Below are 72,089 nucleotides of genomic sequence, written 5' to 3'. Positions count from 1 at the left end.
TGGAAGACTATCCTTCTGTGTGCATGGGTGTGTGGATGATTGGGAGAGAAAATCAGGATTTTTTTTTTTGCTGTTGCTCTGTTGTTGTTGCTTGTGTTGTTTTGAGTTTAGTGGAGGAATGGGATTGCTTTGTTGAATACTCAGTCTTGACGACCTCCTTCCATGTCATAGGGAAACTTGCAAATGACAAATAAAAACAGCACAATAGGAAAATACAATGAGTCAACCAGCATCTGCAGAGGCAAAGAGATGGCCAATATTTCTGAGAGGGAACAGGACAGATTGTCAGTACACACTATAGCATAGTGTAGTGATGTTGGTGTGGGGGTGAGGGTGAGGTAATAGGTGGGACTAGATGAGGGGGGATTAAACTCTAAGGAACCGTAGATACTGAACATCCAAAACAGTAAATGCTCAAAATACACAGCAGTTTAGCCTGCAGCTGTGGGACGATACCCCTCATCTGAACTGAAAAGGAGACAAAAGAAGCTTTTATGGCTGAAGGGAAGGTGGGGGGGGGGGGGCGGTGCCTCCGATAGCAGAAAAAATCAGGGTGACTATGAGGGAAAGTTGTAAACATGATTATCTCATCATTGAGTGAATTAGGGGTTGTCAGAAAGAGAGAACACAGACAAAAGAATGGGGAAGCTGTGAAATGCAGAGTGGGAGGACATCCCAGCAGGCCAAGCTGAGCATGTCCTTCTGTCCCAGAGAGGGATAATAAAGACAGTACAAAAGGAACAAGCTGAACTGATACTTCAGGTGGATGACTGATACAGACTGAGAAGACAAGTTACCTGAAGTTGTTGAATTCAACATGGAATTCAGAAGGCTACAAGAGCCTTGGTGAAACAATGTAATTTATTTCTTAACCTTACATTAGGCCACAGACCAATAGGTCAGGGTGGGAGTGAGATGGGAATCTAAAGGAGCAGGGGACACAGCCCTGTGGAATATTGTGTACAGTTCTGGTCACCGAATTATAGGAAAGATATCAATAAATTTGGTTAATATGGAACTGGAAAAGAGAGTTAAAATTATGTGGAACAAGAAGCTCAAGATGATCACTGCAGTCAGAGTGTACATGGTGTGCTGAACTGTCATCTGCTTTATGCTTGGTTTCTCCAATATGGAGAAGGCCACATCATGAGCATTAATTGCAGTAGACCAGAGCTGCAAGGGAAGGTATGAAGGAATGGCAAGGGATGGATGGGAAGAGATGAGCATACCAAGGGATCACAAGAATAGTGGCCCGTGTGGGAAGAATAGATTGAGGGATGAAGATGAAGAAGACTATCTTGGTGATGGGATCATGTAGGAACTGAACAGAAAGATGAATGAAAATATGTATGATGCTGAGTCTTTTGGAGTGAAAGGTGAGAACCAAAGGAACTTGACATCTACTCTACTTCAAAGGCACACAAGTGGGAAATATAGCAGCAATTCCCTGCTGGTGTCTCTGCTAAAAATGGATCTGATATCATATCCCCTGGATCTGAACCAAAACAGCACTGAGTATTTTCTACATATTACTGGATATAATTGTAATTCTGGCATGAGCAATTCCCAAGACTATGATGCACCACAGTAACAGCAAGGAAGTCAGATTGCCATTATCAAATATTATCTTGTACTTCTTAAAATTTAAAAATTATTTTAAGGATTCTTATACTTTAGTGGATTTTTTTCCATCAAGGGAACTTATTGGCACTATGCCATCTCTCCAGTTCCAAATACTGGTCTCATTAAAAACCACTTCAGTAATTGTCATTAATACATAATGAAGACCAATGGTACTGGCTCCAAACTCATTCTCCAAGTGTTTAATTAAGATTGCAGTAAAAACAGCTCAGCAAAGAGAGGAAAAAAGAGGCAATTGCACCACCACTAATGCAACAAGAATCAAAGGTTAAGTGAAATCCAAGAATAGTAGAAAGCTGGAATAAAACAGTAAGTGCTCTGGAGGGCAATTGTAGTTCTTAAGTTGCAGCCAAAATATATACCTTTTTTTTTGTTTCAGGATTTTGTTGGCACTTAAACAGTTCTACTTCTACAGCAATAAGTTTAAAATTTTATACAAATGTAAAATTACTTTTCAAATAATTTCTATTGAATACATTGGTACCCACTTTTGGGCTAAAGCTCAGAAGAATTGAATAGACATCATGCATGTGAATGAACCATTTTTACAGGCAAAATTCTGACTTGCCCCTGAAATTACTCTTCTTCAGCAATGACATATGAATGTGCTAAACATTTGTGAGTTTGTTTGTACATTTAATTAAGAGGAAGATTTTTAAGGGTATTGAAAGCTGTTAAAATACATTTATATATCTATGTCGATATTTAGAGGTTAATTTCAAATTTAAGATATTATTTTTGAAGATAAGTCAATTAGATTCTTTTGAACTTTTTTTCCCATAAGTGCTGCCAACCTCTGCAGAAAAATGTCTGATTGCAGTAGAAGCACAGGAGGGGGAGAATTCATGGGCTGCTGAGTATGGGGTCTGATAAGGTAAAAGGTCATGGTGTGTCTATTGCTAAGGACAGTGATGACTAAGAAACCGCAAATCTATGTGAATAGCCCACACTTACTTTAAAACTAAGCAATCTTATTACAATGCCGATGATTTTCAACATATGTACTTTGCAACAGAAGGTACCTTGAAAATAGAGAGAAGTACCATTTAAAAAAAAACAAGTGAACATTATAGACCAGATTAAAGCTGAAATTAGATTCCTTGTTAATGTTGCAGCTCCTTTATCAGGAATGTATTGTTAGTTAATGTAAAGTCTTCATCTTGACGTCTGATGTTTCATTCACTGGTATCTTCAGCCCACCCAGGTGGGGAGATCCCATTTATTAACCTGTACAGTTACAGAAGATTGTGTGAAGATTTGCCGTGGATCTGTCATCGATACATTACTTTCTACATTATATGACCTCATGGTATTTGCTGAAAGCATTTTAGTGAGACTTTAAATTTCTTTGTAATTGAAGAATATGAACTTATTTTTGTATCTAGAAGATGTTTCCATATATTTGAAGCATAATAGTGGAAATACTCAAAGGATTAGTCAGCATTCTGCTTCAGGCTGAAGTATTTTCCTTGATAGTTTACATTTCAGGCATCAAAATTGTTTTGCCCCTCCATATATTTAAGTTAATTATTCTTTCAAAAAGTAAGGCATCAGACATTACATTTAGAAAATTTCTATAAAGTTGCAATTCACAGCATATATATTGAAACATCTATTTTATTTCTATGTTTTGACATAAAATTAGTCATTCTCTAGGATCTTTTTGCTCCTTTTACAATAATCAACAAATGTATTTTATCTTCTATTACTCTGTAACGATTAGTTACAGCCTTCAACTAAAATAATCTTTCAGCTGCTTAGTTAATTGAGATGTATATTGTCTGTGGACTACTGAGTTAATTGGCCTTCATAGTTTATCAAATGTTACAAGAGATAAATTGATTAAGTCTTCAGAACAGCACATATAAACCATATTTCACTGCCTAGAGCATGCAGGATTGTGAGCATGGCAATTCAGAGTCTATCTGATCTAATCCAGTTAATGTGTCTCCAATTGCATCTGCACTCCCCCTCGGTGCAGAATCATTGTTTACTTTTACATGGTGACTTGCACAAACTTACCCTGCTGCTCTTGGTATCGTACCCACACACACTAATCCCTGTTCATTTAAACATAGTGTCTGCCAGGAGTTTTATTTTTCAATTTCGATTCCCATTTATTAATGAAACAGTTCTTTTGTTCCTGTTGGGAAAGCTTATTTGAAAAATTGTGCAGAATGAAACCCCAAGCTTTTTTCACATTGCAGCTGGTAAGCAGGTAATCAAGCGTTGCATTCCGGGCTTGGCCACAGCAGTTAGCCTCAGCAAAATACCTAGTGATGTTTTACCAGACTAATGGTGCCCCCTCAATGTCGCTTTTGTCAGCCCAATGACTGTACACGTACCCAGATGAAGGGTCTCAATTAGAAATGTTGACTGTTCATTTCTCACCATGGATACTGCCCGACCTGTTGAGTTCCTCCAGCAGCTTGTTTGATTTGCTCCTTTGTTTATTTATATAGAGATACAGCGCAGAGATGGCAATTCTATTCCTTTGAGCCGATCTGCCCAGCAACCCCCGATTCAATCCTAGTCTAATCATGGGACGATTTACAGTGACCAATAAACCTACCAACCAGTACATCTTTGGACTGTAGCAGGAAACTGGGCACCCAGAGGAAAAGCAAGCATTCCATGGGGAGGACGTACAGACTCCTTACAGATGACCTCGGAATTGAACTCCGAACTAGAGCCTGAGCTGATGCTAACCACTACGCCGCTTCAGCACTTACTGTCTCCAGTGTCCCTGGGTGCACATATGCAGAGCTGGCTTTGAGCTGCTGGTCAGCAAGGCAAGGAGCAATGATAACATGATGCCACAACCAAATCATACTGATACTTCTGCTACTGTGTTCTGATCTGCCTTCAACCAAGCCATTGGAACTCAAGGAACGAAACAAGTTACCTGAATGATCCAGCATGATCCAGCAACTGTCAGCTAAGTATTGTTCATCATCTTGGTAACAAAGAACGTTTAAGAGTATTTTTTGTTTACCTACTGTGTTAGATTTCATTCCATGTTTGAAGTTTAATGAAAAAAACTCAATATGTGACTTATTTAGATCTGTCAGAAATGGCAAGGGAGCATTCTGCTGTTTTCCCAAAATCATTTTTTCGTTCTTAAAAGCTGCTCAGAGAATATAACCACTTTTCCAATCAGAGACAGCAAAAAAAGGCTTTGTGCTATTGTGCTCAGGAACAAAAAGTGAGAAGGAGTGAAATCTTTACTTACACTTGTTCCTGTAATCTTGTAAATTTGATCAAAGTCGCAGACCAATAGCAGCCACAGCTTGCTGTCACATGGCAACTGACCGGATCTGCAGCAAAGGAAATCTGGCCTTGCAACCTTCAACCTACAATTTCTTTGCTTAGGAAGTTACAGGAATGGCGAGCTGAAACTGGCTCAGCACCAGTCCACAAACTAATATGGTAGCTCTTTGTGAACCAATATGAATTAGCAAGTGTGATCTAAGCAGTAGAAGGTCTAGGAAGGAGAATCAATTAATGAAATAAAATCTGAATCTGATCTATTATCACTCAGTTATATGACAGGGACTTTGTTGTTTTCTGTCTGTAGTACAGTGCAAAATATAAAAATTATTATAAGTTACAAAAATAAATTAATAGTATGAAAAAAAGGAACATCAAGGTGGTATCCATTGGTTGATAGACCATTCAAAAATCTGATGGTGGTGTGGAAGAAGCTGTTCCTGAATAATTACGTACGAGTCTTCAGGCTCCTGTATCCCCTGCCTGATCATAGTAACAAGAATAGAGAATGCCCTAGATGGTGAGGGTCGATAGTGATAGATGCTGACTTGAGGCACTGCCTCTTAAAGATAGCCCTCGCTGATGAGGAAGGCTCTACATGTGATGAAGCAAGCAGAGTCTACAACCCTGTGTATTTAAGCTTCCATACCAGGCAGTGATGCAGCCAGTGACACTTTCTGTTGTGTCTGTGCACAACTATAAATAAAAGCATGCACACGGTAGATGGCTTTAACTGATGTATTCACAATGCAACAGGAGTGAGAGAAAACAATGCATAGGTGTAGACAACAGCGCATGCACTGACAGCAGATCAATACATAATGCTAAGCGGTGTGGGGGGGGGGTTATTGCTCAAAAAGTGTAATCCTCCCACTTTAGATTAATACAACATAAATCGTATATATACATAAGATTCAATTTCCCTTTCATAAACCCATATTCCAAATACACATGCTTTCACAATAACAGTTAGAATCAGAATCAGGTTTATTATCGCCGGCACGTGACATAAAATTCGTTAACTTAGCAGCAGCAGTTCAATGTCACATAATATAGACGGAAAAAAATCAATTACAGCAAACATATGTTGGATAGATTAAAAATTGTGCAAAACCAGAAATAATATACAGGTGTCACCCCCCCCCCTTTACAAAGATAGAGCATTCCTGTGAAACTTGAATTTACCCTGAAGGTGTAAGATGATTTCAAGGAATAGTTCTGCATCTGATAAACTGAATTCTTAAAAAACTGGAAGGAAACAGTTATTTTTAACGGCCAAAAAAAAAAGCTGCATCATTAACTGTGTTTACACTAAGTTGAACTACATAGAAGCCAACTGAAATGCATTGCTTGAAAGAATGGTGAAAGTATTTTTAAAATCAGCATTGAAAAGAAAATCTAATGAATAACTGAAGAGGGAAAATTGTAAAAGACTATGTAGAAAGATTAAGGTAATGAGATTAACAGCAATATTCTATCACAGATGTTGAGGGATACTGAATGGCCAAAATTGCCCCTTTCTCTGCTGTGTCATTCAATACACTCCAATGACATCAAGCCATTCTCTCTTACTTGATAATGTAATTGTGCATTAAATAGGTGCTTCATTGCTGATGTGGATATGTTTTGACTAATCCAAAAGAAACATTATTATCCGAGATCAATGTGCTTGAATGGAAGAAATGCATTTGCAACATGGTACATTGTTTTCATGTACCACAGTCATACATTTGGCTATATGTCCTAGGCCATACTCTCTACTCACTGCTGCCATCAGGTAGAAGGTACGAGAGCCTCAGGACTCATACCACCAGGTTCAGGAACAGTTACTGCCCCACAACCATTAGGCTCTTGAACAAAATGGGATAACTACACTCACTTGCCCATCCATTGAGATGTTCCCACAACCAATGATCTCACTTTAAGGATTCTTTATCTTGTTATTTCATGTTCTCCTTATTTATTGCTATTTATTTATATTTGCAGTTGCAGTTTGTTATCTTCTGGTTGATCTTTCATTGATCCTGTTATAGTTGCTGTTCTATAGATTTGCTGAGAATGCCCGTAGATGAATGATTCTCAGGATTGTATGTGGTGACAGATGTGAACTTCGATAATAAAATTTACTTTGAACTTTGAACTTCGATGTCAACCAAATGCAATAAAATATCACCAGAGGACTGTTTATAAGTTTTTTTCTGTGTGTAAAAGATAAGTTGACATCAGAAACACAGACATATTTACCAAGTATAAAATAGTGTAATTAAAACAAATGTAGGCACTCCCACAACCTTTTCAACATTGAAATGGATACCCTGCTAAATGGCTGGTTGAATTTTATTGGTATGAAGCTATGGGCTGTATTTATTGTTTACAATTGTAGCATCTGCAACATATCAACTGTGTTTATATGAAAATGATGTCACCTAATATTACTTTGTCCAAATACTTAATATTTATCAGTGCGCACTTCAGTCTCAGATGACATTTCAGCTCTTGGTCAGCAAAATACAAGCAGCTTAATTTATGACTATCTTAAATTATTAAGGTGACATGTAAACAGCCTTTTATTAGTTGGTAGTAGCCTTTAAGTTATACTATATGGCTTTTTATTCTATCAGACATTTCAAGCAAAATATGTAAAAATAATTTTTGATTAATTTTTGTAGCAATTTAACAAATGCAACAATGAGTTGTGTACATAATTGATTTCTCTGTTTATATCGAGCAGTATTTTATTTCTCTAGCCATCTTATTTAGAGAACAAAGTATCATATTTCTCTCAGTTTCTGCAGTGCCCATTATACTTGGTACGCACAGCATCCAACTGTGATAAAATAAAGTTCTCCACAGTTCATAGAGTGTTCAAAGTCACCTTTGAAAAAAAAACAAGCAGGCAGGAAGTTGAATTCAACAAGTCACTGCCAGTTGTATTTTAATTTCTTAGAAAGCACCAGTCTTTAAGAATTTGTATTTTTGACCATAGTCATCCATTTAGTTTTACCACTGGCACACTCAATGTTATAAACGGATAACAGCAGTAAAATCAAAATAGTCCAAATGGTGGTCAATTATCCATGGAGTGTTTCGGTTACATACGTATGGGAGTGGATGAGGAAATTGTACTTGATGTATGTTCATTTGAGGATCATATATATTTCAATATTAAGTGTGATTGTTATCGTAAGATTAGTAGAATCTCTACTACCTTGTGACATTATGTCAACAGCTTAAACAGCTTGGGTATGAATAAAGTATCTATCTATCTATCTATCTAAACAGTACAACCTATAATGTACCATCATTCAGGATCAGTTGTTAGTTGGGCCCTGGGGTATATTTCCCTTGGCATTCCTAAAAACAATATACTACACATGTAAACCTACTGCGACTGTGTAATCATAGAGCAAAATGTATGGGTGTGCAGTTTGAAGAAATGTAGCCAAAACACAGGGATGTAATACATGTAAAAACAAGGCAAACAGAATACATTAGAAACCTGCAGAAATATAATTGCACAAAAGCGGCATTTAACATTTACTTTGAATTATTGGGTATATTACTGCATGAATGAAGTCACCAGAGAAAAGTACCGGTAGATTTGACAAAACAAGATACAGCAGGTCTGGCCGGTCCAATGAGAGGCTTGATATCAAAGGGCAATTCCATATTTACAATGAATCTACAATGCTTTCTTTAAAACTACAAACCCCAGTTCCAGAAAAGTTGGGATATTTTCCAAAAAGAAATAAAGACAAAAATCTGTGATATGTTAACTCACGTGAACCTTTATTTAACTGACAAAAGTACAAAGAAAAGTGTGTTGCTTGAAGGCATTTGTTTAGTTTATTATATTTTCGCTTTAGTAATTCATTTGTTATCATTTTCTAGTAATTCATTTGTTATCATTTTCTAGTTAAAGTTAAGGTTGTTTAAAGTAAATTTGTTGTCTGTGATATATCGCGGCATGCGATGACGTCACACCCGGTTACGCCGCGCCTTGTGGGAAAATACCGGTTTGGAGAAACGGGAAGGAGGGGGCTTATGTGTGCAGGATCAGCGCGAGAGAAGTTTTCTTTCTACGCACTAGAAGCATCAGTGAAGCAACGCCGTAAGTTCATGAGATAATCGATATGTTGAATTAAAAATGTTAACGCTGATTCTGTTAAAAGTAATGACAGTTAATAAGTTTATGTTTTTTGTTATTTAAAGAGTTGCGGATAGTTTGTGTTGAAGTGTATTTAAAGCCAGTCAATGGCATTGGTAGATTCTGACTGTATGTTGCACTTTAACGTAATATAGTTGTTGTAGTTTTACTTTTGCAAGTATTTATGATGTAAATGTGATGTCAAGAAGGAAACAAATACTGTATATATTTTGTATTGTTTTATCAACAGTTTTCACCATATGTTAATGTGGAAGAGTGAACAGTAAACGGTTAATCTTACTGGGACCACCTCATTGACTGGTTTATGCTTGGTGTTTAGTTCAGAGTTCTTTTACACCTGTGTGAGAACACTACAAAAAGATTTTCAATAGTTTTACTGACCAACTTAATTGTATTTTGTAAATATACACAAATTTAGAATTTGATGGCTGCAACACACTCAACAAAAGTTGGGACAGAGTTAAAATAAGATAGAAAAGTGCACAAAATATTCAAGTAACACCAGTTTGGAAGACTCCACATTAAACAGGCTAATTGGTAGCAGATGAGGTATCATGACTGGGTATAAAAGTAGCGTCCATCAAAGGCTCAGTCTTTGCAAGCAAGGATGGGCCGTGGCTCACTCCTTTGTGCCAAAATTCCTGAGAGAATTGTTAGTCAGTTCAAAAGGAACATTTCCCAACGCAAGATTGCAGAGAATTTAGGTCTTTCAACATCTACAGTACATAATATTGTGAAAAGATTCAGAGAATTCAGAGACATCTCATTGTGTAAAGGGCAAGGTCGGAAACCACTGTTGAATGCGCGTGATCTTTGAGCCCTCAGGCAGCACTGCCTAAGAAACCGTCATGCTACTGTGACAATTATAGCCAACTGGGCTCGGGAGTACTTCGGAAAACCATTGTCACTTAACACAGTCCGTCGCTGCATCCTGAAATGCAACTTGAAACTGTATTACGCAAGGAGGAAGCCATACATCAACTCTATGCAGAAACGTTGGCGGGTTCTCTGGGCCCGAGCTCATCTCAGATGGACCGAAAGACTGTGGAACCGTGTGCTGTGGTCAAATGAGTCCACATTTCAGCTAGTTTTCAGAAAAAACGGGCATCAAGTTCTCCGTGCCAAAGATGAAAACGACCATCCTGATTGTTATCAGCGAAAGCTGCAGAAGCCAGCATCTGTGATGATATGGGGGTGCATCAGTGACCATGGCATGGGTGAGTTGCATGTATGTGAAGGTACCATTGACTCTGAGGTGTATATTAGGACTTTAGAGAGACGTATGTTGCCATCAAGGCGACGTCTCTTCCCGGGATGTCCATGCTTATTTTAGCAGGACAATGCCAGACCACATTCTGCACGGGCTACAACAGCGTGGCTTTGTAGACACAGAGTGTGTGTGCTTGACTGGCCTGCTGCCAGTCCAGATCTATCTCCTATTGAAAATGTATGGTGCATCATGAAGAGGAGAATCAGACAACGGAGACCACGGACTGTTGAGCAGCTGAAGTCTTATATCAAGCAAGAATGGACAAAATTTCCAATTGCAAATCTACTACAATTAGTATCCTCAGTTCCAAAATGATTAAAAAGTGTTATTAAAAGGAAAGGTGATGTAACACAATGGTAAACATGCCTCTGTCCCAACTTTTGTTGAGTGTGTTACAGCCATCAAATTCTAAATTTGTGTACATTTACAAAATACAATTAAGTTGGTCAGTAAAACTATTGAAAATCTTTTCTTTGTACTTTTGTCACTTAAATAAAGGTTCACATGAATTAACATATCATAGATTTTTGTTTTTATTGTATTTTGGAAAATATCCCAACTTTTCTGGAAATGGGGTTTGTAAATACAAACTTCACACCTCCTGACGCACCAACACCACAGATATCTAAATGAATTTTAATCTGGTCTGATCCGTGATTCACAGCTTTTAGGAAACTATTGTTCAGAGCTACAATTTACATTTAGGTTTGAAGATTGGTGGCCGAAATGACTTGCTAAATGTAAATGAGTTGAACCCAAAAATTGCTCTAACAGTCCCTCCTCTTGGCCCTCCTGAACAAAAATAAATTTATACCAGGAAAAGCCAACCTAAAGGAGGATCTACTCAAAAGAGGACAGCAGAAATGCCCTGCCTCAGAATCCCCCCCCCACAATTATTTTATGTGTATCTACATTTACCTTATCATCCCTAATCACTACCTACAAAATACTAAGCAGAGAGATTCTTCCAGAAATTTGAAATACAGTCTTTAGGAATGCAGCTTCATTCGTGTTCCTGTTGGTTGCTCCCCTGCTGACAATTGCAGCTTAATCATATTCCTTGTCTTCACCTCTTCATTCTCTGGTAGCTTAAACTCTCTTTCCAAGGACACCAGCAAGGTAAGTGCATGAGGCTCACAGGCTCTCTCATCGACGTCCAAGGAGGGGTTGGAGTGGTCTCTATTTGAACTGACTGCTGATAGGACCCAGCTCATTTGTACTCACTCCCCATTCGGGCATTGCGAGATTGCTTTCAGATGTCAAGTGCAATCTTTCTCATTCTGCCATGCCACTGAAGTTGTGGAACTTGCTGTCTCTGCTTTAACTTAAATCCCTCCCCATCTATTTTCCCCAATATTTTTTCAGTTCTGTGCTATTCAACTAATTTTCTACCTTCTGCAAACAGCCTTTATTACTGAGTAACAATATGACCATGCTTTAGCATGCTATTCACGGGCTTCTGTCAAACTCCTGGTGTCTTCTGCCTCCGCGATTGCTGTGAGTGTGTTTCCGTCAGCTGTGGTATGTGGCTGGTGTTCAACTCTTAGGTTCTCTGCAATTACAGTTACTGGGTACACTGGATCCCCAGCTCTGTCTGGGAGCAGCAAGAAGGTGAGTTTAATCTGAGTCCTGTGTTTGCACTGACTGCCTCGCTGGATTTGCAGACACACACAAGTGTCACTTGTTAAAAGTACCATCTATGGCCCTATCCATCAGGGAGCAAACCTTGCCCTTTCAGGCAACACCCTCACAATGATTCCTCTTCCAGGGGTGTTTCTTTCACATCGATATCATCTTCCTGCTCTATTTCCATTTGGCACTCGTGTGCCTCCCCCTCTGTTAGGATGGTGCCCGCAGGATTCATTCCAGTGTCCCTATCGTTACTGACTCGCCTTTGGGGATGACATCTGCCTCCCAAGCTGCCCTTCTGCACTCAGTGACTGCTCTCAGCCTCCCTGTATTCAGAAGCCCTACAATGGTATGAGCTGTCCCATCATTACAGCTTTTTCGCTCACTTGCATTGCCCACACAACGCAGTCCAAAGCTGTTAAGCAGTGGGGAAGTCCTGCTGCAACAGGTGTCTGTGCTGTTATATGCCACTGACCTTCCTGAGTCTCCATGGTCCTGCACCACGACTGCGTGTGGTACCCTCCCTCTTTGCTGCAGTCTAGGAGAAAGAGGTGAGCCGCATCTGGTCCTTCTAGCGCAAGTGCAGACACCAGAGTTACCTTGACCTTTGTAAAGGCCTTTTCCTCATCTGGCCCCTGGCTTACTTCCTCCAGAGGGGGCTTCCCTCCTCTATTGAAGCCCTGTATCAGTCACTAGTGCTGAGAACTGTGGCATGAAGTTATGGCAATAATTGAATAGACCCACTACCTTCCGTACTCCCCGTACGTTTACTGGGCGGGGTATGAAGTTGATTGAAGAACGTCTGTCATCTGACTTGTCCTTCCTCTCTGGGATGGTGTAGCCTAGGTACTGTGCAGTTTGCTTTCCTACCTGAGCCTTGTGTAGACTGATTTTAAACCCCTTGTCTCACAGTGTCTCTAAAACACTGGTTATCACCCCTAAATCACCTGTGTCACCTTCTGAAGTGATTAGTAGATCATTTACGTAATATAAGATGGTCAGCCAGTAGGGCGTTAGATGGAGCTTTTCCAAAGTCTGTGCTGTGACCTTATGAAAAATGGCCGGGCTATTGTGGAATCCCTGAGGGAGTCTGGTCCACGTACACTGCTGCCCACCCAGGGTGAAGGCAAATCAGTCTTGTGCCTCAGATGCTAAGGGGAGCCCCCAAAATCCATTAGCGATATCCAGGATTGAGAAAACGTTATGTTGTGGAGACAGGCCATTCAGGATTGTAACAGGGCTCGCCACAATGAGATGCAATCTCAGCGTGGTCTTACTAAGGGCAGTATAGTTTATTGTTAATCAATATGATCCATTGTGCTTCTTTACAGGCTTTCTAGGCGAGTTAGTAGTTGACGCAGTCTCTCTGAGTATCTCCTGCTGTTTTAGTTCCTTCACGATACCCTGAACATCTGTCTGTACATCAGTTTTTATTGGACGCTGTTTATTGGGTTTATGCAGGCCCCCTCTATTTTAACTGGGCTCATCTTTACTCAACAACAATCTTACTTGCGTCTAGCTCACACCGCTGGGAACTGCTTACAAAGTAACCCAATGACACTATCCTGGCACTATCTGATCGGGGCAACTGTGAATATGCGAGTCAGGTTGTGTACATGTTCGCTGGCCCTGACGTCCATTTTATTGCTTCCTTTCCCAAATCCATAACGCTCCCTACTTCCCTTAGGACGTCTATACCAAGGATAGTACCCTCACTATTTGGACAGACTCAGAAACACTCTGGAAGCTACACTCTGCCGATTCTGAGTACCCGTGACTCGCGTCTTTCTGTTTTCAGTTTTCCCTCCTACACCCGTAATATAACTAGCCTGTCCAGTTGTTGGCAAGAATAGATCAGTTATCGATACCGATGCCCGTGTCCACTAACATACTGTGTTGTCGGCCCCCTAACAATGCTGTTGTGTACACCCCCAGGTCACCAGCATTGGCAGAGGGGCCACCACCTGCTAGTTTTCTGACCTAGAAGCCATCTTCACCAGCTCTTTGATATGATCAGCAGTCATGTTGGACAGACTGGGTGCTGATGGGGTGGGAGATTGCGTGTCTGACGTGACCTTTGCCTGCTTATTCCTCGTTTGTGGACACTACCTCCAACCATGCCCCAATAGACCACGGCTGGAGCATATCATCTTCTCTACTGCTGTGTGCCTGGTCCAGCAGTTCTTTGCGACATGTCGTGGTTGCTGGCACACAAAACAAAGCTCTGTGATGTCATAGCAGCTGCATCCACTACAGCCACTCTACTGCACTTTTTTTGGTCTATTTCACTGGTCCATAAAACTATTGCAGAGTAGGTGAACCACAAATTTAAAACTTTCTGGTGGGCTGAGGTCAGGCCTTCCTTCATCATTTTCAGGAAGACAGGATTGTCCCTCCCTGGATTATCCAACCCTGAATTCTCCTCAAATGCTTAATATTTATGTTCTACGTAATCCATGGATGTCTCATCAGCTCTTTGAATCACTGACATTATCATTCCCCAGTGACTCTCACCTCCCCCCAGCCACTGCCTTATTTCCCCTTTAAAAGAGCGATATCTTTCTTCATTGCTGATGTTCCCAGTTGTTTCCCATGTGCCATCCCGCACTGTCCCACATATTCCTCAAGCACTTAGCTTTTTCCAACACCTGGATATCTTCAGGGTGCATCCAGTAGATCTGGACCATTTCCTCAAGCTTGTACTGAATTCACACATGTGACTTTAAGTGAGGGCAACTCTGACAAAAATGTTGTTTCTGCCTAGGGGTGAAGGGCTTATGAATGGTTATAATTAAAGTCAAGGGCTGGCTTAGATCATCAGGGTTCTCGACCTGACGGTGCCTGGCCTCAATAGGTGCCATCCTGACAGATAAATCTGTGTAAACCTTTCCCTGAAATATCTCCGCACTAATTCCCACACTACACAAAATACAAATGAGGGGTAACAGTTAAACATACGTAAAACCGCGTACTGTATGTACTCCGCGATCTGCCACTTTTGAACACATGAACTCGTGATGCCTGCTGTATTCCTTTGCAGAAAGTATTGTCCAAAGACAAATCATTTTGTAAAATTTACAGGCAAAAGTGGTGAAGAACAAATAGCTGTGACTTGTGACTGAAAGAACGCCATGTTATTAATGGAAGTGACCTCAATTAATGGTCACTTAATTGCAATGTTACGGTAGTTAAATTCTTGGTATCTCTCAGTGTAATTGAAATCCCTTTGATAGGACCGTAGAAGAATTACAGTCACACTATAATCCAGCATTGTTTTAAATATCTCAAAGCTACAAAATTTGGTGCATGCAATCATTGTCCATTGGACAAGGTATAAGTGATTATACTGTGCATTTGAGGGACTGGCGCGGCATTGCAATTCTCTGGAATGAATGTTGAGGGACAATAGTGTGTGGATTAGCCAATAAGGTCAAATTCTTTATAGTCCAGACCTTACTTTGCAAGGTTGAGCAATGTGTTGGCAATAACCATATAAAAATTACAGTATGGAAACAGGCCATCTCGGCCCTTCTAGTCCACGCTGATAACCCTCCATTCGTTTCCTGTCCATATACCTATCCATTATTTTTTTTAAATGACAAAATCAAACCTGCCTCTACCACTTCTACTGGAAGCTTGTTCCACACAGCTACCACTCTCTGAGTAAAGAAGTTCCCCCTCATGTTACCCCTAAACTTTTGCCCCTTAACTCTCAACTCATGTCCTCTTGTTTGAATCTCCACTACTCTCAATTGAGAAAGCCTATCGACGTCAACTCTATCTATCCCCCTCATTATTTTAAATACCTCTATCAAGTCCCCCATCAACTTTCTACGCTCCAAAGAATAAAGGCCGAACTTGTTCAACCTTTCCCTGTAACTTAGGTGCTGAAACCCAGGTAACATGCTAGTAAATTTCCTCTGTACTCTCTCTACATTGTTGACATCCTTCCTATAATTTGGTGACCAGAACTGTACACAATACTCCACATTTGGCCTCACCAATGCCTTGTACAATTTCAACATTACATCCCAACTCCTATACTCAAAGCTCTGATTTATAAAGGCCATCATACCAAAAGCTTTCTTCAGCACCCTATCCACATGCGATTCCACCTTTAGGGAACTATGCACCATTATTCCTAGATCACTCTGTTCTACTGCATTTCTCAATGCCCTACCATTTACCATATATGTCCTATTTTGATTAGTTCTACCAAAATGTAGCACTTCACATTTATCAGGATTAAACTCCATCTGCCATCTTTCAGCCCACTCTTCTAACTGACCTAAATCTCTCTGCAAGCTTTGAAAACCTACTTCATTATCCACAACTATCTTAGTATCATCTGCATACTTACTAATCCAATTTACCACCCCAACATCCAGATCATTAATGTATATGACAAACAACACTGGACCCAGTACAGATCCCTGAGGTACACCACTAGTCACTGGCCTCCAAACTGACAAACAGTTATCCACCACTACTCTCTGGCATCTCCCATCCAGCCACTGTTGAATCCATTTTACTACTTCAATATTAATACCAAATGATTGAGCCTTCCTAACTAACCTTCCGTGTAGAACCTTGTCAAAGGCCATACTGAAGTCCAATGACACTGAATAATTAGAAAGAGTTATAGATCTGAGATTGTTTAATGGCATTTCCTGTACATAAGTGTAAAGGAAGACAGAATAATTGTTACACCAGATCGAATGCAGTAAAATGGTGTTGTTTCATATGGCAGGTGTTTTTTGCTTCACACGTTTAATTGGTTTTTTGTCAAGCCACTCCTCCAGCTTGTCGCTGTATCGATGGACCGTGGCAAATCCATCTTGGATCTTGGTGAGAGGGCAATTTTGGACCAGGTAGAGAATGTCCTGGGTTGGGCCACCACAGGGGAAACCTGGGAAAGTTGGCTTGATACATGATGAGGTATGGCCCAGGAGGGGCAGACATGAATCTGTCCACCTGTGAGCCAGGATTGGATCAATCTTCATCTGGCATCTCATCCATGGGCATTCAAACATGGGTGGCCCTAAGTTGGCATCACCTGATGGAAACCCTGAAGCATGCAAGCTTGCACACAATGTCAACATGTTGAAGCAGGTCATGGAGGATGCAGTACAATAAAAACACAATAAAGAAAAATAAATACACATAAGATAGCTTATATACACTGATTGATTGCATGTCCATAAAGTGACAGTAGGCACAGGTGTATCTTTACATAAGGTGACTGACAGGAAATGATAAAGTAGTGGTGATTCGGGTGTGGAGGGGTGGGTTAGTGTGTGGAGGTGTTGATCAGACTTACTGCTTGGGGAAAGTAACTGTTTTTGAGTATGGTGGTCCTGGCATGGATGCTCTGTAGCCTCCTTCCTGATGGGAGTTGGACAAACAGTCAATAAGCAGTATATGCAAGATCCTTCATGACGTTCCTGGCCTTTTCCGGCACCTTTTTGTACATATGTCCTTGATGGCGATGTGTTGCTTGGTTTTGACATAAAAACATAAACATAAGAACATAAGAAATAGGAGCAGGAGTAGGCCATTTGGCCCATTGAGCCTGCCCCGCCATTCAATAAGATCATGGCTGATCTGTCCGTAAACTCAGCTCCATCTACCTGCTTTTTCCCATAACCCTTAATTCCCTTACTATGTAAAAATCTATCGAACTGTATCTTAAATATATTTAGTGAAGAAGCCTCAACTGCTTCCCTGGGCAGAGAATTCCACAGATTCACCACTCTCTGGGAAAAACAGTTTCTCCTCATCTCCATCCTAAATCTTCTCCCCTGAATCTTGAGGCAATGTCCCTAGTTCTAATCTCACCTACCAATGGAAACAACTTTCCTACTTCTATCTTAAAATTTCAAAATTTTGTATGTTTCTACAAGATCCCCTCTCATTCTTCTGAATTCCAGAGAATATAGTCCCAGGTGACTCAACCTCTCCTGACAGGTTAACCACTTCATCCCTGATATCAATCTGGTGAACCACCTCTGAACGGCCTCCAAAGCCACTGTATCATTCCTCAAATACGGAGACCAGAACTGCACACAGTACTCCAGGTGCAGCCCCACCAGTACCCTGTATAGTTGCAGCATGACCTCCCTGCTTTTGAATTCAATCTGTCTAGCAATGAAGGCTAACATTCCGTTTGCCTTCTTAATAACCTGCAAGCCAATTTTTTGCGATTCATGAACAAGCACTCCCAAGTCCCTCTGCACAACAGCATGCTGCAATTTTTCACCATTTAAATAATAATCTGTTCTTCTATTCTTCCTTCCAAAGTGGATGATCTCGCATTTACCAACATTGTATTCCATCTGCCAGACCTTGACCCACTCACTTAACCTATCTATATCCCTCTGCAGACTCTCCACATCCTCTGTACAATTTGCTTTTCCACTCAGTTTAGTGTCATCAGCAAATTTTTCTACGCTACACTCAGTCCCCTCTTCCAAATCATCAATGTAAATGGTAAACGGCTGCAGGCCCAGCACCGACCCCTGTGGCACCCCACTCACCACTGACTGCCAACCAGAGAAATACCCATTTATACCAACTCACTGGCTTCTCTTGGTTAACCAATCCACTTTCCATGCCAATACACTTCCACCGACTCCATGCATCCATATCTTATTTAGAAGTCTCTTGTGCAGCACCTTAGCAAATGCTTTCTGGAAATCCAGGTAGATGACATCCACTGGTTCACCTCTATCCACCACACTCATTATGTCCTCAAAGAAGTCCAGTAAGTTTGTCAAACAGGAACGGCCCTTTCTGAATCCATGCTGCATTTGTCTAATTGAACTACTCATTTATAGATGTTTCGCTGTTTCTTCCTTAATGATAGCTTCAAGCATTTTCCTGACTACAGATGTTAAGCTAACTGGCCTATAGTTGCCCGTGTTTTGCCTTCATCCTTTTTTAAAAAGTGGCGTGACATTTGCTGTCTTCCAATCTGCCGGGACCCGCCCAGAGTCTAGAGAGTTTTGATAAATGGCATCTTGGTACAGCAGCTTGGATGAGTGATGTGTTGAAGATATCCATGAAGACCTCAGTGACCACCCATTATAGAGATTTCCTGTCCACTGCAGTGCAGTTTCCGTATCATGCAGCAATGCAGCTTGCTAAGCTACTCCGAGGTCTGTTTGTTAGGAAATCCAGCACCCAGTTGCACAGTTGTGACTGAGGAGAAGGTGTTTGTTCATCAATGTCTGTGGGGCAAATATGTTGGAAGCTGTACTGAAAGCCAGAAACAGTATTCTGACATAACTATCCTTGTTTTCTGGGTTTGTCGGGGCCAGGTACATGACAGATACTATGGCATCTTTGATAGAGTGGCTCTGTCAGTAAGCATATTAGTGAGTATCAGGAATGGAGTGGCAGGAATGGAGTTTTTGATATGTGCTATTATGAACCGCTCAAAGCACTTCGCGATGACTGGCATTAGTACCATCAGGCAATAGTTGTTCAGTTCTGAAGGTGTCAATTTCTTTGGTACATGGTTGATGTTGGCTGATTTGAAGCAACTTGGATGAGTGATGTGTTGAATGTGTCCATGAAACCTCAGTGAGCTGGTGTGCACACTCCCTGAGTACGTGGCCTAGGAGGTCGTCTGGCCCAACCACTTTCCAAGGGATGATCCTCCTCACATCTGCTGCAGACAGTGGCTTCTTACTGGAGGAGGGGGATAGTTTTCATGGCCAGCATTGTGTCCCATGCCTCAAAATGTGCATAAGAGTTGTTTAGAGCATCAGGGAGGGAGGTCACTGATACAGACAATACTATTTTCCTTGTGTACTCAGTAATACCGTTGATGCCCACCCACTTAAACTGGGGATTGTTATCAGACAGGTGTTCCTGAATTTTTTATGTGTAGGCCATCTTTGTCCTCTTGATGCCTACGATGACATTTCTCCTGACTGCTCTGAGAGCTGTTCTGTCATCAAACTTGAAGGCAGTGTTCCAGGTGCAGCTCTGCATTCAGCCAGGGTTTTTGATTGGGCCACAAGATGACTGTTCCTGAGGTACCAAACTCATCTACGCACTTACTAATATAGCCAGTGACAAATGAGGCATATTCCTCAAGGCCGATGTCTTCTTCATTTGTGGCGATCTCTAGAACATCTACCAGTTAATCTGCTCACAACAGTCCTGAAGCATAGAGGTAGCCAGTTGAAGATTTAGAGAGGAAAACATTCTAAAATATTACAGCAGAATAACTGTGATGTTGTCAGTGGGTGACCCATCAGAACATGGTCTTTCTTATACGAGCCAAAGGTGGTCTTGCAACCATCATGGACTCAAAATGTGAAAGACTGGCAGATTGCATGTTTGTAAAAGGCAAACGGCTTGTGTAATCATGCATTCTGATTTTTGCCTAATTAAAACAAACATTGCTATAATTGTAATATGCTGGATCTGGCTGTGGACTCAGCTCCACTGACTACCTTTTCTCCAAAACCATATATTTCCTACTATTCAAAAAATCTATCAAACTGTCTTAAGTATATTTAATGAGGTATCCTCTCCTGCTTCCCAGAGTACAGAATTCCACAGATTCCCTACCTCTGGGAAAAGCAGTTCTCCTCATTTCTGTCCTAATCTATACCCTCCCCACCCCCCAAATTTTGAGGCTATGTCCTCCAGTTCAAGACTCACCTACCAGTGGAAACAACTGGAAACAACTTCCCTGCCTCTATCTTATCTAGCTCTTTCATAATTTTCTATGCTTCTGTAATATCCCCTCTCATTTTTCTGAATTCTAATGAGTATGGTCTCAGTTGACTCAATCTTTCCTCATAGTCTGTTCCCTTCATTTCTGAAATCAACCTGGTAAACCTCCTCTGCACTGTCTTCGAAGTCAGAATATCTTTTCTCAAGCAAAGAGAGCAGAAAATGACTGAGTGCCCAAAGGAAATGTGGAGAGAAGAAGGTGGTTGAAGCTCCAGGGATCCTGGTATTGAACTGGTTTTCCATTGTTATGTGTACTGAGATACAGTGAAAAGCTTTTATTTGCATGCCATGCAGACAGATCATGCGATACATGACTATACTGGGGTTGTAAAAAGAATCAGTATCAGAATCAGGTTTATTATCACCAGCTTGTGACATGAATGCAAAAACTAGTGTTGCCGTTACAGAGTTAATCCAATGCAACACACAAAATAAACTTCAAGGGCTGTCAAACATTTGTATCTTTTACCTGATGGAAGAGGGGAGAAGAGAGAATGGCCAAGCAGGCAGTGGTCCTTGACTATGTTGGCAGATTTCCCAAGGCACCATGAGGTTTAGGTGGACTCAATGGAGAAAAGGCTGGTTGTGTTATGGACTGAGCTGTTTCTTTGTTTAGGCAGAGCAGATGCCAACCAATCTATGATGCATTCTAATGGGATGATCTTGATAAAAATTATTAAGAGTCATTGGTAACATACCAATTTCCTTAGCTTTCTGAAAAAGCAGAGGTGTTGTAGAGAGGTAACAGTGCAATGACAGGAATGCGCTATATCTTGTGATGAGTTGAACTACTGATCTACCGGTAGACAAAACAGTCATGCGAGACACCAAGTCCAGGGAAACCAGCCTGAGCAGAGCCTGGATCGAGAGAAAGCGTATGACTCAATGCCCCACGCATGGATCCTGGAATGATCAACAAGACACTAAGGACCTTCACCAAGAACTCAATGGGCCACTGGAGAACAACGCTAGAAGTTAACTCAAAGCCAATCACACAAGTGACCATCAGATGTGGATTATACCAGGGTGATGCACTATCTCTGCTGTTCTGCATCGGCTTGAACCCCCTCAACCATATTGTCTCAAAGAGTGGATATGGTACAGGTTCAAGAATGGAGTGACCATTAGCCATCTCCCGTACACGGATGACATCAAGCTGTACACCAGAAATGAAAGAGACATTGACTCATTAATCCATCTGACAAAGGTGTTCAGCAGAGACATGAAGATGTCATTTAGACTAGAGAAGTGAAGCCAGGTGGTAATGAAAAGAAGCAAACTCATCAAGACTGAAGGAGTTGAACTACCTGAAGGCCACAAGCCAGATGTACAGCACAGCTACAAATACCTGGGGATCCTACAATTGCATGGAAGCTACAATGAAGACACAATGAAGGCTGCAGAATCCAAGTCCCTCCGAAGACTGAGACAGGTCCTAAAAATCTAGCTGAATGGAAAGAACAAGATCAGAGCAATCAAGACATTTGCCCTACCAGTCATCAGAGACCCAGTCGCAATATAAAGTCCTACCAATGGCTGGAAATGGCAGGGTTGAGGGACAGCATAGAGGGGCTGCTCATGCCAGCACAAGGGCAATAGAAACAGGGGTCTATCACACCGGACAAAACCCAAGATGCATTTAAAAAATAAACTAGTGGTTTATACTGTAAATACAAGATTGAGGTTGAGGTTACAAGATTCAAAGGAAGAAGCCAAAAGGCTGCAGGAGAAAAAGAGTAGCCACTTCATTTGATAGCTCCTGTACTTAATAAAATGGCCACTGAGTGTATGCTCATGGTCTTCTGCTGCTGCAGCCCATCCACTTCAAAGTTTGATAGGTTATGCATTCCGAGATGCTCTTCTGCACACCACTATTGTGGTGTATGTTTATTTGAATTACTGTCACCTTCCTGTCAGCTTGAACAGTCTGGATGTTCTCCTCCGAACTCTCTCATTAGCTGGACATTTTCCACAGAACTGCTGCTCACTGGATGCTTATTTTTTTTGTCCCTCACACCAGTCTCTGTAACTCTGGAGACTGTTGTGTATTAAAAACCCCAGGAGATCAGCAGTTTCTGAGATACTCAAACCACCCTGTCTAGTATCAACAATCATGGTCTGAACAACAGCTCAATAAACTCCCTGAGCAACAGAATCCTCAATTTACTTACTTACAGATCCCAGTCAGTTCAGATTGGCAACAAAATCTTCTCCACAACCTCCATCAGCACAGGTGTGCCATGAGGCTGTGTGCTTCGCCCTCTTCAGTCTATGCTTATGACCAAGAGACTAACACAGCTCCAATGCCATATTTAAGTTGCTGATGACTCCACTGTCATTGGCCAAATCAGAGCTGGTGATTAATCAGCATATAGGAGGGAGATTGAAAATCTGACTGAATGGTGCCTCAGCAACAACTTCTCACTCAGTGTCAGCAAGCCCAAGGAGCTGGTTATTGACTACAGCAGATGTCCATGAGCCAGACCTCATCAGGGGATCAAAGCTGGAGAGGGTCAGCAGCATTAACTTCCTTGATGTTATCATTTCAGATGATCTGTTTCAGACAATCATGTGTTCAATTATGAAGAAAGCATGGCAGCACCTCTACATTCTTAGAAGTTTTCACAGATTCGGGCTATCATCTTAAAAGCTGACAAACATCTATAGATGTTCAGTGGAAATATATTGACTAGTTGCATCATGGGGTAGTAAGGAAATCCTACAAAAAGTAGTGAATAGGGCCAAGACTGTCATGGGTAAAGCCCTTCACACCATTGAGCCCATCTACATGGAGCATTGCCACAAGAAAGCTGCATTCCTCATCAAGGACCCCCACCATCCAGCTCATGCACTTCTCTTACAGTGGTGATCAGGAAGGAGGTACAGGAGCCTCAGAATCCACACCACCAAGTTCAGGAACAGTTATTACTCCTCAACCATCAGGCTCTTGAACAAGAGATAACCTCACTCAACTTCACTTTCCCCATCACTGAACTGAACACAGCCTATGGATTCACTTTCAAGGACTCTTCATTTCATGGTCTTGATATTTATCGCTTATTTATTATTAATTCTTTTATTATTTTTGTATTTGCACAGTTGCCTTTTGCACATTGGTTGTTTGTCCTTCTTGTATGTAGTCTTTCACTGATTCTATTGCGTTTCTTTGTATCTATTGTGAATGCCTGTAAGAAAATGGCTCTGAGTTGCATATGATGAAATATTCGTACTTTGATAATAAATTGATTCTGAGCTTTGAACTTTTGAGCTGAACCTGTTAAACATGCCTTTATACATTGTGTTGCTGCCACATGATTGTCTGATTGGAAGTTTGCATTAACAAGCAGGTGTAAGGTGAACCCAAAAAGTGGCAACAAATGGAGAAACATTGGGAAATTCCAGGAAGATCTTCTTCATTGCTGCTGCTGCTGTGAGGTCCGGGACTCTGCTGGAAGAACAGGCCCCCAGTCCTCGGGGTTGCGTTGCCAATGGCCGTTGTCGGGGCCGTCTTAAAACGCTCGGCAGAGGATGGTGCTCAGAGAAGCTGTGCCGGAGGAGATGGTCGTCGGCTCAGAGGTTCGACAGACTCAGGTCGCTTTCGGTGTGTGCTGCGTCTGCGAGGCTGGTTTCGACGGAGCTTCCATTGTGTGCTGCGTCTGCGAGGCTGGTTTCGACGGAGCTTCCATTGTGCACTGCGTCTGCGAGGCTGGTTTCGACGGAGCTTCCATTGTGTGCTGCGTCTGCGAGGCTGGTTTCGACGGAGCTTCCATTGTGTGCTGCGTCTGCGAGGCTGGTTTCCATGGAGCTTCCATTGTGTGCTGCGTCTGCGAGGCTGGTTTCGACGGAGCTTCCATTGTGTGCTGCGTCTGCGAGGCTGGTTTCGACGGAGCTTCCATTGTGTGCTGCGTCTGCGAGGCTGGTTTCGATGGAGCTTCCATTGTGTGCTGCGTCTGCGAGGCTGGTTTCGACGGAGCTTCCATTGTGTGCTGCGTCTGCGAGGCTGGTTTCGATGGAGCTTCCATTGTGTGCTGCGTCTGCGAGGCTGGTTTCCATGGAGCTTCCATTGTGTGCTGCGTCTGCGAGGCTGGTTTCGATGGAGCTTCCATTGTGTGCTGCGTCTGCGAGGCTGGTTTCCATGGAGCTTCCATTGTGTGCTGCATCTGCGAGGCTGGTTTCGATGGAGCTTCCATTGTGTGCTGCGTCTGCGAGGCTGGTTTCGACGGAGCTTCCATTGTGTGCTGCGTCTGCGAGGCTGGTTTCGACGGAGCTTCCATTGTGTGCTGCGTCTGCGAGGCTGGTTTCGACGGAGCTTCCATTGTGTGCTGCGTCTGCGAGGCTGGTTTCGACGGAGCTTCCATTGTGTGCTGCGTCTGCGAGGCTGGTTTCGACGGAGCTTCCATTGTGTGCTGCGTCTGCGAGGCTGGTTTCGATGGAGCTTCCATTGTGTGCTGCGTCTGCGAGGCTGGTTTCGATGGAGCTTCCATTGTGTGCTGCGTCTGCGAGGCTGGTTTCGACGGAGCTTCCATTGTGTGCTGCGTCTGCGAGGCTGGTTTCGACGGAGCTTCCATTGTGTGCTGCGTCTGCGAGGCTGGTTTCGACGGAGCTTCCATTGTGTGCTGCGTCTGCGAGGCTGGTTTCGACGGAGCTTCCATTGTGTGCTGCGTCTGCGAGGCTGGTTTCGATGGAGCTTCCATTGTGTGCTGCGTCTGCGAGGCTGGTTTCGATGGAGCTTCCATTGTGTGCTGCGTCTGCGAGGCTGAGTCGGGCGGCGCTGTGGAAGTCCATAGCGGGGGTATTCCCTTCTGCCGCCGGCGTGGGATGGTGAGTCTATCAGGACCCTGAGAACTTGTGGAAACTGTGGTGATTTCTTTTGAACTTACAGTCCTTTAACATCTTGGACTATTTTTACTGTGCCCATAGTCTTTTTTTTAATCAATTATGCTATTGGTTGCACTGTTATAACTATTTGTTGTAATTATGTGGTTTTGTGCAGGTCTTGTAGCTTTAGTTTTTGGTCGTTTTTGTCTGGTGGATTTGGAGCTCCTTTCCGGGGAACGCACTAGACGGTAGCACAATATTAATACACAGCAGCCTCTCCGGACTCTAGATTTGGGGATTACCAAACGTTATGTGGATTTTCTGGTGTAGTCTGTTTTGTCATATGCTTTTGTGATATTATTCTGGAGGAACATTGTCTCATTTTTTAACTGCATTGCATTTGTGGTTTCTAAATGACAATAAAGTAAATCTGAATCTGAATCTGAACTAAAATTAAGAATGAAGTAACCAAGAAAGAAATTCTAAAGGCAACTAGTACATCAAAAGCAGATAAAAGACCATATCCAAATTTATTAATGGTTAAAAGGAATGTGAGTAAGCTGTCTCATAAGCTCTCCCACTTTTTAATGGAAACTTAACAGCAGCATCTTTGAACTGGACACTGGGGTGAAATTTTAGGAATTGGCTGTGATGGAGCCATTCTTAATGGATAAAAACAAAGCATGAATCTTTAACGCTGGTGTACCAAATTAGAACATTATGTTGATAGATAATGATTAGGTATAGCTTCAGCTGCTCTTCAGTTCATGATGTGAACATGGATAAAAGGACTTAAATGCTACCACAGATAACATCTCTATCCTTTACAATGATAAAAATGATGTATCTGAAATTCGGAAAGATTTGAACAGTCCTTTTCTTGATGATTTTGGATTGAGACCATTTCAAGAGTGAACTATGAAAGCACTAAATAACTTTGATGTTTGGACCCAGATAGGACCTCTTGGGACACCATAAATTTTGGCTGGATCAATTAACCAGAAAGAAAGATGTTCTTGTACCCAGAACTGCTTTTGACGCTGGGAAACGGAAACAGGCACAGAATCTATCTACAGCTTTCTAGTTAAAAACAGCCCAACATGAAGTAGCTGCACGATACCTACCAAGGGCTCGACAAGGCTGATGAATCTCCTGAATTTGGAAAGCAGCTTTCTTTAAAAAAGGTGTCTGGTTGATCATATATCTTGATCCATCCATAGTGACGTCAAGACCATCAGTGAGATCACTCTACTGTTTGTGTTAGTCACCATCATTCACTGTAACAATGCGGTTTTTACGCTTCTTATTTTATGCAGATAACCTGTGAATCCTGATCCTGCAATGATCTGACAGCGTATGAACTTCTTTTAGACCAGCAGACCAAAGTCCTGCCTACAGGCATGAGGAAACATAACTAGATAAAACTCTGGTTAGGCCACATGTGCAGTTTTGCGTACAGTTCTGGTCGACCCACTATAGGAAGGATGCTGAGGCTTTGGAGAGGGTGCAGAAGAGGTTTACTGGGATGTTGCCTGGTTTAGAGGGCATGCTCTATCATGAGGGGCTGGATAAACTTGGATTGTTTTCTTTGGAGCATCAGAGGCTGAGGAGAGAGCTGATAAATGTTTATAAGATTATGAGAGGATAGAGAGTACCTGTTTCCAATGTTGAAATGTCTAATACCAGAGCATATGCATTGAAGGTGAGAGGGAGTAGGTTCAAGAGGAACTTGAAGGGTAGGTTTTTCACTCAGAGAATCGTGGATGCCTGGTGGTAGAGGCAAATACATCCAAGGCTTTTAAGGAGACATTTGATGGGCACATGGACGTAAGGAAGATGGAGGGATATGGTCATGGTGTAGGTCGGCGGGATCAGTATTTGCGTGTTTTTGATTTTCCGTTCTAGCTGGTTCAGCACAATAGGCGGCCGAATGGCCTGTGCTATATTGCTCTATGTTCTATGAAATAGTTGTATTAATAGCAGGTGGAGCCTTTGCTTTTACACTTAAGCTAGCACCTTGACAAGCAACATGGTTCAGTCAGAATTGTCACACCTCCTCCCAGGCTTTCAGACATCACACATCCTTTACGTGGCTGTATCTCAGGCATACGTACTAGGCCACGGTGTTAAACAACTGTACTTAGAAAAATAGCTCTGATCCATAAATATTAAAGTAAATTGAGAACATAATGATCCAGCTTTCTCAACCGTCTGGTTAATTTTCTCTTCTCATGCTGAAGATTTCACATCTGTTTGCTCACTGTGTAAACCTGGCTATGCCTGGCCAGTAACACAATCTAACATGCTTTTAAAATGATGAACTAACTGGGTGTTTTCATCAGATATATATAACAAGGAATCACTTGGCACTGCAGCACATTTCCATGTTTTAATTAAATTGAAACTGGGGAATGGCGCACTTCCCACTTCAGACTTGCCAGTATTGTGCACTCCCAGCTCAGATACAACACAGATACATGCAATTAATTGTCAATTAGTACTGATTTATGCACAGCTTATAGAGCAGCCTATAAACACTAGGAATTACAGTTAGATTGACTAAGTTCATTTCATGTAGGGCCCTCATAGAAGACTTGCAGTGTTAACTTTCATTAGTCTAGGCTGGATTTAAACCAGGTCCAGAAGATGAAAAGCAAGACACAAAATCAGCGCACCATATCAGTGCCCCAAATATATTTATGACAACAGATAGTAAAATTGCCATTTCATATAAATCCAACACTCTTCTTAAAAGAACTTATAGCTACAACATTCTGAGTCAGATTTTTGATGAAATTGCTGGGCAATTACTTGAGAAATGTCCTGCTTGTGAATTGTTGGTCCTGTCAGTTCAGAAACAGCGTGTGATGTTCACAAACTTTGAGACTGCCTCTGTTTATCATCTGCATGGAACTGTGTCCATCGCAGTTAAGTGATAAAACTAGGAATCCCAGAGTGTATGAGGCAGTAAACGTCCAAGGCATGCAGAATAAACACGGAGGCCGCAGTAGGGGCTGGTTATTAATGTGCAGGAGAAATTTTATCCAAGGACATTCAGATTGTGCTGTCTATGCTGGAATGCATGCTAAGTTCAAGAAAAGAAATATGGAAGATTTTAAAAGTTGTTGTAAATGTTTCCATATTCAGGAACCTTGCCAGCAGCTTATATGTTCAGAAACTGAATATACAGGTGTGCTTCCATTGATAGCACTCTTGTCTGTAGATCAGGAGGTTCCTCTCTCACGTTCCATTCTGGTGATTGATGTGCAAAAATTTAAACTTACTCTAGTACAGAACTAAGGGAGTTTAGAGAGCAAACACGAGGAAATCTGCAGATGCTGGAAATTCAAACAACAACACACACAAAATGCTGGTAGAACACAGCAGGCCAGGCAGCATCTGTAGGGAGAAGCGATGTCGACGTTTCAGGCCGAGACCCTTCGTCAGGACTAACCGAAAGGAAAGATAGTAAGAGATTTGAAAGTAGTGGGGGGAGGGGGAAATGCGAAATGATAGGAGAAGACCGGAGGGGGTGGGATGAAGCCAAGAGCTGGAAAGGTGATTGGCGAAAGTGATACAGAGCTGGAGAAGGGAAAGGATCATGGGATGGGAGGCCTCGGGAGAAAGAAAGGGGGGGGGGGAGCACCAGAGGGAGATGGAGAACAGGCAAACAACTAAATATGTCAGGGATGGGGTAAGAAGGGGAGGAGGGGCATTAACAGAAGTTAGAGAAGTCAATGTTCATGCCATCAGGTTGGAGGCTACCCAGCCGGTATATAAGGTGTTGTTCCTCCAATCTGAGTTTGGATTCATTTTGACAATAGAGGAGGACTTGGATTGACATATCAGAATGGAAATGGGAAGTGGAATTAAAATGTGTGGCCACTGGGAGATCCTGCTTTTTCTGGCGGACCGAGCGTAGGTGTTCAGCAAAACGGTCTCCCTGTTCTCATAGGATAACATATCCATGGATCCATTTCAAAGAGCCATGTAATTCTCCCATCATCTGCCTGCTCTTACCCATGAACCAAGACTCAGAAAAGGTTATCTGATGTTATCACAGTGTTTTGTGCAAAGTTCCTCTGGGCTCTTTTGGTGCAGAGCTTCTTATTTGGTCAAGATAGCACCAGCATACAATGGTCCTTCGGTCAACATCTTCCAGATAGCTCATGAAAATCATTTTTGCTTCTTTTACATCTGCTTTTTGTGTTAAATGTTAGAGCCTGTGATTTATAGTTTGGAGATCATTTGAGCTTTGCTGTCTTCAAGAAGATGCCAGGAAGTGAGCATGTACTCGGACAGCCTCGAAGTGAAGGAACTGTGAGATGGGGCATGGGCAGGTATCTCACTCCATTTCTCTGGTTAAAGCATCCATTAGTTGCTGGTTAAAGTGTCAAGAAAGATGAGACGCCGAAACAAATGCGGAGGGGCGAGCCAGAGTTCAATGCCGAAAGCTTTTCTTCAATGACTGCCAGAGAAGGAGTCTATGAGTGGCCTATCGCTGTGTGGCTCACTGTGGCAGGGGGATAGGCCTCTGCCTCATGTGGTGTCCCTCTCTTTCGATGAATACTGGTGATATCGTGGAGGGTATCATGGTTCTGTGTTTACAGATTGGACCACTGAATTTATGGACTGTGACTTCTCAGACTTTAGAGTTTTTATATTCTGTACATTTTTTAAATCACCTGCACCTTTTCCATTTTGTTGTGTGAGGGGAGGTGTTTGGGGGTTGACATTCTGTAGTGTTCTGTTAAGTTGTTTGGGCAGGGGAGGAGTTGCTTTTGGGGGGGGGGGTGGAGTCAATGTTCCTGTTCTGTTAAGTGCATGGGGAGGGAGGGTTTCTGGGGCTGATGATTGTGGTGCATTTTTTGTGTGGGGTGGGGTGGGTTTGATGTTCCTCTCTGAATGACTTTCATGGTCTTTCTTTGTTTCGTGGCTATCCGGAGAAGACAAATTTCAGAGTTGTATATGGATACGTTTTGATAATAAATGAACGTTTGAACCTTACTGAATAGTCGCTACACTTTGAAAATACTTGATTGACAGTAAAGTGATGTACGGGTATCCCCCACTTTACGAATGTTCGCTTTACGCCGCTTCGCTTTTACGAAAGACCTACAATAGTACCTGTTTTCGCTAACCAAAAGAAATCTGAAGGATTTTCGCTTGTAAGAAAAAAGGCAAAAAGCGAAAATAGTGTTCAGTGTTTGTCTTGCTCTCTGCAAAACAAACACTCAGCATCTCAGCATCAAGCTGCCATAGCTTTGAACTGCGTGAGATTTTTGCTACGATTGACAGTGCCATAATGATTGCAGAAAAGTATGACTTTCAATTTTGAAAGGGCACGCAGGTTTAGGGCAGGTTTGCAGGATGTTTTGAGTGCTTACACAGAACTGTATGATAGAAAAATGCATGAACTTTACAGTGTGCTCGCTGTCTTCCCAATTCTGGGAAGTGAAACTACACTGTACATACATTATTTCTACTTTATATAGGCTGTGTTTTTATCATATCATTCCTGCTTTTACTATATGTTAGTGTTATTTTAGGTTTTATGTGTTATTTGGATGGTTTGCTAGGTTATTTTTTGGGTCTGAGAACGCTCAAAAATTTTTCCCTTATAAATTAATGGTAATTGCTTCCTCGCTTCACGCCAATACAGCTTACAAAATGTTTCATAGGAACGCTCTACTTTCGGATAGCAGGGGAAACCTGTACACTGTAAAATTAAGACATGTACATATATTGTCTTTTTTATCCGTTCACTTTTTGTTACATTGGCATGTATCTTGTGAAGGGAATAATTGAAGAAATATCAATGACCATTGGGAAGGAATAAGTTAAATAACTTTTAGGCATCTATTCACATGCAGCTAAATGCTAAAAATACTGCTTGATTTTCTCTGTTCTTCCACACAAGATTTTCAGTATAAATGCTAACTGACAGTGTTAACATTCAAACACATGTGGATTGGGAAAATATTTGCTGGGTTCTGCTAAATGTACCAGAAATGTTAGCATTGTTCGTTCAAGTGTAAATGAATTTTTAACAAATGAATCAGACTCAATTACTTAAAAACATACGTGCACTCCATAACAAAACAGATACATATGTTTACCAGCTTAGAAATATACAGCCTCATTTTAGTTCTTAAATGTTTAGAAACTTAAATAAAGTTTTGTTCCATTTTCTTCTGCCATGGTTTTGATTTGCATAGAAAATTTAATTCCTTATATCAGATTTTGTAATGATTTAGCAATCCGATTTGTTGAAGGAGCAGGCCACCACCAACCTTATTTATGGTTATTCCTGATCCCTTGCCAACATGTCTCACTAGTCAACATAAAATTCTGACATAGTAATAAGAACTTGCATGCAAAAGAATATTCACCAGCAATTGGACAATATTCAATTCCATTTACAACTCTTCAGTTCAGGAAGAGAGTATTCAGCAAGCATTCGATGAGATCCACTTATTGTTATAACTTGAATTAAACAGTGGCATGTACATAATATTTAGTGGAACAAGGTAATGCTTTCTCTAATAAAAGGCAAATCTAATTACCTACTTCAGTGCTACATCTCATAAATGAATAAATAAAAAGGTGATTGATGATAGTGAGAAAATCCTAGCAGATAATGATGACAAAGGCAGTTTGAAAAGATCAAATTAGATTATATTGAATTTACTCCAATCAAGTAATCCATCATTCAGTCATTAGCCAGTTTGTTCAGTCCTGCAATTGTACAACAGAATCTTGAATGTTGTTCTTTAAAAGAAATTTTGAGAGATTAAGCCTTCAAGAAAAAGAATGAGGAAAAACACCGAGTTTGAACTGCAGATTTTTTTTTGAAATACAGGGGTCAGAAATAGTGATGACATCTGATTTGAAATGAGAGGGAAAGTCCTTGAGCAAAGAGAACCAATATCAATATCAGCTATCATGGAATTGAGAAAGTGATGTTGGGTGCAGTGGCCTCTGCTGTAATTCTTATGAAGTTTTTACTGAAAGATGAAATAATCAGTCAAAAGTTCAAAGATGAAACAACAGGGAAAAGTTAGCCTAATAACTACTGTAATTAACCAATTCATATCAAATTCTTCCATCTGTTGATGTAACAATGAAATTGAGCCAAGCAAAATCAACAGATTAGCACTTGTGTTAAAATATCATCTAAAGAATCTAATATGTACTTTTAATGTTTATAAGATAGCATTGCTAAGTATCTTACCAAATTTAAAGCCTTACAAATTAAGTGGATAAAAAGAAGTTAGTCTGGTCAACTTCAAAACTGGTCTACTCTGATAACGTCACTAGTTAAGCAAATCAAGAGAACTTTTGAGCATAACTCTGCCATCTGTTACACATTTTAATTAAAGACGAGTCATCTTAATGTTGTTTCTCTTTTATGTGGAGGTTTACCCTATTGACTCATAAAGGGGCATGTTTAAATTGTTGGTTTTAGCATTATGTAGTTACCTTAAAGCTGACTTTAGTGACAAAATGCTACTCTTTGTGTAGTTCTGGGAATGGAAGATATGTAATGAATTATGTATTAACTCATCTTAGTATAATTATCCATTATATTAACATACCATTTGGTGTTTGGCTGCTAAATTACAAAAGTTACAATGCTTTCTTTATTTATTACTCAAAATTTGATCATTCCAATTAATATTTTAAATGTAAATCAATTTCTTCACAATCTTTGCGGTTGATATGAGCTGAAGATAATCACAAGGAATTACTTTTTTTTAATGGTGCATTCAAGTATGCTTCCTTGCACAAAGTGATCATATTTTAATTTTTCTCATACATGATGCTATTTCAAGATTCAAGGTTGTTTATTTCATTTCTGGTACACAAGTGTAAAGGAATAAAATAATTGTTACTTCGGATTTGATGAAGCACAAAAAAACACTATAAGATAAGGAACACAATAATAAGAAGAAACAGAATAATTGTAAGTACTTATGATAGCATAGACACATAGATTGATTGGTTCATAAAATGTCCATGAAGTGGCGCTAGGCACAAGAGTATCTTTACATAAGGTGACTGCCAGGAAATGATAAAGTAGTGGTGGTTGGGGGTATGAAGAAGTGGGTTAGCGGGTGGGGTGTTGATCAGCCCTACTGCATGGGGAAAGAAACTGGTTTTGAGCCTGGCGGTCCTGGTGTGGCTGCTGAGGGATATGGCCAAACAAACCATTATCAGGATGGGTAGGATCCTTCATGATGTTACTGGACCTTTTCCAGTACTCTCTGTATATGTAGTATGTCCTTGAGAGCAGGTAGAATGGTGCCAGTCATGCATCGGCAAGTTTTGACTACCTGTTATAGAGTCTTCCTGTCCACTGCAGTGCAGCTTCTGTATCATGTGATGATGCAGCTTGAGAGGATGCTCTTGAATGTGCATCTGTAGAAGGATGTGCTTAGAAAATGCCTTATTGTGCAACCCTATTAATCCCATTCCACTGTATTTTCTATAATCTATTCTCTCTCTCATACCCATCACCCAACCCATTCTGTGATTCTTCCTCCACTTCTGCTCGCATCTCGTCCTGAACCAGGTGACGCTTCTCCTTTCTGCGGGTTTTGTCGTAGCGTGGTTTGGTAAAACAGCCCAGTCCTGCTCGCCCCACCATCACAGAGCCTACTAAAATGTTGTGCCGCAGCCGAGCCTCCGCTCTGACGACAGCTTCCTGTGCCTGCCACTTCCTTCCAGTCTTTACCCGGATTCCTGCCAAAGCGACTATAATATCAGAGGAGTCTCGGTACATCATAACCTCCCTGGCTCGAGAGACTTTGAATTCCTCTGATAGGCCGCTGATGGGGAGCTGCAGCTTGGTGGAATGCCCATACAGGGCAACACTGCTTAAGGTCTGGGGGAGCCCCAACCACCTCCAGAGAAACTGACTGATGGTCTTCTCTAGGGCCTCCACTGTTGAAACCTCATAGACTAGAAGGGCCAGGGTAGCCTTGGCAAGACTCTGTTGTACTTCTCCCTTCCTATGCATCATATTTCAATAACTATGCTAATTCAGCAGCTTCCCAGAAAGGGTCTCTGCTAACGTTATTTCCCATAATACAAACAACTATGCATTGGGTTGTGGTGGTGCAGAGTTGGGAGTCAAAAGGACCAGAGCAGGATCCCAAGCTGTTTCATACCATGGAGCCTGACAAATAACTGAGGGGTTCAAGGACTCCTGGATGGAAACCGTTGGTCCAGAGCCAATGGTTGAAAATCCAAAATATGGTGTAATATATTTAAGACTTCTTCAGTTAGAGGGTGCTGAACATGTGGAGTTTTAAGCAGATAGCAGTCAAGACTGTATTGAAACAAGGAACAGGGGATTATGGGAAAAGACATTTGCGAAGGTAGATTTTAAGAAGTTGCTGACATAGCTGCTTTCAAATCACAATGAACTATGAAGCACATGTGTCAGGAGGGTGGGAGATGCAGTAGAAAAGAATATGAAGCAAAGGGTGGTGCAATGATTTTGGAAGGGTACAACTGTGCAGAAAGGGAGTTTTGCGACTGAATATTGTTCCTACCCGCCTTCTTCTTTGCTCTGCTCCTCTGATTCCTTTTTTCTCCATCGCTGGTCCTAAGGGCCAGCCCTCATTATGGCAAAACAATGGAGGAGTTAGCAGATGTCTAAGAATCTCAAAACTTAGCCAGCAATACACAGCACAGCCTTTTCCAAAAGCTCCGCACAGCAGTGTGAGATTTGTGTTCCCCTAACAGCCCACCTCCCTATCTCTGACTTCCTGACCATATTCAAGCATGACACCAAGACATAACTCTTGTCATGAAATAGCCAGCTTGTGACCTAGTAGCATTCTTGGAATGAAGACAGGAGGATTAAAGCAGAACTATTTAAACGCCAATTTCCATTTGCAATTTTTTAACCATATACAAAGGATATATTCATAGAATTACAATATTTGAAGTACAAATACTTCTAATAATCTGCTCTTTCATGTGTGGTGCAATATCTACATGCAATGCATTGAACACCTGAGGAAAAATGAGCTGGACTGTTGCAAATCTGTCACATCCTGCTGGCCTCCAGAGGTCTAGCTTCTCATTTTCACGCTTGTCAGCATCAATCAGTGCTGTCAGTTGCCCACCTCTGTTATCAAAGTGATTTATGGTCAGGATAACATTTAAAAAAAGCCATTTAACCTCGGAACATTCATTCACACCAATGCTGAAGAGGTTTTGTTATCTTATTGATGCTTTATCTTGAATTTGATTTGCTTCAACTTGATGGCTTATTATTATATATGAAGCATTAGAACTCCCTGTTTATGGGTTACATGCATGGACAGAGATAATTAAACAAATGATACCATTTATAATGTTTACATGTTGGAGGTTTTTCTTCCACTTTCTTGATCCATATTGTGCAACTCTGATACATCAAGCCAAGACTTAGCAAAATTGGCATTTTCCTCTTGACTCTGATCATTTACGTTCATTTAATATCTGAGCATCTATCCAGTATGCAACCTGAAATTCATACTCTTCACAGACCTTCACAGAACAAGAGACCCCCCACAGAGCAAATAATAGAACACTGAAGCCCCGAAACCCATCCCCCCACCCTTCACAGCAAAAGCATTATTGCCATCCTCCCCTAGGTCTTCAAAAACCACTGGCACCATCTCCACTAATGCCCACTGAATTGCTGACAAGCTCCATTTTGATATTTCATCCAACCATATGTACCATCCAAAGCTTCCTGCTCAAATTGATTTCAGCAGCCTTTTGACTGGGCATGGTTAGAATTATGATTAGAAGATAGAGGCCATTGTTCAGTTAGGCCAAATGCATATTTATGCTCATATTTTCATTATTACTTTCTGTCTCCATATTTGTTGTTGAATTTGGCTATGTAACTATCTCACTACAGGTACTGCCCTCATTCCACTGTTAACATTGCTGATCGCTCCGCTGGGGAATTATGCACTTGCAGTATTACAAAGTTTGTTGCAAGTTTCCTTAGGAACGTACATTGAGATAGGTTGGAAAGGCTGCACTGGCATGACCTTCCCTAGAGATGTTCTAATCACCTAATTTAATGTCTAACATCCACCCTAATCGCTGCAGAATTGAGAAGAAGGTGCAAGTGAACACTTAACAGTACAGATTCACCATAGCTAGACTACATAAGTTTTCTTTATCGAGCTTCTCAATTTGGACATTCTGAGGATCCCAGGTACTCACATTTAATTGACTCTGCCTCCCGTTGTTTCTCCCGTCGAGTTCTGAGGGCGACACTCTCCGCCATGAGGTACCTGGCGTCCCTATCACAGTCCCTTCCACGCCTCCAGGACACTTTCGTCACCGTTTGTAATGCACCTGTCCCTTACTCAACCCTCCGTCGGATCCATGCGTGCAATCGGCCGTTCCTTTGACTTTGTCATGTTAGACATCCGCAGACCCCAGAGCCTGCCGGCTCCGCCACTAGCAAGCATGGACTCCGGATCTCGGCGCTACCGACCCAGGGCATATTCAAAACCCGGACTCAAGCACCACCAATGCGGGTTCCAACGACCATGGACACCTTCAAAGCGGTTGCGCAGCCTCCAACTGCGCCTCCAGCCTTGAACTCCAGGCCGGGTCTTGCGATTGTGACTCCCGTCTCCCCTTCCCCCACCACCACTCTGAAATCCCCTCTCCCTCAGATCCCACCGTCAGCTTCTGGACCCTCAGAGGCTCCCTCTTCCTCTCACCCCAACCCTCGTGTCTCCACCGACACCACCAGCCTCCCACTCCGATCCCAGCTTTCATCCGTGCCGGGTCTTTACCATCCCCTCTGACCTTCAACTTTCTGAGGCACAGCACTCTGTCCTTAGTAAGGGTCTCACCTTTGTCCCCCTTCGCCCACACCTCAGCGAGTTCCGCGTACGCCATGACGCTGAACTCTTCTTCTGCCGGCTCTGTCTCCGAGCTTACTCCTTTAGCAAGGACTCTCCTACCCCCACAGATGACCCCTTCTCCCGTCTTCAACCCTCCTCCTCTTCATGGACACCCCGCTCTGGTCTTCTGCCTGCTCTGGATCTCTTTATTGCTAATTGCCGACGGGACATCAACCGTCTTGACTTCACCACACCCTGTTCCAATTCCAACCTCACTCCTTCCGAAAGCTCTGCTCTCTCAGCACCAATCCTAACCTCACTATAAAACCCGCTAATAAGGGGGGAGCTGTTGTGGTCTGGCGTACTGAACTCTACCTGGCAGAGGCACAGCGACAACTCTCTGATACCTCCTCTTATTTACCCCTCGGTCATGACCCCACTAAAGAGCACCAGGCCTTCTGTCTCACACAACATCACTAACCTTATTAGCTCTGGGGATCTCCCATTCACTGCCACCAATCTCATAGTTCCCACACCCCGCACTTCCCGTTTCTACCTCCTACCCAAGATCCACAAACCTGCCTGTCCAGGTAGACCCATTGTCTCAGCTTGCTCTTGCCCCACTGAACTCATTTCTGCAAAATCTAACACTGTTTTATCACCCCTTTTTCAATCCGTTCCCACCTATGTTCATGACACTTCTCATGCTTTGAATTTTTTCAATGATTGTAAGTTCCCTGGCCCCCACCGCCTTATTTTCACCATGGATATCCAGTCCCTATATACCTCCATCCCGCACCAGGAAGCTCTCTGTTTCTGTTTTGGATTCCAGACCTAACCAGTTCCTCTCTACCACCACTCTCCTCCATCTAGCGAAATTAGTCCTTACACTTAATAATTTTTCCTTTGGCTCCTCCCACTTTCTCCAAACCAAGGGTGTAGCCATGGGCACCCGCATGGGTCCCAGTTATGCCTGGCTTTTTGTTGGCTTTGTGGAACAGTCCATGTTCCAAGTCTATACGGGTATCCGTCCCCCTCTTTTCCTTCGCTACATCAACGACTGCATTGGCGCTGCCTCCTGCACGCATGCTGAGCTCGTTGACCTCATTAACTTTGCCTCCAACTTTCACCCTGCCCTCAAATTTACCTGGTCCATTTCTGACACCTCCCTCCCCTTTCTTGATTTTTCTGTCTCCATCTCTGGAGACGGCTTATCTATTGATATCTACTATAAGCCTACAGACTCTCACAGCTACCTGGACGATTCCAATTCCTACCCTGTCTCTTGCAAAAATACCTTCCCCTTCTCACAATTCCTCCGTCTCTGCCACATCTGCTCTCAGGATGAGGCTCTTCATTCCAGGACGAAGGAGGTGTCTTCCTTTTTTGAAGAAAGGGGCTTCCCTTCCTCCACCATCAACTCTGCTCTCAAACGCATCTCTCCCATTTCACGCACATCTGCCCTAATCCCATCCACCCACCACCACACTCGGGATAGGGTTCCCCTTGTCCTCACCTACCACCCCACCAGCCTCCGGGTCCAACGTATAATTTTCCATAAGTCCCGCCACCTCCAACGGGATCCCACTACCAAGCATATCTTTCCCTTCCCCCCCTTCTGCTTTCCACAGGGATCACTCCCTATGCGACTCCCTTGTCCATTCATCCACCCCGCCCCCATCCCTTCCCACTAATCTCCCTCCCAGCACTTATCCTTGTAAGTGGAACAAGTGCTACACCTGCCCTTACACTTCCTCCCTCACCACCATTCAGGGCCCCAGACAGTCCTTCCAGGTGAGGCAACACTTCACCTGTGAGTCAGCTGGTGTGGTATACTGCGTCCGGTGCTCCCGGTGTGGTCTTTTATATATTGGTGAGACCCGACGCAGACTGGGAGGCCATTTCGCTGAACACCTACGCATGGTCCGCCAGAGAAAGCAGGATCTCCCAGTGGCCACACATTTTAATTCCACGTCCCATTCCCATTCTGATATGTCTATCCATGGCCTCCTCTACTGTCAAGATGAAGCCACACTCGGGTTGGAGGAGCAACACCTTATATTCCATTTAGATAGCCTCCAAGTTGATGGCATGAACATTGATTTCTCTAACTTCCGTTAATGCTCCCCTCCCCCCTTACCCCATCCCTTATTTATTTATTATTTCCCCCTTTTTTCTTATTTTCTCTCTGTCTTTTTTCTCTCTTTGTCCCTCTCACAGTCACTCATTGCCTGCTCTCCACCTCCCTCTGGTGCTCCCCTCCCCCTTTCTTTTTCCCTAGGCCTCCCACCTCATGATCTTTTCCCTTCTCCAGTTGTGTATCGCTTTTGCCAATCATCTTTCCAGCCCTTAGCTTCATCCCTCCCCCTCCTGTCTGTTCTTATGATTTCGGATCTCCCTCTCCCCCTCCCACTTTCAAATCTCTTACTATCTCTTCTTTCAGTTAGTCCTGACGAAAGGTCTCGGCCCGAATCGTTGACAGTGCTTCTTCCTGTAGATGCTGCCTGGCCTGCTGTGTTCTACCAGCATTTTGTATGTGTTGCCTGAATTTCCAGCATCTGCAGATTTCCTGGTGTTTACACAAGGATCTTTCCATGAAAGGCATTAAAGAAACACATAGCACACCCAAAATTCTGGAGGAACTCAGGGCCAAAACATCGGCTGTATTCTTTTCCGTAGATGCTGCCTGGCCTACTGAGTTCCTCCAGCGTTTTCTGTGCATTGCTTGGATTTCCAGCATCTGCAAATTTTCTCTTGTTTGTGAAAGAAACACCTGGGTTTAACAATAGTATATTAGTTAATGATAAAATTTGCTAGGACCAGCTTCAATTCCAGATTTATTGAAATACCTCAATTTAAATTTGCTACAAATTACCTGTTTGTTCTGTAAAAGGAAAGAGCATCTCAAGCTATGATAATAGGAAGCCAATGACTGTTTAAAATGTTTTGTTTGTTCAGTAAAATAATCTATGAGAGAGAGAGAGAGAGAGAGAGAGAGAGAGAGAGAGAGAGAGAGAAACAGGAATGCAATGGCATAATTAGTCTTCAGTACAGTCATGATATGCTTTAAGAAGATAGACTCCCACTAATGTAGACATGTTTCTATTAGGAGATTCCAAAATACAGACATTGAAATACTTATGGAAGGCGTTCACTGTTATAATTGATGAGAAATGTCAGTCAATTTATCCAACGTATGCTTCCACAAATTGGTTTAATAATGACCAGATGATGTTTTGCTTCATCCCCCCCCCCGATGTTGTTTGACCCACCGAGTTACTCCAGCCGTTTGATTTTATTTTTACTCCGTATTCCAGCATCTGCGCTCTCTTGCGTCTCATTTTTAAGTTATGTTGTTACGTTGATCGGCGCACTTGGGAAAACGTCATGTTCTTCAGGTTGGATTAGGATCACAACCCACCTGAAAAACAAGACCAAGGCTTGCACCTTCAGAAAACATTGCGTTGTGCACCAGGTGCAAACTGTCTGGGGTCTGTTCTGTGGAAGAAAGCAACCCTAGAGCTGAATGAAAAAAATGCCAGGTCAAGGTGAAAGTCAGGAAAGGCCTTCCTTGCAGAGTTATTCAAAAACAGTAAGCAGGAGAAGCGACTGTGGTGCTTATACAAATTATAAACACTGGAATATGAAATGTGGGTTATTAAAAGAAGGTCTGCCTCCGCTTGAATATGAAAGTTTATGAATAGAAGGAGAATTACTTCTTTCAAGTAGGGTATTTTTAAATGTAAGATGATGAGCATTCTCAATCACGGAGCAAAGTACATTGTAAATTCAATTCAACGACCTATCTGTTATCGACGGCCAAAGATTCCCATGTATTTCGGGGTTGTCAGTATTTATTCTCAGAGCTATTAACGTTAGTTGTACTGAAAAACAAGCAGGGTGCTGCTGGTCGGGATGCTCACAGACTCGTGTTACTGAATGTAGTATTAAGTTTCCAAAATAATTAAAGGGCTAATAACTGGAACCACCTCCTACAACAAAGCTGTTCTACTCCACACGGTTTTAATAAATCCTTTATTTATTTTTCCTGAGGTTATAAATTCCCTTTTCTTGATTTCAGAAGATAGGTGTCATGCACCACTCCCTTGATGTTACTTTAACAGAATTACCAGACAAACGCTGAGGAATTGGTGACACTATTTTGTCTGCGACTTTCCAACTAACGGTGTGTGAGGTTCAACGGAGTGAATCGATAACGGTGTCCTAATGCTAAATCATTTCTTTTTTATTTAAACTTCAAGTATTTCCTTGGGAAGCTCCAGTTTCAAAATTACAGTCTGAGGATGACCGGAATCATAGCGGCACCATACAGATAAAAAATGTGTATTCTTTATGTCTTAAGCCTGATAGCAGAGACTGCTTTTGTCATTGCTAGAAAGATGGAACTGGTGGTCGAGACGATGCTGTCAAACTTGGGCTTTAAATTGCTCCTTCACGTTGTTCTATTGTGCAGAGGCAGCGGAATAAAACGAATACAAGCAAACCACGAAGCTCTCATGGCATCAATCCTAATAGCATCTGAGAAACACAGAATCTAGAATAAAATGCCGATTTTATTTTAACAGAATCTCTGCTACGCATTTTTGAATAATTTTGCAGGATCACACAGAAATGAGCATAGCCGCACATAAAAGTGTGCGAAACTCGGTGTAGTATTCTCACTGCGCGAGCCCGTGATCGTGAGGTGCAAGGTTGAAAATAATTGGCGTGCCTAGTACTAAGTGGCCAAGGACTGGAGGCGCCCTCCTTATTTCAATAGAATTAGTGGAGAAGGGCCGTAGAAACAAGAAAGAACCCTCAGCACAAGGCGAAAGATAGCAATCATCAACTCGATTAAACTGCTCCCAAATCTCTTCAGCCTTCCATTTAGGTGTCCAATAATTCCCATTGTTTTGGCTTGGAGCTGCAGCTCTGGAAGGGCAGTAGGGTAATGACACTGGAAGCAAAATATTGGGCTTTCACCAATGGATATCCGTTACATGTGAACTTCCCTCTGGCGCCAGGAGGCATTTGAAGAGGTTGGGGGGCAAGATCGCAGATGGACAACAGTGTATTGGAAGTTCGGGAATCTCATTTAAGCTCAATTTGCGAGAAAAAAAATCACTTGTAGGTTTATGGGAAACTTCTAAGGATGGATGTGCTTAAAAGCCACCGGTCCGCCAGCTGGCCCACACACACACATTCAGGGTACCTACAACGGGCACGATAAAGCAATTTAGGCCAATTTTGCCTCACGTCCAAAAAAAAACGTCTTTTTGACACCGTACCGACAGCACATTCTTCAAACTCCGAAAATTTTCGTTTAACAATGCAAGACGTTAAAAATTATGCAAATAAGAAAAAATGTTTCGGAAATAGTTTTTTTAAATAAAAAACTTGAACTTACAAAAATGAGCTCATTATGCAGAACAACTTCAGGTACTTCCATTTTATTAATCTTCCCACCCATCCAGTAACAGGGTTTTAAAATCCTCTGTTTCAGCTTTATACTCCCGCTATGTGTCTCCTTCATCCAAATACTTATTTTTACATCTTTTGGCAGCTTCCAATACAGAAATAGTATTTTTACGTGGCAGATTAGAGAGTAAATTGGCAGTGTTTTCTCTCAACTGTTCTTTCGAGCTCCAGTGTCGTAAACTAAACAGGGCGAGCTCGGCTGGTTAAAGATTCAATAAATCAGAACGTCTTTGCTCTGTCTGAAGGTGGTCGAGACAGCTTCACTGCTCCTCATTTTATAAAAACACGATTACATCTTTGATCTGGCGCCGCGATTGAATGTGTAGCTATTATTTCTAAAATAACAATTAATGCTTGGTTACTTTGTTTTAAACTAGTGTATTTCTTCATGCCTGCCCGCACAGAGGAAGAAACTGCTCGTGGCCAGGAGTTGTAATCTCTTCTTGTCTCTACCGCAGGACTTCTCAGTCTCACTGACAGATGAGGCCTGCGGTATATTTTACATTTTACTCTGTAACATAGGCTGAAGGAGCATTACCCTGTCCAAAGCCCTCATCAGGACGGGAGGTATGCCGATGTCACTCAGCGTTCGTGGTTCGCACAGTCTCTCTCAAAGCACCCTAAAACCACCTCCTGTCCGAGCCAGTATTCCTTTCTCGTTGAACACGACAGGGGAGGTGTGTATTCGTCTCCAGAAACGTCCACGGTTTATTCATTTCCATTGCTGCTGGCTGACCCGCTGAGGAGCTCCAGAATTTTGTGTGTGTCGCTTTACATTTCCAGCATCTGCAGAATTTCTTGAGTTTAATCCTTATTATTCCTGTTAGCAAAATATGTTTGGTGTTTTCAACTGTATCATTACAGAAGTGCACAAGAACGCAAGGACATAGGACCAGGATCAGGAGGTGGCCATGGGCTCTCATTGTTTAATATGATCATGTTGTCCTCACTCTTCTATGCCATTACTCCATTTTAAGTGCTTCTAATGATCCAGCATCCAGCAGTCAACGACGCAGAGAGGGGCAGAGAATCTTTGCTCTCTTCATCAACTTTCTAAGTACCCTAGTTCTGAATGACTGCAAGTTATGAGCATTTTCAACCAGTGGATCCACAGAATCTGCAGCAAATTTGTTTAAAACCATAGCATGCAGTCTATTGGGTCTCAATAATATATTCACCTTCATATCCAATATATTATCCTATATAATTGGGATTTTGAAAGTTGTATTTTTTTTTGAAGTTGCCCATCTGATACTGTAGGGATATTAGTACTGTCTTCCATAGTTAAGACTGATGCAAAAAGGTTTATTCACCATATTGCCATTTCTGTGTTTTCTGTTGTTAAGTCACCAGTCTTGTTCTCTAGAGATCTGACTGGTTGCATCATGGTCTGGTATGTCAATTTTAAGTGTGCAGGACCATAAGAAGCTGCAGTGAGTAGTAGCCTCTGTCCAATATATCATAGTCACATCCCTCCCCAACATTGGTAGGTAGCTACAGGAGGCAATGTCTCGAGAAGGCAAAATCCATCATCCATCCATCATCCTACCATGCCATTTTCTCAGTCTCTGGTTATGAGATACAGAAGTCCCGTGCCAGCAGGCTCAAGAACAGCTACTTTCCTGCAACCATTTTATTCGTGAACCAACCAGCGCAACTTTAATCTCTAAAATTTAGCAGCGCTATGACTACTTTGATCATCTTGCACTATGATACATTTTTTGTTCATATGGTTTTTTTTTTCGTCTTCTGCTGTGGTGCTCTAAAAAAAATATCCTGACTCTCTAGCCTTTGTTACTTTGGATGTCCAAGTTCTCAATTAACCATAATACTTTGTTAAACACGAACTGTGCATCTTTCTTTTCCAAAGCCTTTTCTTTTGTGAGGATAAAGTCTTGTTGAGTATTATAGGCCAGCTGTTTGAATATCTGCCCCTGTTCCTCTGTTGACCTGCCCCATGGTTTGGTTACCCAATCTACCTAATACAGATAGGTCCTCTTTCTTACCATTATAATTGTCATTCGTTAAATCAAAGTCACTGCTGATGAACCTATGGTGTTCATTTTCAAATGGAATTTGGAATTATATCACACTGTGATCACTAATCCCTATGAAGGTTTGACTGGAAGATTGCTTACTAATACTTTTTCATTGCATAAGACCAAACCTAAAGCAGCTCATTCCCAGTGGCAAGGTCTTATAACATACTACTCTAAAAAGCAGTTTCTTCTTCTTCAGTACACTTAACAGTTTAATTTGTTCATTCAAAAAAGGGATTAAAAACTCCCATGGTAATTACAGTTTACTTCAGACATGCCATGAGAGATCCCCATTTATGCTCTGTCACATTTTGGGGCTCTATAGACCTAAGATGACCTTTGTCTAACCCTAACCCTAGATAGTGCACTTTGTTGAAATCTTTCAAAAATATCCAAGATTAGCATGGTGTGTCAATTAAATATTCATTTGTAGTTGGTTGTATAGACTTGTTGGCAGTCAAATATAAAAATTTATGGTTTGTGAGTGTATCACAATGAAATCAACAGATCTGCTGCTCTCTGATCCTAAGTCTAAATAATTTATCAAGTCCAGTTATTTGAAAAGAAGTGAACTGTGTGCAGGGAGGACATAAATTTTAACTGCCAGTGCAACCTAACCAGAGCAGATGTTATCAAGTCAACTGTTTCCATGCCTTCCAATCACATTTGTCTGGCAGAGAGAAAAAAAATAAATGGGATGGTGTTTTACTGAAACAAAATAATTAGCAGAAAAGCAAAATACAAGGGAAGTAGATTTATTCTAACGCTGAATTTTTCTAGACTGAATATTACAGCTAGATATTTCTGCCATCTGAGTAGCAGTTTGCGTTTTTATTTTACTCGGATTAGCAATGTTTATATTGAAGTGGAGACAAGTTCACAGAAGATGTATTAATAAATGTCTGGGGCTGGAGGGACTGTGGACTACACAAATGAGGTAAATAGGGCAGTATATGATGACGTTTTGAAAGCAGGGATGTAGACAATTGTTTGGCACATCTGAAATCATATCAAATATCAGCAAAGGACAAGTAATTTACGAGGCAGGAACCAGCTCTGGAGCTCAGGTTAATGGTGACCCTGATGGATCACTATTTCACCGAATTTTGCATCTACAAACTAGGAAGCACTATTTGATCAGTGTGCTGACTGTGCCTAGATTATTATTGATATGGGTGGAAAGGAAGCGGGCTATGTGCAATCGTTAAAAGAAATATTATTCTAACCCTGCTAGGAAATCGCCATTCTAACGGTGGACGTCACATATCAATTCACCTGTGATCTTAAAAACAAATTTACCATTTGCCCATTAATCCGCCAGCCGAACCCTCGCTTCCACCGGGCCAATCCAAACGTTGCTCATTTACTGACACATTTTAAGCAACTCGTCTATGCAAAGAACTTGCACTTTCTATGTTGATTCTGTGGATGTTGGACTTGGAAAAATATTATTAAATTTAAAAGGGTTGATATGAAGGGAGGTGGTGTTTAGTCCGGTTTCTGAGTTAAGCGATTTGGCAAACAACTTCATTCTTTCCAATTGTAAATTCAGTTCAAATTTCAACAACAATGCATTATCGGCATGCAATATGTTAAAATTTAAACGGAATTGATGGATGAAGAGATCCCTGCAAGAAATTTATTATAGCCTGCAATTCGGATTCTTATTCACAATCCGATTTTCGTGGGCGGCAGAACTCTAGCTGGAGAGAGCTGCTGTTGATTTATTTGTGTTTGTCAGTCTGACTGATCTCAGCGAGTACTTATGATATAATGCCAAGCGGACGACCTGACAAATTATCAGAACAGAGGTCGTGGTCAAATTCCGCAGAGCCGCCACATTGACTTTTAAAGGAACCAGGACCTGGAAAGGCGAGGGAGCTTTGCAGGTCTTGATCCATCTGCGTACTTGAATTAATAATGTAAACTGACGGCACTTGCATTAAACTCACCGGGACCGTATAAAATTTCATTTTTGTTGCTTCCAAGTATCCTCGTTTGGAGTCAGTTCTGCCCTGGCTGAGATAACAGTGCGGCAGCTACAAAGTGGCCCAGTGACGCGGTTATTTACTTAGAGTCATCCTTCTGCTTCGCCCCGTTCCTAGGTAATGGATGGACTCCGGGGATGTGGCGTAGATTAGGAAAGGCGAGATCTATATCTTTGTTTCCCCTTGGAGACTGAAGTGCTACCGGGATGCCCGGCCATAGAGCGCGAGTGTAAAATCTAGAACACAATAAAAATATTAAACTGAGATCAGAATGACCAGGATGACCGGATATTACATGTATACTATCAAAAACAGGAGCATTTCACTACTAACATTCTGTTGTAGAGTATCCTTATTTTCGCCATGCCATTCTTTATTGCAGACTCTTTTTTTCTTGCTAAATATCCTTTTCTTAAGATGGATGATGGTCCATCGTACAGATTTTAAATATCAATTAATGTGAAAATAAACCCAGGTTATAAAACGAGGAAAGAACATCACGACATATTAAAGCCGAAGCTATTACATAGAAATTCAATGAACAAAGTCTGAAATGCATCAGCCTGTGTTCTTATTCACACCGCCATGCCTCCACCAATACATTTTGTCTCCAGCGTAGGTTTTCATTTCCAACGACAGGGTTCATTTGTACAGGGCTGCTCCAGCTCCACATTGAGCCGATAGCAGCCAGACTTGGAACCAGGTTCTCTTCTTCTACAAGAACGCTGATCTCCCGCTAGTGCGGGGAATGGATGGACGTATCTGCTGTTGGTACTTGGACTTATACTTAATTCATTAGCACATATCAGAAGGTGAGCATGAATCACCAATGAATACATTGATCTTGGACTTTAATTACTAACAAACATCCGGGTTAATATTATGTTTTATTTTGCCTTGTTTCTATATACTTACATTGGATCCGATTTTTTGTTGCTGGCTGTAGACAGATAGACAGCTGAAATGTTGATAATGAGATCCTAAATAAACCAAGATCATAGGAAGTGAACAACTCCAACGGAAACCCAGAGTAAGAAAGCACATAACCAATTACAGATCCCCGCTGGGAATACTGTGTCAGCAAAAAGAGGGGAGATTGCAGGAAACATGGCCAAGAGTTTATTTTTCTTCCTGCAGACTTCGTCAAGGATCTCTTTCCTGCAAGAGGCTACCTGTTGTATAAAGTTTCAGCGAGGTGCCACATACTCTTAAAGCTCGCCACCAACAATTTATAAACAATCCTGAATCTTGAATTTTGAATAAACAATTCAGATGATGTATCGCAAGTGAGTAACGGTGTGATAAAAGTAAAATAAAGCATCTTAAACAGAAATGTTTGCAGTTTACTTTCGTTTTCATAATGATGTGATTTAATAATGTCTACCCGATGGTTAGTACTGTAGTGACATTGGCTGACAGGTTGACCAGACCATCAAGTTGGGTAACGAAGCTCCACAAGCTTTACTACTGGTCGCCATTTATATGTATGACTGTTTCGTACTCGGGGTTTGGAGGTACAATTTCAGAATTTCAGGCAAATTTGTGAAACAAATTAGGACTATGTCAGTACAAAATAAGGAATTGATGAAGGTGTCGAGTGGTGCGGAACTGTACTAAATGAACGTTAGTACAATTGAGCAAATCGAGTAGTGTGGTGAAAGGGACTTCAACAGACCTTGGAAACGAGTGTCCGTAGGAGTAATGATACGCACGCATCTCGGAAAGCAAACACGAAAACCACTGGAAGTGGCAACATGGATTAATAAGGACAGTAGGACATTAAGCTGAATTTCTAGAACAGAGGCACTGAGGAAACGGCTGAAGTATTTCTTAAAATGTTCGCAAAATGTAAAAGTTATCTGTACCAGGAAAAGTTCAGCAGAGTGGGATTTTATTCTGGGAAATGAGGGGTCATTTGACATATGTATTTTGAAGATCCTCCAAGCGTTTTTAGTAGGGTAGTCATTGATAGTACAAGGAGAAAGGTGTGCGTTTGGGGTGGGGGGGGGTAGGGTGGAGGGAGGCTGTTGGGAGAGTCTCCTGCCATTAACAACTGGATAACTTTGGATAACAAGGATAGCTTTGGTTAAGCAGGCTGGGTCGGTTGTGAGTAATCTGTAAAAAGCACTATCATAGCCATAACGATGCTTTCCTGAAACTGAGTATATTGGTTTCCCAGAGTCAGATCAGACGTCGTCATTGATTCACTGGAAAAATCAGATGTCTGAATGTGAATTTGCCGGATATTCGGAATGTACATGTAGCGACTGGCAGTTCAGGACATTCTGTCTACTGCGTCGTAATTTTCCATTGGCAGTGCCGGGATGATTATAATTAAAATCGATCTGAACGAAGATGGAGGCTTAAAGTTACCGTGTAAAAATGCTTAGCAGAGTGCATCCGAAGATGAACTGTGCACTGAAAATATTTCTTACAAAAACAACAAAAAAGTGACCCTATTGCATAGGAAGTAATGGCATGTATCAAGAAAGCCAGACATTGCACCGCAGGATACAAAGATGATTTAATCTTGCTGATGCCTTATCTATGAAAAATGTACTTGACTGGTCCGATAAAAATGCAGAGACAAATTTAACATAAAATCAGAAGTATCATTGCGTATTAATTGAGTTTGATGTCAGTGACGTTCAAGTTGGCTTCAAAGTTCAAGTTTTTATCATACTGGTACAGTAGCAATCATGAATAAATCGTACCTCTATCACCACCATCTAAATTCTTGTTCAAATCTTATATCAGCAATACGTGTTTCTCGACTGGAGTGGTTCATGCAAAGAAATAAGCAAACTCTGGGCGATAACTATGCAAGTATAAGAATCAATAGTCAAAAGCCTGGCGGATAATATATTTCACAGGGACACACAGGTGAAGAGTACACTTCTTAATTATTTGCATTAAGTTGTTTTACCCTTTCTCAGGCCACTGCGTGCAATGTTGAGTATATTATCTTTACAATGGAAAGTATACTCTTGGGAAAGTCAAGAAAGCAGCATCATAGCTAAGGGACTCGTAATCTGTGGAAAAAAAAGAGCTGAAGATTAAAAGAAATATTGTTTATCATGAACTTGTGGATATGTGGAACAAGCTATCAGCATAAGTGATTAATGTTGCATTGATTAACTCCTTTGAAAACAGCTGGATAAATAACTGGCTTGGGACAGAAATAAAAGTTTTCAGGATACATTGTTAGAGTATGATCAAATACTCTGTGGAACACAGTGTTTCCTGAACTGCATAATCCCTGGAAATGTAATGTCATCATGGAATGAAACCAAAGATGAATTATGTCCACTTTGAATTCAGGTTTGTGTTTTCACTTGGTCATTGTTTAGAGCCAGTTTATGAAACATTCCCTCTGTCAATTACATCAATTGGACAATGTTCATGGCAAGAAGACAAATGCTGGTTGAAAAAAAAGATAAATTACATATTTTTATCTGCTTTCTTTGGCAATTGATAATAAATGAATCGGTTCTTTTTCCGTGGATTCACTCATTTTGTTTAGTACGATTAACAGAACTCCATTTCTTTTATATGGTCTTCCTCAGTGACATCTCGCAGAATCCCCCTTCTATTGAATCAGTAGTGAAGAATGAAGCACAATATATTTAAAATTCCTCTGGTGCATTTTTAACTTAATTTGTGAGAAGATCACAAAGTTCATGGACATTTACATCTAGGTTTATTCTCCTTTGGCTTCAGTGCTCCATTATAGATGGTTGTATGTAAAGTCATTGTTGCCGCTGTTGTATCTGTGATCAAAGTCACTGGAGAGACACCGAAGCTGGTGATAGAGAAGTATTTATTTATCACAATAATCAGGGTTTCTTATGGAGACACTCATGGTAGAGGCTCTGAAATTCAAAAGTACATCACATTTTTATGACCTTAAAATCAAAGGTAACAGTAGGTGATTCAATACAATTTCAATAGGTACAATGACATCATTCACATTGATATGAATGGAATTGAATGAATGAATTGACCTTATTACATACATCCCTCAAACACACGAGGAGTAAAAACATGCAAATGTGCAATGTGCAATTATATTAATTTATAATAAATATTATATACAACAGGATAGCTAATATAACATGGAAATACAGTAGCATCCACATGAATTAATCAGTCTGATGGCCTGGTGGAAGAAGCTGGCCCGGAGCCTGTCGGTCCTGGCTTTTATGCTGCTGTACTATTTCCCAGATCGTAGCAGCTGGAACAGTTTGTGGTTGGGGTGACTCGGGTCTCCAATGATCCTTCAGGCCCTTTTTACACACCTGAATTTGTAAAGATCCTGAATCATGGGAAGTTCACATCTACAGATGTGCTGGGCTTTCCACACCACTCTCTGCAGAGTCCTGCGATTAAGGGAAGTACAGTTCCCATACCAGGCAGTGATGCAGCCAGTCAGGATGCTCTCAATTGTGCCCTTGTAGAAAGTTCATAGAATTTGGGGGACCACACTAAACTTCTTCAACCATCTGAGGTGAAAGAGGCGCTGCTGTGCCTTTTTCACCACACAGCCAATATGAACAGACCACATGAGATCCTTGGTGATGTTTATGCCAAGGAACTTAAAGCTGTTCATCCGCTCAACCCCAGATCCATTGGTGTCTATAGGGGTTTGCCTGTCTCCATTCCTCCTGTAGTCCACAACCAGTTCCTTTGTTTCTGCGATGTTGAGGGAGAGGTTGTTTTCTTGATACTATTGTGTCAGAGAGATGACTTCCTCATTGTAGGCTGCCTCATTATTATTTGAGATTAGGCCAATCAGTGTAGTATCATCAGCAAACTTAATTTGAAGATTGGAGCTGTGGGTGGCGAATCAGTCATGGGTATATGGAAATTAAAGGAAGGGGCTTAGTATACTGCCCTGAGGGGCACCTGTGTTGTGGGTCAGAGGGGCAGTGGTGAGGGAGCTGACTCTTACCAACTGCCGGTGATCTGATAGGATGTCCAGGATCCAGCTGTACAAGGCAGGCAGAAGGCTGAGGTCTCTGAGCTTCTTGTTGAGCCTGGAAGGGATTATGGTATTGAATGTTGAGCTGTAGTCCAAGAATTGCATTCTCATCAGCATCCCACCTCTGCAGATGTGTAAGGATGGTGTGTAGAGCTGTGGCTATTGTGTCGTCTATCGATCGGTTGTGTCGGTAGGTGAATTGTAGAGGATCCAGTGTGGGTGGCAACAAGCTGCAGATATAGTCCTTGACCAGCCTCTCAGAGCATTTGTTTATTATTGAGGTTAGTGCGACAGGACTCCAGTCATTCAGTGATATTTTGGTTGACAATGATTCCTTTGAATTACATTTCTGAATGTTCAAAGACAGCTCTGAATGTTCAAACACCTGTGTCATAAAGTAATTCACACAACTAGTCTAAAATCTTCTGAAGACACCCAAAATTAATGTTGTCAGGGTTGCTTCTGAGTTCATACACAAAAAACTAATTATTACTATACCTGTGACCATGCTTGATATGCTAAGTGACAACATCTGTATGGTCTGACAGGTAGCACTGAAGACACAATAGTGCAAATAACTTAGTTCATGTTGCTGGTTTGATGCAAGCTAATTAACACAACCCCATTGTCTTTGGCTAATGTATACGCAAAGATATCATGTTCATCATTTTGCAAACCATATCTCTTCATCTGTGAGCCAGCCTATTTATTCACAAAGGTGTGCATTTAATTTCAATTTACTGATTGCAATTTACAATCCATATTAAGAACTGAAGACTGGTTCTTTTTTGAATTAATATCTACTATATTCACATAACTCCAGAATACTCCCTACCACCCCCAATATAGTTGATTTTCATCTCCAAGATATACTAAAGTAGCTTCATATTGGCTTTATTAAATCTATTGTGTCAGGGTCAATCTGTCATCTTGTGGCATCAGTTGCTGGTTTACATGTGAAACCATAGTTTCTGACTGTAACTGGCATCTGTAAGAACACACACATTTAGTAAGGTTTTATATTTAACCAATGAATAAAGAGAATTGCTGTTGCCTGAAGTACCTTCTTTCTTTCATTTGGATTGTTGGTCACCTATGTGTTATCCTGTGACTCTCCTGAATATTTTTGTCTGCTAAGTTACTATATGTAGAATATATCAGAATTAGAATCAGAATAGGAATCAAGTTTAATATCACTGGCAGATGTCATGAAATATGTTATCTTATGGCAGCAGTACATGACAATGCATAATAGTAAAATAGCTATAAATGATAAGAAGAAATATATAGAATAATTAAATTAAATAAGTAGTGCAAAAAGAGAACAAATATAGTGAGATAGTGTACACGAGTTCATCGTCCATTCAGAAATCTGATCTTGGAGGGGAAGAAGCTATTCCTGAAACATTGTGTGTGCTAGGTTCCTGTACCTCCTCCTTGACGGCAGCAATGAGAAGAGAGCATGTTGTGCTAGTTGATGGGAATCCTTACTGATGACTGCTGCCTTTTTCAGAGATCACCTTTTGAAAGAGCCCTTGATGCTGGAGAGGTTAGGGTCCACAATGGAGCCGGCTAGTTTATAACTTTCTGTAGATTTTTTCAGTGGCCCCTCCATACCAGATGGCAATGAAACCAGTTAGAATGCTCTCCATGGTATAGCTGTAGGAACTTGCAAGTGTCTTTGGAGACATACAAAGTCTCCTCAACATCCAAATGTAATATAGCTGCTGTCGTGTCTTCTTTGTAGTTCCCTCAATATGTTAGGCCCAGGATAAATATTTAGAAATGTTGACATCCAGGAATTTGAAAATACTCTCCATTTCCACTGCCGGTCTATTGATGAGGACTGGTCTGTGTCCTTGAAGTCCACAATCAATTCCTTGGTCTTACTGACATAGAGTGCAAAGTTGTCGTTGTAACAGCATTAAACCAGCTGGTGTATCTCACTCCTGTATAGATCCTTGTCACCTCTGAGATTCAACTAACAATAGTTGTGTTGTCAGCAAATGGGCTTTGAGCTGTGCCTAGCCACACAATTGTGGGTGTAGGGACAGCAGAGCAGTGGGCTAAGCACATATTCCTGAGGTGTGACAGTGAGGAGGAAATGTTGTTTCTGATCCACACTGATTGTGGTGTCACAGTGAGCAAGTGACGGATCCATTTGCAGAGGGAGATACAGAAGCCCAGATTTTGGAGCTTCTTGATTAGATCTAAGGGTATGATGCTGTTGAACACAGAGCTGTAATTGATAAGCAACAGCCCACATAGGTACTGTTATTATGCAGGGATGATCTAGTGAGATTGCATCTTCTGTGGACCTACAGTGGCAATAGGCAAATTGCAGCAGGTAAAGCCCATTGCTTAGACAGGAGTTGATTCTAGCCATGACCAAACTCTCAAGGCACCTCAGCACAGTAGATGTGGGTGCAACTGAGTGGTAATTTGTTGAGGCAACTCACCCTGCTCTTCTTGAGCACTTGTATGATTGTCACCCTTGACCCAGCTTGGAACCTCCGTCTGCAGCAGTGAAAGATCGAAGATGTCCTTGAACACTCCCAGTAGTTGTTTGTCACAGATTTTCCCTGCTCTATGAGGTACACCATTTGGGTCAGACACCTTGAGAAGACTAACACTCCTGAAAGACGTTCTGACTTCGACCTCCAACGCAGAGATCACAGAGTCAGCAGATGCTGCTGGGATTTGTGCAGCTATATTTTTATTTGCCCTTTCAAAGAGTAAAAAGGGAGAAATATAAATAGCATAACACATTACAAAATCCAATAATGAAAATATTGTATCATTTATAGATTCAAGATTAATAGACCATTATTCAGATCCTGATGTGACATACACTGTTTTCCCCTCACATGCTTATAGTTATAATAATAATATTTATGTGTTCTCTTATGTACCTAAAGAAGATGATGGCTTCAGTGGTAAACAGAATTCTCATGTTTGTCATTGCCACTCCTCTCTTGACTTTTCTTGTTGCTTGTCTACAGAGGAATCCTTTGGCCCTTTCTAGAAGATCTAGAAATTATAATTCCACAAGTGATATCATAGAGGTATTTTGAATTTGGAGAGTATTTAAAAATTATTGTCTTTATGGTGATCGGTGCAAAATGAACATTGGAGAGCAGTGATGTATGAATGTATGGAAAATTCAACACCAGAGATTAATGAAGTATAAGAAATTATAGTAGACAATGAGCATTTTTTTTCATTTGCTATCTTTCCCATGTGTTGAGATTATCCAAACACATTGCTGTATTGGGTGATTGATACCTACTTCAGTTCTTCCATATTTTTAATTTATGTTCAGGAAATATGTCTCTTTAACAGATGAGGTATTATTGATCACACTGAAGAAGCATGCAGTATGATACAATATAAGGAGATTCATTCCTACTGAAGCAATAAACTACTGTCAATATGTTGGAGGCTTTTATTTCATTTTTGGTCAGTGATGGAGAATATGAAGAGAGTTCAGAATTTCAGAGACAGTTTCACAGGGGATTCTAAAATGTAAGTTGTTGGATTTTGAAAGAATAGCAGCACAAGTCTGAGGGAAACCAGAAAGCTGATCAGAAGGTGACATCATCAAATATGAACGCTCAAGAGGGGTCGTAAAAGTGAAGTAAGGATGGGAGCAGATAATGCTGGGAAGTTAGAGACAATGTCGACTTTGAAATTTGGCTCAAGCTAAACCAGAATAAGGATTGTATGTATCTATTCATTCAGTTTCAGAAGAAGGGGGGATCAATGAGATAGATTAGAAAGCATCAGAGGGCATCAAATATATTGGCTTCATTTGGGGTGATGATAATTAAGTAAATATTGTTCGTGGAAATCCATAACTTGTTTTCAAGAATTCCAAAATAGTGGATCATTGCGATCCTGGTGTGAAAGGTGGTGGAGAGCAGATCTGGATATTTTCAGGGTAAGAAAAAAAGTGCTGAAGGAATTCAGCTGGTCAGGCAGCAAGTGTAGAGGGAAATGGACTGTCAACATTTTGGGTTGAGCTCCTTCATCTGGATGCAGATCTGTTCAATTCCCTTTGCAGATGCTGCCTGGTCCACCAAGTTCCTTCATCAGTTTGCTTTTTGCTCCAGATTCCAGCATTTGCAATCTCATTCATCCTGATATTTTCAGGGTAACTTGGTATACTAAAGCTATCTAGCGTCTGTGAATAATACAGTCAGGCTGTAGTATGGGGAAATATAGGGACAAGGATAGAGCAAGCAGGAAAGTCAGTGTCAAAGTTTTGTTGGCTGAGTTTGGATAAGTAGGATCTGAAATAAGAAGAAGTAGGTCTTAGAGGCAGAATGTGGAAAAGAAACCAAAAAGAGGATAAACAGCAGAGCTGTGAAGAGTCTGAAGAAGATAGTCAAAGTTAGTTTACCACATTTGTGGTAACCATTGATGATGCTGATTACCATGACAGCCTTGGATGCTCTAAACAAAATGAGGGAATTAAACAGAAATGGGCGCAGAGCAGTATTGTGATGGAATATTTGAAAAGTTCAGGTTCAAGTTCAGGTTCATTGTCACCTGACTGTACATTTATACAATCAAACGAAATAACTTTCCTCTGAGCCACGGTGCACCCACCAAACATATATCACACAGAGCACACAAAACAAATTACTACCATAAATAAGTCAATAACATATAACAGAAATTTCAAAGTGTATGTAGTGTGCAGCACAGGTAAGCAGTTAACAGTAAACAGCACTCAGTCCTAGTGATGCGACCTCGGTGGTGGCAGGGTATTCATTAGTCTCAGCAGGTCGGGCAGCATCCGTTGAAATGAACAGTCAATGTTTCAGGCTGAGACCCTCCGTCAGGACTGAAGAAGAAGGGGGGGCAGGGGCCCTATAAAGAAGGTTGGGAGAGGGTCACCCCCAACCCCCTGCTGAGTTCATCCAGCTTGTTTGAACGTGTTGATTTGACCACAGCATCTGCAGTGTACTTTGTGTTTCCTATTCATTAGTCTTGCAGCCTGGGGGAAGATGCTATTATCCAGTCAGGCAGCCCTAGTCTTGATGCTCCTATACCTGCTTCCTAATGGTAGTGGGTTAAATAGATTGTGGGATGGGTGGTAGGGATCCCTAACAGTGCCTCAGGCCCTTTGTGTACAATGCTCCCGGTAAATGTCACAAATAGGGGGAGGGAGACACTGGTGATCTTCTTGGCAGTTTTTACTGTCCTGTGTAGGTTCTTGTGGTCCAATGCCTTGCAGTTTCTGTACCACGCTATGATACAGCCAGACAGGACATTCTCGATTCTGCTCCTGTAGAAAGCTGTAAGAATGGGTACAGGGAGCTTTGGATGCTCGATACCTCAGAAAATATGGATGCTGTTGTGTCTTCTTGACTAGATGACAAGGTGCTGTGGGCCCAGGTTAAATCATCAATTATGTGAACACTAAGGAACTTTGTGCTCTTCACTCTCTCCATGGCAGAGCCACTGATATGCAATGGAGTGTGGTTAACCTGTGTTTTTTCTGATGTCCACAATCATTGCTTTTGTCTCGTCCATTTTGAGATTCAAGTTGCTGTTCTCACACCATTTGATAACCTCCCTGTATGCAGACTCTTCATCGTTGCTGATGAGGTTAACTACTGGTGTATCATCAGAGAACTTGATGAGGTAGTTTGAGTTGAATTTGGCAGTGCAGACATGAGTGGGTTGAGCACACAGCTCTGGGGGCACCAGTGCTCAGCAAGATAGGTTGAAAGAAAGGGGTCTTTCCACCAAGAAGTCCAAGATCCAGTTACAGAGAAGAGACTTGAGTCCCAGTGAGGAAGGTTTACCCACCAGCCTCCGAAGGATGATCTTGTTAAACGCTGAGTTAAAATTGATGAACAATAACCTGGTATGTGAGGCATCATTTTCAAGGTAGGACAGGATGGAGTGGAGAGCCGAAGCTATAGCATCATCAGTACATTGGTTTGAGTGATAGGTGAACAAGAAAGAGTCCAATATACCTTGGAAATAAGGCAACTCTTAGACAGAACAGAACGAGCACATCTTGTGAAGGGAGGAGAGGTGAGGCTTGGGGCTGGATTCTGAGCCAAATTGCCATCAATGATACCAGAAAATATTTGGCCAAGGAAAAGTAGGTGTTGGCATGAAAGGTTACTGAGAGTGCAGAAGGCAATCTGTAATTGGAGTAATTTTTATTGAACTCAGTATAGGAAGAAGGCAGATGGCAAGTGAAGTGAATGTAGGATGGTAGGATGAATCATTAGACATAAGAAGATCAATGTCAGGATGGTAGCTGAATGAACAGATACAATTTTTAAAGTTAAACCTCTCAATGAGGCTTCTTTTTTGTTAAAATTTAAAATGGAGAACTAGAAGAAGGAAATCAATAGTGGTAATTTGTTATTAAGTAGAGACAAAATAGTCAGAAAGCAATTAACAGTGGTACTGTGTCATATTGCTCATGTAATCTATGCACATTTTAATGATCAGTGAGCAAACATGTTATATGGTTGAAGAGCTTATCTTGACTCTCAGATTCCATGGTAATTCAGCCTTAAACATAAACCAGGCTATTTGAGTATCCTGAAATTACAGAAGTTTTCAGTTCAGGATAAGCTAAGGATTAATGCTGCAATAGTTCTGCTCTCCAAAGTGTTATAGCATTATTTATGTTTATTCATTTGCCATTAATGAATCAGTCATAAATGCTCAATTAAAGTGTACTTGTGTCCTTCCCAGCCCTTCCTAAATTTGCAATAATGATATCATGTCATACATTTGATCTCAAAGCAAATGAAGCATTCATTTGAAGTTTAAATTATTAATGGATCGTATTTCTAATTAACATGGCAAATTCACGAATATTACTTTAAAATGTACAAAGATCAGATATCATTATATGTAGCGGTGTAAGATCAAAACTTCTTTGCTTATGTGGGAGAATATGCTTCTCCTTAAATTTTTGCTCTTCAAGATGATGGATGCTAGTACTGGCAAATAAACATTTTCCATTTTAGGCAACATTAGCCACTTCAAGGCCAGGTTTAAACCAGTAAGAATCGGAGCAGAACTGTCTGAGCTAATTGCTAAGTGTTTGAACCCATCAACGAAGATCACTTTAAACAGCATGAGGTAACATTTTCATATTAGTCACCCTGACGTTAGCAATTAGCAGCAAATGTAGGGCCGTTCTGACCTATAGGCCAGTGCACATTATAAACAGGGCTAAAACTGCCCACACTTACATCACATAAATAGATTGCAAACGCATCCATCCCATTAGTTGGTACTGGATTTGAACCCAGATCCCAAAGGTGAAAATATAAAATGTCACCCATGACATCCAGAGAAATACGTTATTGATGCACCATTGGGACCCCACACTGAAACTGTATGCTTTTTCAAAGGGACTGTGTTTTGAAGTTAAGCTAACTGTTTGTTGGATTACAGAATCAGAAAATGAAAAATAAACAAACTGCAGAAGTCTGCTGTGGACAACATTGAAACAAACTAGAGCAGTTTAATCAAAAATCCACTAAAACCATTAACTTCAAAGGGGTGATTAACTACTTTTGGAGAAAGTTTAGCTTTATAGACACAAAGCTACAAATCAGTGGTCTTTGGTTATATATGACAACAAGGCTGCCTAAGAAAGTTTTTATCCTTATTGTACCTTTCGACCCAAGCATAAAACTAACATGCTTGTAAGTATAATGGAAACCAAAAAGAACTGAGACTGTAAAATAAAATCACTTGTTATTTGAAAGATGTGTTCACAATGAAGTTGTTAATGATGGTGCTGAATTTATTTGCTGGAAAATATGTTTTTGAGTATATCAATAGAAGTGGGAGAGCTTTGCTGTACTCATTGCAAGTATATTTAATTTTTTTTAAAGAACTGTTCTTTGGTTTATTTCCCAGTCTGAAGTTAACTAAACAATTACAAGGAATAATGTGACAAGAGAAAGCAGCAACCACACTCCTGATCATTCCAGTGTATCTGCAATAATTGATAAAATGTGTATATGTATAGCCTGATAATGTTTACTGACTGGACTCAGTCGATGAGGGGTGACAAGTTACCATGAAGTCACTGCAGGTGTTGTGTATATTGCATTATGATTGACTATCTTCAGAGCAGGGGATAAATACTTCAGATAGACTCACATATTACCTATGCATCAGCGATTATTCTCCCATGTTACCTTTTTACTTTGGTCAGGGACCCCTGGTATATCCAGCAGCTGGACAATCTCCAGGAAGCATGGAGTCTCATGCTATGTTGAAATTACCTGGAACCGCTCCATTGACAGAGATCTCTCCCTTTCAGAACATAGCCATTCATATAGAAACAGATAACAGATAAGGGTTGCCGCTCTGACCTTGATAGTACAATTGAGATTTCAGGTCATAGTCCTTTAGTCAGATTGCAAAAGAGAAAGATCAAGTTTGTTTTAAATTGCAGATGAGTCAGTGGTGAGACAAAGAAGAGAAATTGAATATTTCTGGTAGGCTTGAATTGCTATGGGAATAAGTTATAGGGATCATCTGTCAATAAGTTAATGAGAGCATTTAGACAGAAAAGAAATAGGGAAAGAAATGAGGGTAGTATTTCCAGGTGAAATAGTGACTGACTTGTACTTATTCCAGTCTAGTATGTTGTATTTTGTGATCATAATGTGTTACCCCCACATTGAATGACCACTTTGTGAAGCACCCCCATTTAGTTTGTGGGAGTGAGTCAGAAGTCCTAGTTGTCTGCCATTAAATTTTCTATCACATTCTCACTCTGACCTCTATGACTTCCTGCACTCCAGTGACAGTGACCAATGTGGGCTTGAGAAACAACACTGAATCTGGGATGATAAATTATGTGGCAGGCAATAAGGAGACTTGATTTGTTCCTGAAGACTGAACACACGTGCTACATTGCAGCCATTTAGACTTCAGACATTAACTTCTACAACTTCAGGTAACTCATTTCTCTGTCTTCAGCAGAACTGGCCATTTTTATTGTAAGCCATCCATTTTGATATTGTTTCAACTTTCCACTGTTTCTCCTTCCTCCATTATTTTCTTTGTCTGTAAACCTTCAATAAGGAAATTGGAGCATGTAAGGGTTACGATACCATGCCAGAATATTATGGAGGGTAGTTGGGCTCATCAGTGAGAGGAATGGACCAAAAGAAACATTATGGTTGCTAGTCAGTTCTTGCACAGTTTGCACTTCAGAGGTTTCTGGCCCCTGAATCTAAAGGAAAGAGTATGAACAGCATTGTGTAAATGCAAGTTTTTCATGCCAGTGATCATTAACTTCCTTGTACAAAGGAGAAATTATGCATATTTTTAGCCAGCAATGCATGCAATCTACTTAATCTTTTATGTCTAAATGGTTGACTTAACCTCCGTAGTGTCACTTTATCTTATCCCTTAAGTAAAATATTCAGTTTTTATGAAGTGGTGAACCCAGAGAATTAAACTAAAATGATCGAGTGATAAATTTGTTGTGGACTTGAGTGTGTGATATATTTGCCAGCTGTTACATGATGTGTTTTTTAAGCAAAGGAGTACGATTATTCCTCCTGATATGGCAGCTTTAGACTTAAATCCCTCTTCCACAGTGCTTAAATTTTTAATAAAGCAATTATCTTTCTTTAGAATACAATATTCCTACCTAGATTGTGCCAAATTATCGGTGTTCATTTAAAATAACACTGGGATAATCTGAAAGAGGTATTTCTAAGGACGATCTTTTCAGAAAATATGTCAATGGCTCATTGATCACATATCTGGCAGATAGTCAGTCTTGATACTGATTATTCCATCTAATCTACATTTAGACTTGTATGTGATCCTGAGGTTATAAGTCTGACGATCAGATTAATCATTTTCTTAATTTTCTTGATGAAGGTATCACACATCAAACATGTGGTTTGAAAACATCATGGTATCTTGCCATTGAAATTGGACTTCATTGCAGCGGTTTTATTTACGGTATTTTTATTTATACACGTTTAAGGACATTTTTGAGACAGCTTCATTAGGGCATCTGACCTAATATTAGAACAGGTCAATTTTTTTCGTCAAAATTGGCCAAGGTTTCTTACCCATGTAACTAAAGGCTTAATATTAATTCACTAAACGGACTAGGTTTGAGCCTATCATACTAAGGACTGTTCAACAGCTGCCAACGGAATGACCGTTTCCAATGATGATTTACCACGACTTGCCAACGCCTCTGAGTACCTTACTGGTCCTTTCCCATTGCCTCCCCAGTCCCTAATAATCATTAACGATCCAAGCAGCCAGACAGTCACCTATTCAAAATGACTAAACTGCGCGATGAACTCAATAGATTGGCTGAACAAACGAATCTTCATGGGTTCAGGCACATGGTTCAGGATACGAAAACACATCAAGTTATCGTATTTCACTGACAACTGTGAAATTCGAAATTGAAGGCCCGAAGTGGACTGTTTACTGTTTTCCGCAGATGTTGTCTAGCGTGCTGAGTTCCTCCAGCATTTTGTGTGTGTTGTTTTGGGTTTCCAACATTTGCAGATTTTCTCATGTTTGTTACATTTGTCTTCTGCGGCCTGTGAGCCGCGATGATTTGGTCACGTGCCGTGTAAAACGAATTATTGCAATACCGGATAAGATCAATAAGTTAGGCAGCGGCGTATGTGATTTCCAGGGCATTTTATACGGCATTGGACAGACCGAACTTGGAATATCGAGAGCAGATTTGGGCTGGCATCGGAGAAGTTCTAGAGGACGTTCACGAGAATAACTCCAGGAATGAAAGGGTTAACATATGAGGAGCATTTGTTGGCACTGGGCCACTACTGGCTGGAGTTCAGAAGACTGGGGGGGTGGGGATGATCTCATTGAAACCTCTCCAATATTAAAAAACCTAGACAGAGTGGATATGGAGAGGCTGTTTCCTATAGTGGGGAGTCTAGGGCCTGAGGGCACATCCTCAAAATAGAGGGATGTCCATTTAGAACAGAGATGAGGAGGGATTTCTTTGGTCAGTGGGCAGTGAATCAGTCGAATTCATTGCTGCAGAAGACAGTGGAGGCCAAGTCATTGAGTATATTTAAAGCGGAGGTTGATAGGTTCTTGATTAGTCAAGGCGGCAAAGGTTACGGGGAGAAGGCAGGAGAATGGGCTTGAGAGGAATAATAAATCAGCCATGAAAGAGTGGTGGCGCAGGCTCGAGGGACCGAACGGCCTAATTCTGCCCCTATAGCATACCGTCTTATGCTGCTATCATGGGAGAAGGAGCCTGTCCGCGCTGCAGGTTTCAGGACCAAAGCTCTGTAAAAATAGAATTCAAGGTTATAAAATCAAGTCGGTGTCATATGCTCGGCTTTGATGCGTTCCAGAGATTAGTGTAAATGTGAATCAGTATCGGTATATCTGACAATATGAGGTGCAAGCTAAGACCAATTGGAATGAAACTGAGATCTGTTCAGTTTCAGATTGCAACATTCGACAATTACAAGATCTTCTTGTAAACGTATCTAAAACATGAGGATAATGTAGCAAGAGACACTGTTGTCGCGCTATTAAGACATGAAGGGCAAAGACCCAGCCAGCATAGGGCAATCTGAGGAGCAATTGTCATCCAGTGAGATCCTCTTCAGCAGTAGTGAGACTGCAAAAGATAGTAGAGGAAAACATTATTGAATAGTATACCATGAGCAAAATGGGACAATAAAAACCTATAAACAGCAAATTAAACTGAATGAAATAAGTGGCCCTACGCGCAGAGAAGGGGGGGGGGGGGTACGATAGCCACAGCTCTGCTCGCTCCTGGTTGCAGTAGTGTGGGCTCTGAGCCAGTCACTAACTTGTACAAAGTGCAGTAATGAAGCAGCACGATTTCGGGCCACACTGAGAATTTAAGTTCACGTGTCACTAATGTCCTGCCGTTTCCGAAGAGAACGTTCTGCTTTTCAAGCTGGGAAACAGGCCGCCCATTAGCTTAAAAATGCGCCAGGCTTCAGACTCTAGATATCTTCAGTGAAAACACGGGCTGAGTTGTTTAATTTCGTATCATTCCCAATCAACGGTAAACCATTTGTCACTTTACAACCAGAGGACCTGACGAATTAACGAGAGATTGCAGCTGGCGATCCTACCTGACCCGGTCCTGGGACTTCCAACATTCCCATCGCTTCGTTAGAGGAATGGCAGAATACAACGGAGAGTAACAGTTATTCCAGGTGTGGTCTGTTCCCCCCACCCCCCCCCCCCCGCCCAAAAAAAAACGTCTGCGTTATTTTACTATATTAGCTGGACAAATACTTAGCTCTATTTTCACGCTGGGCTCAACTCTGAGCAACAGGAGCCGACCAGCTCTATCCTGTCGATATCGGTAAAGATCCTTTCTCAGAACAAAGATTTAATTTTAATAAAGTAGAAAAGTTAAATGGCTGGGGGAGAAACATGGCAGGGTTTCAAAAAGACCCCTACTGATATGTTTGAATGACATCATCTATCACAGGTAGATGATAACGTTTTAATAATAAGAATGTTGGTAAACGTTTAAAGCCGTGTAGATACTTAATGCCTAAAATTGACACTATTATAACATTTATATAAAATAATATCCTTTAATTAATCCAAGAAATGTCCATTTGAGTATATAAGTAAGCTGTATATTCTTCCAAGCTCAGCTCTAAATATCTTTTCATGATATTTTCTCCTTATAATATTTCCAAATCCTTCTTTTTCTCAGGTTTGACTGCTTTGGTCCGAGACTGGACCTTAGCTGATGATTGCCATTAATCTCTCCCATCCCCTGCCTTTTATTCATTTACGGAATCAATCATTTCTATCATAAATCATACCTACGGGCAATCATTTCTCTCCCCACCTGCACAAACAAGTCCGAGAACAGAGAATCACAGACTTCATAAATCTCGCACGGCTGTCTTTACATTTTCAGAATTTACTGCCTCCTTGGTTTACATTCTATAAGCCAGTGATGCTGGCAAGAAATGCGCTGGGCGCTCATCGGCACACACCCCCAGCAGGAAGATGTGAAGGAATAGTCCCAGCTAAGTTGAAGATACAAAAGGAAGGTGATGAAAATAGGGTTTCAACAAAAGTAGGAAGCACGATTATCCAGGCATGGACTGAACGTTGGCTTTATAACGGACAGACAGCATCGGATTTTATTCATAGCTCTAGACGTTCACGCGGAGAATCAGCACAAAATGCATGGTCTCTTGGATCTCCCGTGTTTCCGCACATCAGCCATTGTTTTCCGAGGCTCAAAAGAAACTTTAAACTCCCGTCTTAAAGCAGGGCAAAAGAGGATCTTGTCATACTACTTCCTCAAAAGCGTGCGTGTGTGTGTGTGTGTGTGTGTGTGTGTGTGTGTGTGTGTGTGTGTGTGTGTGTGTGTGTGTGTGTGTGTGTGTGTGTGTGTGTGTGTGTGTGTGTGTGCTTTTTGTTGACGCAGGTATATCAAGAGATTTGGAGATTGGAGGATGCAAGATGATGAGGAATAATTGTGAGATTGGAAACAAAAACAGATCGCACTATAAACCAGTATTTCCAGGCGCCGTTTGAATGAATGGCCTGGGATTTTTTTAAAACCAAGGGACAAACATAGAGCAAACAATCTGGAGAAATGTTGTAAAGGTTTCAGTTCAACGGCAGAATTTCCCTAAATATAAATAACACTTTGCTCAACTAGAATATGGATGAACTTGTTTCCGAAGACATATTTTATTCTTCGAACCACGAATGAGCGAACAGGGAAGAGTGTTACATAGTTAGAGCTTACTAAGTTAGGGCTTACTTATTCTTACTTAGTTAGGGCTTTTCGTGGTCGTAGGACTACCCAGGGTATGTTAAGGCTGATAAGGTAATTTTGAAGAGTAATCGATATTGTGGTGTAGGTAGACAAAAGGCAAAACACGGAAACACCAATACCAATACCAACACCAATGAACATTTCACCTGTTTTTGAAGAATGTGTGTTTTGATTTTGAGGTTACAATTAGTTCCTTTTACCAAGGTATGTCAACACGCCTGTTTAATATTTTATTTCAAATTGCGTGGAGTAAAGGAAACAGTGCACATAAATGAATGCATACAATAATTGAACTCCGCGATTCTGGTAATTCTTTTGAAGCTGGTGAATCGGGCCCATCAGGGTTGGACAGAAAGCGTTTGTTGATTCGAGAAATCGTAAAAGAAAGCCATTCGGGGGGACTTCCTTTATAAGTTAACAGTATATTTACAGAAAATATTACCATAAAACAAGTAAGTGGTGATTTTCTTTAAATAGCTGAGAATATAAATACCTTGAACTTCGCAAATAAATTAAGTATCTATTCGTGTTAAATCATCTAGTTGTAATTGCCAATGAATTTCCTGATTTGTTTTATAGACTAGTCACAAAATGTCGAATTTCTGTAAAGTTTCCCGAACAAGTATCCCAACTGAGAATCGCGCACTAGCAGCGTCTGTCAAAACCCAGTGAGCCCTCCTCTTCTGTTCCAGGACCCGCCTCTACCGCAGTGCGATAAATTGCGGATGTCGCATCCAGATCGCAGGGTCTTCAACCAAACTAAGTGGAGGAATTCACTCCAGCTGAAAAGCGCCACGTTCCGAACCTTTTCGGTGTCTTTACGGTCATTAATCTCAACTTGCAGGAGATCGTGGCGATACCATGTCCACTGGGTCCGTTAGCGATGCCGAAGATCTTCAAGAAATGGAAGTGCTGGGCACGGAGGAGGAATGCGATGCATTAAAGAGGAAATCTAACAAGGAGTTCTGCACCTCCAACGACAGCAACGAAGACAGCTCCAACAACGAGCACGAGTCCCCCAAAAAGGGTAGGGGGTCTTCAGGAAAGAGGCGCAAGACGAGCTCCAATAAATCTCCCCTGAATGGGGTGACCCAGGAAGGTAAACAGGTTCAGCGAAACGCAGCGAACGCCAGGGAGAGGGCCAGGATGCGGGTGCTGAGCAAAGCCTTCTCACGGCTCAAAACCACTCTACCCTGGGTTCCACCGGACACGAAACTCTCCAAACTCGACACCCTGCGGCTGGCTTCCAGCTACATCGCACATCTGAGGCAGATCCTAGCCAACGACAAGTATGAGAACGGCTACATTCATCCAGTCAACCTGGTAAAAATCTACCCTTTGCTAGAACACAGAACTTTTCACGAGGTTTTAAAAACCGTGCACACAAGTGTGTGTATCCGGCCCTGGGCTTGTGGAGGATTGTATTTGTATGTGTGTGAATTTGTCTGTTCGTCTGTTTATTCTTGTATGTCTGTGGGTTTATGAATTGCATTATATACACGCGCGAGCTATTATGTGAAGGTTTGTTTTATTAAGTATTCAATTACATCTGCAAAGGTGTAAAGGGACAAGTTTACAACATATGTGTGTGTGTGTGTGTGTGTGTGTGTGTGTGTGTGTGTGTGTGTGTGTGTGTGTGCGCGCCAATGTATGCGTGTGACTGTGGTTGTGGCATGATATTAATGTTTCATATATGCATGAAATTCTGTGAGAATAATTTATCTGTGTGTATATATATATGTGATTCTGTGAATCACTGTGCGTGAGTTTATGTGATGTGTGCGCGGTTGTGTTAATGTCTGAATGTACACGAATCGGCTCGCAGAGCCCAGTAGCAATAAATCAGTCCGATGCATTCAGATAAACAGACAGTTTTGTGTTTATAAAACTTTCCCAGACGATAACAGATAAGCACATCGAGCTTGTTGCTTTAAACAGACAACTCAGAAACAATCATCCACAATTAGTTAATCGAAACAAAGTCTTCGCTCCATTTTATCAGAGTCTATTGAAGATCTTTGTGATTGGGGAAAAAGTAGATTTCTATAGGCAAGTCTAACGAAAGTCAAATTCGGAAGAAAGGGGGTGCTTTGCTTAGTGTGCGAAAGTAAAGGGAATCTGTTATCAAGCTATGGAAACTTGTAACACTTAGTATAACTGGAGCAGGAAATAAAAGACAGAGAGTCGTCTAATTGAACAGAAGTATAGGTTACGCCACAACGGGGGTATCTGGACAAAACAGGCAAACATTTTATACAAACTCTTACTAATTGTTCAAGCAGGATACGCATTTCTTTATTTCTTAGAAATTAACCACAAGTCACCTTAATATGGACGTGCAATTAATATTAAAACGCGGAAGATGGAATACAAATCCTTTGAACTTTTTCTCTGAAGGGACACTTTTCCTTTAGATCACATTCGAACAATAATCATCAACCCACTTTTTCGCTTCTGCACTATGTTATTCGTTAACCAAGGATGTCAGTGGATTAAAGAATTGGAGATCTCGTGAAACTTCCTTCAATGGTTTTGGAAACCAGAGGCCACAGAAAATCTGTTTATTTTTTTTTCAAAATCTGTTGTATCTGTTTTCTTTCTTTTTACCCATTATATCTGGGAACAAAGAGGAGATTTTCAAATACACTTGAAATTATAAGTATCTCTTTAAATCACTGCTTTCTTGTTAAATGAAATGCATATTTTCCATTTGTAATACCACAAACTGCAAATCACCTTGAAAACGAAATATTTTGGTAAAACAATATTTCAAGGCTTTCCTAAAGAAAAAAGGTGAGAAGTTCTAAATAATAGAAAATACGACCGTTTCTGTGAATGTGAACCACCTCTTCACATTATACATACTTTGAACAAATTAATTTTAATCAGCTATTAGAGATAATTTTTCTTTGATTTCTAAAATGTGCAGTATATATTTGTTTCACTTTAATGTTACAAACCGTTTGTAGATACAAAGTGGGACACACAGCAAGGCTGACATATAATCAATATATTTGCCTTAAACCCGGAGAATACTTAAACTTTGTACACTTTTCCATTTAAAATAATTTAATTTTATCACGTCCATACACATATTTTAAAACTTGTTAACCCGAAATTCACGATCTGGCAATGGATTTGCAACTGTTTTCAACTTTTCTTTTTGAAGATTATCAATTTTTCGGAACATCCGATCCTTTCAAATGTTGAAACTGTCTCCCTGAAACTTGCAGAAACAAAACATATAGAAAGAAAGCAAAGAGAAATTTATATACTTTAGAGAGACCAAACATCGACCAAGAATTGAAATTACATTTCAAATTTCATGGTCAATGATAGTGAGTGGCTCTTTTGAACATGTGCAATTCGTGTACTTTAATTGAGTTTAATTATCAATAATCAAAGTAGAATTCTTAATTTGTTTTATCAACTCATGTCTCCCAAAAATGTGAATGGTGACTGAATTTCGTTCCTGGTGTTACCCGATGAGACATGAATAGTCTCTCTTGATGCAGGTTGGCTTGGACTTGGATGCAGTTAACTTGTTTCCCGGGTTGAAATTTTCAGTTAGTTCCGTTTGTTTCTGTGCTGTCTGAATAGATCAAGGTAAACGATGGGATAACATAGACATGACAGGTAGCGCCAACAATGAACACACTTGACATGATGCTTGTTCGGAATGCAAACCAACGTTGTCCTTTTTTAATTGTAGACATGGCCGTTTATGGTTGCGGGGAAGCCAGAAAGCGAGCTAAAGGAGGTTGTAAATGCAAGTCGTTTGTGTGGGACTACAGCGTCATGACTAAAAGGGGGAAAATAACAAAATCACAGGAAAATTCAGAAGCCAAAGAGAAATATCACTAAACCGAGGAAGGAACGGTCCTGTGCATATTTCAGACCGGCCGAATGTTCCACTCCTGGCGTATCGATGTCGTTCAACTGCTTTGCTGGTCAAAGTACGAAAGGGATGTTACACCTTCATTTATAATAGTGACTAGACTTTAATACTGTCGGGCAAGATATCGTAGGTACGTTGAATTCCACAGATGACTTTGATAGTCATATGCTGTGTATGAAAGCATCATATAAAAGATATATATATTTTCTTTATCCGCAAGTCTTTACAAATCATGTAAATAAAAAAAAATTGCTTTATATTTAAACTACAGTGATCGTGTCGCCATGTATGACATTCTCCCGTCTCTTTCCGTGTGCGTGTGCTATGATGCAGGCGTTGCTGAGCTGATTGATGGCCCTTTGGGTCTGCTTCCATCAGACCCCCGAACCTCGACAATAGACACGACGGAGTGACAACAGTAACGATTTGTTTATTTATTCCACTAAAAGGATAAGAAAGAGATAGCTCGTGTTAGTTGAGTCAGGGCTCAAAGAAAACAAACATCTACGCCAGCATTGCGTCGCTGGAGTTTAGGCGTTGCTGACCCGGTCCGTGCCCAAGGCGAACAGCCGCTCGAAATCTAAGGTGCTAAATTAGAAACAAAACGTTCAGGTTTGGGACTTCGGGTCCCTTTAGGTTTTAGGTGTTCATAAATGTAACTTTAGGAGGCACTGAGGAAAACATAACGTTTAAGTTTTTGTCTGGTTTCAGGACGAGATGAAATTATAACATACTGCTTACTGGTACAATGGATATTTCGTTGTAACACTTCCCTTTTTTCTTGATGCTGCCCCAGGCCTCAAACTCGATTGTTCTCGGTAAGACTGGCAGCAGGCAACATGTTTAATTAGGGGTATGAAAACATGATTCAGCAATTGAAATACAAGTAGAGAATGTCGGAAAAACTCAGCAGGTCAGGCAGCGACGGTGGAAAAGAGAAATGGCCAACATTTGGAATCAGCAGCTCCTCCTAAGCGACCTCCACAACGGAAACTACTGAAGCGCAGGATCAGGGCTTCACCTCACCTACTGTCTGTTCCATTAACCGCGTGCCGATGTCGAAAGCAGTCAACGCAAATGAAATTAAGTTCACCAATCATTAAATGATAAAATAGAACGCGGGGTAGAAATCTGGCGATCAAATATGGAGAGAGAAAGGTAAATGTGACTTTATATTGAGATTGCGTAATGGCAACATTTCATAGCATATAATTTCATTGATCCAACCCGAAGGCTGTCGGCCCGAAAGGTCAACTGTTCATTCATTTCTGTAAATGCTGCCTGGCCGGCTGAGTTCCTCCAGCATTTTGCATGTGCCGCTTTAATAAGGTAAGGTTTTATAATCCAGACGGCGGGGAATGGGGGAATGAATGTGCGATTCTGATGGGGTCTGTTCGGACAGAACAGAATGGTACTGCAGAAGACGACGTAGTTTTAAGTCCTCAGCACCACCCCGCCCCCAACACCTTTCGCTCAGAGCTGAGACAAGGAAACGGCACAAGGAATTAAAACAAAACTCTATAGGCGCCGATTAAATAATACGGCATGGTTTAGTTTGGGTTATGATGTAAATTGAGATATTTCGATCTCTGAGATTACACGATAATTCAAAGTATTCAGATTGTGATTCAATGCAGATTTACGGGTGTTCTTTTTTTGCCCAGGACCTTTCCCATTTCATGACAAACAACAATAGCAATTAGTTTTATTTTATATTATGTTAGTTTCGGGAAATTCTCCTCAGAAAATCTATTCTTTGAATTTCAATAAGGTTCATTTGAACAGCTCGGGCACCCAGGATTATTACTTTTTGAAAACAAATGGAAGAGTTTTAAATATTATTCCCTCTGTTCCTGCTTGGTAGCTGCATTGTCCTCGCTTCTCTATGGGTAAGTCCAATGTTTTCACCGGGCTTTTCTGGTTTTGCTGCGACGCACTCCCTTTAATTTTGTTCTTGCTTAGTTCCAATTATCCAGTCAATCGCGGGACCAAGGCTATTACTTTTCCACCCATCTCCTTCAGATTTCAAGGTGGACATCTGAGATCACCCCGTGAGAGTCATTCAACAAAATGAATCTTATCAGTAGCAGATTTAGAACTGAAAGTGGTCTTATGCAAGGATCAACATTGGGACTTATTCCCAATTTATATGAATGACTTGAATGCGAACGCGCAAGGCTTGATCAGTAAATTTGTGGATTACGCCAAATTAGTAAGTGTTGTTGATAGTGAAGAAGGTTATTGTAGATCTTGATCCGTTAGAAACGTGCGCTAAGGAGTGACAAATTGATTTCATATAGATAAACGTGCGGCAATGCATTTGGAAAGTCAAGCCGGCATAGGACTTAAAAATGGGAGTGTAATGGAAGAGAGAGGCTAGGAATACCCGCGCTGAGTTCGATGAAAATGGTGTCATAAGTAGACAGGGTAGTGAAAAGGCCATTTTTCATGCTGGCCTTCTTC

General features: G+C 41.2%; 1 long non-coding RNA gene and 1 pseudogene across 1 annotated transcript; one reads left to right on the top strand and one right to left on the bottom strand.

The window, feature by feature from the left end:
* Positions 1 to 40,180: 40,180 nt before the first annotated feature.
* Positions 40,181 to 47,935, bottom strand: LOC132400913 (uncharacterized). Its single transcript, XR_009514428.1, has 3 exons — positions 47,841 to 47,935; positions 46,890 to 47,161; positions 40,181 to 40,841 (listed from the first exon to the last, which is right to left on the bottom strand). It is a non-coding gene; the product is annotated as an uncharacterized LOC132400913 (long non-coding RNA).
* An 18,503-nt stretch (positions 47,936 to 66,438) lies between these two features.
* On the top strand, positions 66,439 to 69,896 carry LOC132400912 (transcription factor 21-like; annotated as a pseudogene).
* Positions 69,897 to 72,089: the final 2,193 nt, after the last annotated feature.

This window comes from Hypanus sabinus, chromosome 10 (genome assembly GCF_030144855.1).
Source record: "Hypanus sabinus isolate sHypSab1 chromosome 10, sHypSab1.hap1, whole genome shotgun sequence".
Classification (NCBI taxonomy): Eukaryota; Metazoa; Chordata; class Chondrichthyes; order Myliobatiformes; family Dasyatidae; genus Hypanus; species Hypanus sabinus.
This window is presented reverse-complemented; position numbering and strand designations above follow the sequence as displayed.